Genomic DNA, 63,011 nt, shown 5'->3' with positions numbered 1-63,011 from the left:
ATACACTCAAAACAAAGACACATTTAAATGTAAGCCTTGACGTTACTTAACCTCTTCACACGTAAGTTTAAAAGTATTTCAAGGCTACCGTTATTGATCGTAGTATCGCTTTATGGTTCCCATGGAGACGCGCCATTCATTGCTTGTCACACCGTAGCCACAATAGTGCTGAATGACTGATGATCTGCTTTTATTTCCTTTTTTATTCAAAATTTCACAAATGTGTTAGCTATAGCAGGATATATCTGATATTCCGATTGTCAAATATGTGCAAGTGGATGTGTTTTGTTGTTCAAGCACCTTTATAACGATCGCATTACTTGAGCTGTATGCGCAACGTATTTTAGGTATCTATCTTATTAAAATACCTAAAAAAATACGTACATTATTAGGAATTTACCACCTCTGGTTCAATTTGAGATTATTTTTATTTTTGTTTGTTTGTTTGTTTTTTTGTTGTTCTTTTTGCATGGATTTTTGCAAAGTGTCAAAATGAATCAACGCACAACTAGGTTAATGTTAGTCCACACTTGTATTGATGTTATCAGAGGCTAAATGCAAACACAATTATTATTATTTTTTAATCTAATTTTGAGTCTTATTTCATGCAAAGTGATAATATAATTGCACTTTCATTTTCTTTATTTGAAAATTTTTAATGCTGTTATTTGATGTTAAGTTTTTAAAATGTGATGTTAATAAAATACATTTTAACAGTTAAACTTAAAGCCTAGTTTATTAACATTTTGTTGGGGTGATTGGGGACAGGTGGGGCTCGAAACCCTTTCCTACCTCTGAAGTGGGGAATGGCAGAAAAGTTTGAGAAACACTGAGTTAGCTGATGATTTGTTTTGTTGACTGGAGTTGGCTGGCTAGATGTTCGTTTGCCAGTGTCCTATGAGGTAAAGCCAGAGGGTGCCAGGGACTGTGTAGAACCAATGTCACTGAATTGTAACTGCTGTTTGCTCCAATACAGTCACCCGTTTTGGGGGGGGTTGCATAATTAAATTATGCAAATTAGCATGTTACCTTTTACACAAGAAAATAATACAATAAATTAATAAGTAAATAAATATGCCGCGAGTTTAACCCCCCCAATGGTAGACCCAAAGTTACGCCCTTGGTTGTACTCATAGCATTTATAAATCTACAAGGATTTTCAAATGGATAAATTAAGACGCTTTGGAACATTTAACGACACCATTGGATCAGAACATTTAAGACATTCTTCGTGCAAGATTAAGAACCTTCGTTAATTTTCCCATTCAGTCATTGTATAATAAAAATGTACTTTACCAGACTGAAAAAAATGTTAGTAGTTTGACAGAAGACTACATAGTAAAAAAACATGTTCATTAGTGGCATATAAATTAGCTTTTAACCAATTCAACCAGACGATCCATGTACTTTTGAGGATTATTGTAATACGATCGACCTGTTGGGGGTGCTCCAGGATCAGTATTGGGAAACACTGTTTCTTCAGAAGTGGGATCTTCTGTGGTCTTCAACTGTAGGCTACATCAAACACAACAATACGACGTATTGTACAGTAAGTGATGTTCTTCTGTATAACCCTGTGGTAAGGCATGAATGAGAATTTTGCTTGCTTGTATATTGCAAGTACATAAAAATAAATGATGATTTAAAAACAACCCAAACGCTTAACCCAACCTTCTGAGTAGTTTTATTTAACTCAACTATTGCTTAAAAATTACTATATTTTTTGCTTAAAATTAAATTAACACTTATTAATATGTTCAATGAAGGAACATTTAGCAATAATTTGAATAAATAGGCTAATAAACAATTTTATTTGCTTATTAATACATTTTCACCTTTTGATTATTGCCACTAGTAATTATGTGTCTGATTTTTTATTTACATTTGGGGTTTATTTTAAGCCAGCCATATAGTAATTTTTTTTTTACTTTATTTGAGTTAAATAAAATACACAGAAGGTTGGGATAAACATTTGAACAGGTGAACGTGATTTCACAAAGTAAAACATGCTCCTGGAGCAACATCTTTGTTGACCCTGGAACAACATCCCAATCAACCTGATTTGAGGAACAGGTTTAAGGCTTACAACAAGGGTTAGGTGCTTCTCTCCCTCTGATTTTAGGGATACGTTGTAGGTTTATGGGTAGTTATATATTGGACAGTAATGTTGTCCTAGGTTCAACAAAAGACGGTGATCCAGGAACATGTCTGACTTGGCGAAGTCACAGCGACCGTCAAAACAATCCAGTCTATACCCAGTGCTGGGTTGTATTTAACCCAGCAGTTTTTAGAGTGCATGTATAGGATACTGCAAGTATATACATGCTTGTATTTATTTATTTTTCGCACGTTATGTAAACTGTTTAGAATATGACAGCAGGGAGAATTCGTTTACAGAAAGTGAACGTTCAAGAGTACTCTTTTTCTCATCCATGTATTAGCAAAAAGTGAACAGCAGAGGGAGCTACTTCCCCATCATTGTCTCACCCTGAAGACGTGAAATGGAATCGCTAAGACCGCAATGGAATGTGTCCCGATGCGACAATGAAGAGGTTCTGTAAAATAGAAACTGAGGCATGCCTCTTTTTTTTCTTTTTGTCAAAATTACACCACCATGCCTCTGCAACCAAATTCAAAATTATAATTGGTTTGTTCTTGATGATCTCGGTACAAATGTAAAGAGAGGTTGGAAATTAAAGTTAATAAATTATTTAAAACAACAACAACAACAACAAATAAATAAATAATGAAAAAATTAAGTAGCCTACAACATATAAATATGACTGTGGGATAGGCTTACAGCATTTCCAGCAACTGAATTAAACAGTTGTCCGTGTACAAAATGGCTAAATGAAATACAGAATGAAAACGTTCGTGTTAATTTTTGATGTAAAAAAAAATGAAAATAGGGTGAACTAGGTTGGAATGTAATCTCTACTGCTAATCAAATACAGGTGAAGAAACTAAATGCTGTCGATGTGATCGATGCTTAAAACCATCGTAAATATTGTTGGTTTTGTCCCTCTAAATCCCGAACTGGCCCCAAAACACCCATCGTTAATCTGCAAAAGTCCTCATTACGGTCGGATTTAAGTTACAGGAGCAGTCAACCTTTCAGGGCTGTTCACTCGCGAAGCAGTTTAACAGTGTCAATTCCATTTGGTAGAAAAGTTATGGATTATCAATTGATCCTTTTAAACTGTAAATTATAACTTTTAATTGCGTAATGTAATCCGGACATTTGTATGCAAATTACAAAATTAATTTATGCAACAACGTAGGCTACTCTTATCTATAAAACGTAACATAAACTTTTTGGAATCTTATAGCAATTAGATTTTTACTCATTAACAACGTAGATAATTGATTGGTTTATTGTATCTTATTTTTTACTGTTATTATTATTTTGTTTCCATTAAATGCCTCATTAACGCGACCAGTTTTATTTAAAACTCTTACAAAACCGCAATGTTGTCGATGCTTGTGACATGCTGTCACTGACAGAGCAGAGCTTAGTTGCATAAACAGTCACTATATTAAAACTGCGATTTAAGAACTATAGTAGTTTGACTAGCAGTTAACCAAGTGATCAGTTTGACAGGATTCAAACTAGACCATTCAACTGATTTCAAAAAGTTATGACAGGTCTTGAAGGAAAAAAAGAGACTAACTTTCAAGACTTTTCTATAAGAAGTTTTATGCAACCGGCCATTGAAACTGACCATATAGAAAATCTGGGCCCATGACTCTCATCGTTCTTGTGACTCATCTGGAAAGTCCAGTCAGTTGGCCTGACTGATCTTTTTCTCGTTGTAGACCCGAAGCAGGAGTGGATTTAGTGAATTATGCATTATACATTTGCACACATTTACCTAGATCAAACTTGAGGGTCCTTTTTTGTTGTGATGCTTGCTGCTGCACAATGGTGCATATAGCTGTATGCAGTGTTGCTACATTTTTTTAATATACATGTTATAATGGCTTTCTTTCATATTGTATAGGCTAATTGTTTAATATGGTTTTATTTATTTATGAGAAAACGGAAGAGATCGAAGTATAAATTATTATATTAGCTATTTAAAAAGGGGTTATATGGGTGGATCTTCGCATTAGTCTGAACAAAAACTGCAGTATGGATTATTGAAAATGAACATTCATTCTCTGCCAGCAGAAGGCGCTTTTGGAACGTCAGAAATATAGGGGTTTCCCGGTAATAGCTTTAGCTCCGCTCATAAACGACTTTATAAGATAAAATGAAAATGCCATCGAAACTTTTCTGAAGGCAGTAATTTCTCTTAATTCATATAAAAACATGAATTAGTGAGAATGAGAAAAGTGTGGAAAATGTATTATGAGAAAAGTGCACTGATTTACCAGCGTGTGCCTGGGCTCAACCCACTGCCTAAACTCTCCTGTCTAATTCTAAACTTAAAAATACATTGAATTTGTTATTTTAACTACAATTTTGAATAAAACTGATTTTTTTTTTTAATTATTCATTTACACACCTAAGGATTGTATCAACCAAAAAAGAATGCATTCTCCGATCCTCCTCATAAACGAGTAAGCGTATTTAAAACAATAAACATACAGTCGGGTCCAAAAGTTTTGAGAATTACATAAATATTGGAAATTGGAAAAGTTGCTGCTTAAATTTTTATAATAGCAATTTGCATATACTCCAGAATGTTATGAAGAGTGATCAGATGAATTGCATAGTCCTTCTTTGCCATGAAAATGAACTTAATCCCAAAAAGACCTTTCCACTGCATTTCATTGCTGTCATTAAAGGACCTGCTGAGATCATTTCAGTAATCGTCTTGTTAACTCAGGTGAGAATGTTGACGAGCACAAGGCTGGAGATCATTATGTCAGGCTGATTGGGTTAAAATGGCAGACTTGACATGTTAAAAGGAGGGTGATGCTTGAAATCATTGTTCTTCCATTGTTAACCATGGTGACCTGCAAAGAAACGGCTTCACAGGCAAGGATGTTGTGGCTACTAAGATTGCACCTAAATCAACAATTTATAGGATCATCAAGAACTTTAAGGAAAGAGGTTCAATTCTTGTAAAGAAGGCTTCAGGGCGTCCAAGAAAGTCCAGCAAGCGCCAGGATCGTCTCCTAAAGAGGATTCAGCTGCGGGATCGGAGTGCCACCAGTGCAGAGCTTGCTCAGGAATGGCAGCAGGCAGGTGTGAGCGCATCTGCACGCACAGTGAGGCCAAGACTTTTGGAAGATGGCCTGGTGTCAAGAAGGGCAGCAAAAAAGCCACTTCTCTCCAAAAAAAACATCAGGGATCTTTGATCTTCTGCAGAAAGTATAGTGAATGGACTGCTGAGGACTGGGGCAAAGTCATATTCTCCGATGAAGCCCCTTTCCGATTGTTTGGGGCATCTGGAAAAAGGCTTGTCCGGAGAAGAAAAGGTGAGCGCTACCATCAGTCCTGTGTCATGCCAACAGTAAAGCATCCTGACACCATTCATGTGTGGGGTTGCTTCTCATCCAAGGGAGTGGGCTCACTCACAATTCTGCCCAAAAACACAGCCATGAATAAAGAATGGTACCAAAACACCCTCCAACAGCAACTTCTTCCAACAATCCAACAACAGTTTGGTGAAGAACAATGCATTTTCCAGCACGATGGAGCACCGTGCCATAAGGCAAAAGTGATAACTAAGTGGCTCGGGGACCAGAATGTTGAAATTTTGGGTCCATGGCCTTGAAACTCCCCAGATCTTAATCCCATTGAGAACTTGTGGTCAATCCTCAAGAGGCTGGTGGACAAACAAAAACCCACTAATTCTGACAAACTCCAAGAAGTGATTATGAAAGAATGGGTTGCTATCAGTCAGGATTTGTTCCAGAAGTTGATTGAGAGCATGCCCAGTCGAATTGCAGAGGTCCTGAAAAAGAAGGGCCAACACTGCAAACACTGACTCTTTGCATAAATGTCATGTAATTGTCGATAAAAGCCTTTGAAACGTATGAAGTGCTTGTAATCATATTTCAGTACATCACAGAAACAACTGAAACAAAGATCTAAATGCAGTTTAGCAGCAAACTTTTTGAAAACTAATATTTATGTAATATATTTATTAATTAATATATTTATTCACAAAACTTTTGGCAACGACTGTAATAGCCTAACACTGTTGCTCAATTTTTAATTAAAGCTTCAGATGCATGATATTTTCATTTGCTACAAGCAGGACACACAAGAAGCACGACTGTTGTCGTGGTGATAAACACCGTAAACAGCAAACATTTGCGTGTCCGCGCTTAATGTGCAGTAGAAATGTAGTATGAAAAGCATTTTAGGGGGGCCTTGGCTTTTAGGGGCCCAAGACGGTCACCGACATTTGACTATCGGGTAAGTCCGCCCCGATGCCTACTGTTTTGATTTAGGCAATGACAAGTGACTGACACCCAAGTTAAAATGAAACATTCTCATCTTAGAATAATTAATTTACGATGATGAGTTATGAATGACACGATTTAGACAGACGCTGTAATAGCCTGAGGATAAAATGAAACCCTTTGTAAAGATACGCAATCATTAGCTCTCTAACATCAGACCATTTAACTTTCCGGGGAATAAATTAATTCGCCTGTTGCATAGCCAACTCATAAACTGAAATATAGGCTACCTTAAACTGAACCAATCAAAACCCAAAGAAACATCAAGCCAATCAATTATCTAGGTTTTTCGAGAGAATGTCCGTAAAATAATCTGTTTAAATTACAAGCACAATGTTAAGTCAATTGCAGTTTTTGTATTAGCTATATATTGTATAAAGTTATTGCATAAGCATATAGCTGGCTGCATTTCCTCCTAATGAGTTCGTTTGCGCCGATTAAAAATAAATGTAGGCCTATCACCATAATCTTGAAATGGCAAAGAAAAATCTTCTTTATATAATATAATATACTGCAGGCAATATTATATACTCTTCCTTATATACAATATTAAGACATTTTGGACATTTTTACTCGACAGTACACTTCACTCGCCATTTAGAATCAACCGAACAAGCTCTTCTGTCTCTTGAAAGTTTAATAGATCATCTAACTACATGAAATCACAAACGTCAGAAGGCCAAGCTATTATAATGACTTATAAAGTTGCTTGTCAAATGACCATGCGAAACCATGACCATTTTCCCTGGATGAGATAGTAGGCTATATAATATTTCTGGGCTGTCTTTGAAAGCTATTTTCATCACACACCCGAGCTAATGTTCCAGGCAGAAACAACCGAGACGAGTGTATAAATAAAGATATGCTATTGACCGCAGAGAATGTTTCTTCAGAGGTGGGTAAACACTTGGAGTCTCCACTGGTATCTAATGATACACGAAACAATTAAATTGGTCTAATGCCTAAAGAGTGGATGGCACTGACTCGAACCATGCACTTTCCGTTCCGTGTTTATGAATAAGAAGATACATGTCCAAGACCGTATCAAAACACTGTCGTAGCCCCTCAAATATGCCCCAAACAATGGATCTTTTCCATTTATTTTATTAGTTCATGTAAATACTCCAATGCATGCTCGTCGTAGAATCACAAATTTTCTTTTGCGTTAATCCGTCACATTTTCGGAACATCTTCTCATCATGGCCCCCCACAGCTGGAAACACACTGACTGATGGCATCGGCTTAACACTAAAGAACACAGAGAAGATGAGATGATTGAAATCATTGCCACATTCAGTGTTCTCTTCATTTCTGGTCCTGAAATTCTTTGAGCGTGCATTTTAAAACGAGATTAACTAGTTTAAATGTACAAAGTCATTACTATCGGAGGGTCAGATGCGTTCAAATGTAATGAGCAGCAGAGATGTGTGTAATGAGTCAAAATAAACTTCTGACTTCCACCCTCTCGGACCATGTGTGCGACCAGTCTTTAAAGCAAACTCAAATGTTTAGTTAAAGGATAATAAATATAACAATTATTATTATTAATAATAATAAAGCGCTGTTTTTCTGTTGACCACACAAGAGATATTTTATTGCCATATATAGGCTAATAATGTCTAATAAGAATAATAATTTTATACATGCAGATTTTTTTTTCTTGCCAAGAAGGACAGGATGATTGGATGCTTTTGCGACGAATAAGACATTTTTTTTTATGTGGGCAGCACTTGTGATTCTAGCGCACTTTTTCGAATGAAAAAAAATTTTCGAGCTGTGGTCTGAAATGAACAAAAATGATTCTTCTTATATTTTGGGTGTGTTATGGAGATACATAACCCATCATTTGTATGAAAGTTATTCCAGATCTTCAAAAAATTCAACGCAGACATAACGAGAATCATATAGCCTAGGAAAAATAAATAAATAATATATATATATAATATATATATATATATATATATATATATATATATATATATATATATATATATATATATATATATATATATATATATATATATATATATATATATATATATTATATATATATATTATTTATTTATTTTTACAGTTATATACAGTACAGACCAAAAGTTTGGAAACATTACTATTTTTAATGTTTTTGAAAGAAGTTTCTTCTGCTCATCAAGCCTGCATTTATTTGATCAAATATACAGAAAAAACAGTAATATTGTGAAATATTATTACAACTTAAAATAATAGTTTTCTATTTGAATATACTTTAAAAAAAATAATTTATTCCTGTGATGCAAAGCTGAATTTTCAGCATCATTACTCCAGCCTTCAGTGTCACATGTAACATCCAGTCTATCACATGATCATTTATAAATCATTCTAATATTCTGATTTATTATGAGTGTTGGAAACAGTTCATGCAGCTGTCTAATATATTTGATGAATAAAAGGTTAAAAAGAACTGCATTTATTCAAAAAAAAAAAAAAAATTATAATAATATATATTCTAATAATATATTTTCTTTACTATCACTTTTTATCAATTTAAAACATCCTTGCTGAATAAAAGTTTTGATTTTATTTAAAAAGAAAAAAAAAAATTACTGACCCCAAATTACTGACCAGTAGTGTATATTGTTATTACAAAATATTTATATTTTAAAAACATAGCTTCTTTTTTTTTTTTTTTTTTACTTTTTATTCATCAAAGTATCCTAAAAAAGTATCACATGTTCTGAAAAAAATATTAAGCAGCAGAACTGTTTCCAACTTTGATAATGAATCATCATTAGAATAATTTCTAAAGGATCATGTGATAATGATCCTAAAAATTCAGCTTTGCATCACAGAAATAAATGATAATTTAAAGTATAATAAATTTAAAAACAATTATTTTACATTGTAATAATATATCACAATATTACAGTTTTTTTCTGTATTTTTGATCAGATAAATGCAGGCTTGATGAGCAGAAGAGACTTCTTTCAAAAACATTAAAAATAGTAATGTTTCCAAACTTTTGGTCTGTACTGTATATATATATATTATTGTAGAGTGCTGAAATCTTTTGAATTAAACAGACGAGCTGTCACGTTTGTAATCCTATGGTTCACCCAAAAAATTTAATTCTGTCATCATTTATTAATCGTCATGTCATTCCAAACCTGCATGACTTAATTTCTTGTGAAAATAAAAGAAGATATTTTGATGAATGTCTCAGGGTTTTGATTGTCCATCAAAATAAATGTCAGTACAAAAACTGTTTCGTTACCAACATTCTTTAAAATATCTTCTTTTGTGTTCCGCAGAGGAAAAAAGTCAAGTTTGGAACGGCATAACGGTGAGTAAATTATGACAACTTTCTTTTTGGGGGGGTAAACGATCCATTTAAATCTTACAAAGAAAGACACAGAACATCATAGAAATAGTTATTATTATTCTGACCGGTCTGTGCAGCCCAAGCTCAAAGTAAACTGCATGGCTGTGTACTCTCATCCGAGACACCCATCTTCATCAGCTCCATTCCAGCATAACAACCGGCGATAATTAAGCAATAGCTACGATGTAGAACAAATTCACCATATTATAATGTCTAATAACTAATAACAAAGAAATTATAAACAAAAACCGATGCCAGAAATTATGCATTTACACAATTGTACATAGACCTCAACATGAAATAGAAATGTGCGCTTTCGTACTACAGTATAGAAACGATAAATAAACGAATAAAGTGATTCAAAATGTTTAATAGCGTTTCTAATTTGGGTCTTAATTTGGGTATCCTATTCTAATTTTTCATTAAATGTCCCATTCTAAAACAACAGCATAAAAGAATAAGGGTAGGCTATATCCTTTCTAATTACTCTATTCCTACGTGTTTCAATAAAAAATATTTTAACATATAGCAATGCTGCTATCGCGGAATACCGTCTACATTTATGATATCATATATAAATATATATATAGGCCTATATATATTTTTATAATTCATTCGTGAACAGGAAGTTCATGGTGTCTTGGAAAGCCACTGAGTCTTATATCATGTGGGTCTCTCCCACGCAAAGGCTGAAAGTGTGGCAGAAGCAGGCTGCCTTTCACATCAGTCTTCACACCTCATTAACGCACCCCTTTCTCTGTCTCTCGGTGGTCAGTTAGTGCGCTATAGATTTATGCTCTCTTTCTGCAAGCATAGCATAAGACGCACGAAAACATTAAATGCAGCGAGTAAACTATACCCACAAAAAAAGTTTAAGACATCCCAACAATTAATCTGGAGACATATTTCCTTCGATATATGCGTCTCCAGAGACACTTCACCTAAACACGGCATGCGATCACGTTTAAAGCAACTTTCTTTCGTAGTTCGCAGTAGTCTACTTCGCGTTCATTTTGTCTCCTCACCCGGCTGAAGCCACAAACAAGCCAAACCTATAATGTTTACTTTGGAGGTAGTTCTTCAGAAAGCAAGAGTCTGATTTGAATAATGTAAATGTTTTGTATCTCCCTCAGATCGATTTAGAAACTAGTTATTTAGGGGATTTAAGGCATCTCAACAAATTGGAATCGTTTTAGTGAGTAGCGACTCAACAGAGGAGATGGGCCTTAAAAACCAGCCCAGATGAAAACACACTGTTGCGGTGCTTCTGTGACAGAACGTCAAACATGAGTTAGTAGCATTCTAAATTAATTACTTTTTGGACAATGCTAAAATGCACATAAAGCATAATTGAATACCAATTCATTTTTTTAATCCACGCAACGATTCTGAAACGGATACAACAATGAAAAAAAAAACTCTATAGAGTAGCCTAAGCTTCGAGATTTCTCAGTGAGATTTCAGATGGAAATACCCTGAACGGTATAAGAGAAAACCAAACGCTGATAGGGGAAACCATGAAAGGGCTCCAGTCTCTTGAGTAAACAGGAAACAACAATAATACAAATAACGTGCCACTATCTTTTCCTTGGGTGTCATTGTGTTCAAACAGGCCCGAGCGCAGCTAAACAATACCATTCCTTTCTACACCTGACACTTTTAAAGGGGTTTCAAATCCTGTAGGCCTCTACATAAAACGTAGACCTATATATACTAACAAATATATTTAATAACACACATATGCATGCCTACACCTATTAACATAAAAACATGATATAATAATAGGCTACGTTTTTTTTTCTTTCTGTTTTTTTTTTAAGATAAACGTTTCATATACCCTATGTGTACCGACCAATTAAACATAAAACGCTAAACGAATTTATTGACTAAATATATACCTCTTTAACATTAGGTTAGTTTGTTATTAATGTTATTAATGATAGCTCACGTTTATTTATAGCCAATCCTCAGCATCAAACACCCCGGACTAGTGTGTTTACTCTTTTCAACAAATACGTCATCACTTTTACTTTACTTCACTTGGAATCATAATACTTTGAAAATAAAAGCTTAAAAGAAATTAATTTATGGCCTTTTCGAATTCTTCATATTTTTAGCACATAAGTGACAGAAATGTCAGTCTAATGAGGAATTCATACAAAAAATAAAAAAATAAAAAAATAATAATAAATATATATATATATGTATATAATTTTTTGTATGTTATATTTGAAATAAAGCTGAATAAAAAACATTAACATAAAACGACTTTTGGGACTGTTCCATGGTCACTTATTTAAGTTAATTTTTTAAGACCGAAAACAGCACGACTAAACGTTGGTTCTGGAACTATACGACAAAATTCTAATGCATTTGTAAAGATGTCATTTTTAATCATTACTACACGAACCATTTAATAATTCGGACGCGTATTAAGTGCAATAAAAAAAGAACTGACCAGCAAATATCTCCCCGTTTTAGTCAATGAAATAATTCAAATTTATGCTTATGAAACAAAATTACAGTGCAATGTTTCAAACACTTACCATTCTTAGATCTGTCTAAAAAGAAAACCAACACTCGGGTAACCCTGTCCACCAGTTCAAAAGCAAGAGGGGGAATCTTATGCCAGTGCGAACGCCTGCTTGACAAACTCGTCAGCCAATAGAAAAAGAACATGGAAGATACGCGCGGTTTGATTGGCTGGCAGCACCTAATTTTGGAGACGTGTGTAAAGGGCCAGCCCATCATTTTCTGGGATTGAAATGTAAGCCTGTGCTCCCTGCCATCAGGAAACAGAAGGCGAATTTTCTTCTCTTGCAACTAATCACTATCGCATCCGTCTCGGACGCTTAATTTTCATTCACATCAACTTCGTTGCAAAACTGGACTCGGAACAGGTCAGAAAAGGACATCATAGTGAAGTTTCCTTTTTCATCGGGAGGCTAAACGCAATGGGTAAGATCCACATTTCATGTTTTTACATGGGAGCAGGCATGCATAAACACTTTTGGGGTAAAATGGGTTAGACAGTTTATCGCGCACGTCTCGACTCAGACTTTTAAATCGACTGATGCTCTGATGGTCAATTCGGGTAACAGAATGGTAATTTGCCGCGGATGAGCTTAATCGCGTCCAGAACTAGGCTACTCAATGTGCAGTTTCGTTTATTATTACCTACATGTTAAAGAATGTGATGAACATGTGATGAACTTGTAATTTTTTACATAATTTGTAACTTTAATTTGTAACGTAACTTTTTGTTCCACACTATGCATTAAGAAGTCAAAGATAAAACTGAACATCAACTGCAATCTTTGATTCAATGCAAATATAAAGAGCACATAAAGAGTAAACTTACTGAAGCATTTATGCACAAGTTCTTTTGTTTCAGACGCGGTTCAGGGGCTGTTAATTTAAAAAAAAATCTGATGTTTTATGCAATCCTTTTTCTTCATATATCTGCATCACTAGAGCCAGCCTTCGGGGAGGTGAACCAGCTAGGCGGTGTTTTTGTGAACGGAAGACCCCTACCCAATGCCATCCGGCTCAGGATAGTAGAGCTGGCCCAGCTGGGCATCAGGCCTTGCGACATCAGCAGGCAGCTCCGCGTCTCTCACGGCTGTGTGAGCAAGATTCTGGCTCGGTACAACGAAACCGGCTCAATACTTCCCGGCGCTATTGGCGGCAGTAAACCCAGGGTCACGACCCCAACCGTTGTCAAGCACATTAGGACTTACAAGCAACGGGACCCCGGCATTTTCGCTTGGGAGATCCGAGACAGACTGCTTGCGGACGGTGTGTGTGATAAATTCAATCTGCCCTCTGTAAGCTCGATTAGTAGGATTCTCCGCAACAAGATCGGAAACCTGTCTCAACAGAACCAGTACGAGTCGAGCAAACAGGGCCCTCATCCTCAGCCCCATCCCAGCCTGTCTTACAACCACCTGTACTCGTATCCAACTCCGATCTCAGCCACTGGGACTAAAGTACCAACTCCGTCTGGCATGCACTCTCTTCCTGGACACATGGCAATGCATAGGATATGGCCTTCCTCTCATTCTGTTACAGACATTCTGGGCATTCGATCAATAACGGAGCAGCAAAGTAAGCATCCTCTCAGTTTTTGGTAAAAGAAAGTCCTTGTCCGTGTGAGTGCGTGTGGGGCATGCGAAAAGACATTGTTTTCGAGTCTGTCAAAAGTGTATCTGTGCAACAGAGAAAAATTCAAAGATAAGTTTTGGTAGTGATGGGAGGCACAAAACGTTAGGAACATTATGCAATTCAAAAGTCTATGATTTTTATTTTATTTTACTTAAATATTTTATTTAGCCTATCATGTATCGGAAGCCCCCCCCCTCCTCCTTTTATTTTTATTTTTTTACACCGAGGTGAGATGATACAGCGTGCTGGAATTTGTGCAGAAGCCCCACGTTTGCACTGAAACAGATGGTTTAAGGCTTTTAGTAATAATTAGGCAGCGGATGTGGAATATTTTGGAGAACGAAGACTCGGCGCAGCAGAGCAAAAAAAATAAATTAGGTGTTCACTGTGTGTTACAAGACTAGGCCAACATTTACCTCTCAACTCAACTCCTCACAAAACAATTTAAGTTTACTTGCAAATGTCTACACAGCAATGTTGTGCTTTTCAGTACCATCTTGAATTTACGCCGAAAGCATTTAATGTCACGATTTATTTTAAGCAATATAGGCCTTAAAATGAATTTAAGAGACGTCGATTTTATGGAAATGGAAGCACATAGCCTAATACACCTACTTCAAATCGGGTTGTCTGTTCTCTGTGGTGTGTCTTGTACAGTAAAATGTGAAGGCCACAACCTGTCCTATTTAACTGTAGTTCTTTGCCTATTTTCAATGGCAATTTTGACATTAATGTTTCAAACGCAGAGCAGGATTTTGCGTATAGGCGGCCTTTATAAACCATGAATGCATTTCCAAATTATTAGCAGATGTTTAGGGAAGCTTTTGAAAACCCAAATAAAGTATGATGTTGGCTACATTCGATAAGGTGTAGCCTGCAACCGTTTTACAAACCACAACATTATGAAGCAAACACCAAAAAACATCCACAAACACATAATTTTGGTAAGTTTGTTATCATTTAGAGCTCTCTCTCTCTCTTATGCACACAGAGACGCTGATAGTTGTTGCTCAGACATCATCTGCATCCGGTTTTCATGCTAAGTAGGCTATGCATTTTAATTAAATTTGGTCTTTGTAACTGTAGATTTGTTTACCCTAATCGACTTTTTTTTTTAAATAAAAGAACATCTAAATTGATTTCCTAGGCCCATACAATTGATTTGCTCGCTCCAACAAAATATAGCATCGTTACTGTGTATTCCTGTTTATACGTAGTGAAACAATACAACGACGCACACAGATCCCGTGAAGGCAGGGGAAAAAAATCTACTTTGTGGCCCTCTCAGGTTACAACACTGGTGGGCTTGCTTTTCCAATTTCAAACTTTAGGAACCGTGGATAATATAATATCCATCAGGCACAAAGGGGAAACGGTTAAAGTAAATCTAATTTGTCCTCCAAGGAAGATTCTGGCTACATGTTCCGAGGGACTCCATGACAGTGTAATCTTTATCTGATGTACTGACCACATCAATTCACATTTTTATATCTCTTTTGCATCTTCGTTTGAACAGAAAGATCGCATATATGCAACGTGTAAGGACATCATAGCCTATATTTGATTTATTTAATTTAAAAACATGCTTTAGCCTACGTCATTATGATCTTAACCTGCTTATGAAATACGGGTTTGAGCCTGTTTACGGTAAAGGCTGCACACGCTATATATATATATATATATATATATATATATATATATAGGCTATATATATATATATATATATATATATATAGGCTATATATATATATATATATATACGCGAGACACAATTTTTTGTGTGTTTAGTGAGTATGGTGAGTCTGAGATGGTTGACAGTAGCTACAGCAGCTTGCACTGAATAAGTTGCTCTTGTGGCAGGTCTACTCCCCACGCTTGTCCTCTCTGACTTCAGTCTTCCATGTCTCTGTTTTGCCCCCCAGTTAGTGACAGTCCGTCCTTCCCCAGCGCCAAACTAGAAGAATGGAGAGCTATTAACAGGAGTAATTTTTCACCAGCGAATTCTCCACTAGTCAATGGTGTGGATAAGCCTCACTTAGAACCTGAAGCAAAATACACACAGGTAAAGCAGCCTCCCATGTTAACAGAAAAACCAATCAAATCAATCTGGAAGGAGCATGGGGAGAAAAGAAAACCTGATTCAGCAAATTGATAGTAAAAATTCCATAACTTTTTTTTTTTCTCTCAATTCCGTGTGTGTGTAGGCTAATAGAGTAGGTTATGCATGCGAGTGTGTTTCTCTGGCGTGGGCGGGCATCTGAGGCCTTGTGCAGAGTATGTCATTTTCTTTATAAGAAGTATTTACAAATTATATTTAGTATCTCACGTTTTAATTTTAACAAAATGAACGACAATGTTTAGCCTAACTGTGTTTGTTTTTGCACAGCTGTTTATGTGCATGACTACGAAGCTGTTTGTACAATGCAACGTTTATGCGTGCAATACCCCCAAAGTCAAGTCAAAATGTATTCATATCAGGCAATACTTATTTGAGAGCGTAATACTGAGTGAAATACTATGACAAATAAATTTGTAAAAAACATTTTGATCTAATATTTTTTGGATTTTTGCATATATTTTGCATAGTTTTTAAACATTAACCAGTATTCTTTCCTGATTAAGAAACTTTAATTACTTGAATTATACGTTTACTTGTCATTCTATGATTGAACGATTTTTTTTTCAGAAGAAAATGATATTTTCCAGTTAAATGATTTATGATTTCTGTGCAACATGTACATATCCAAAATTAGCCGAAGAATAAACAGAACAACAATAAGGTAAAATATTATTAGAGTCTTCTCTAGCCGATCAGTTTATGATTAATTATTCTATAACTCAGTTTCAGACTGTAAATATTTTGTGTACGGCTTTGTATCGAAGTCTTATCAGCTTATTATCTTTTATTAAGTCTTTAAACATTTGCCTTACATGTAAATATATAATAAACAATAAATAAATATTTTAAGTGGTTATCTTTGTTTTAATGCCAATTTACACCTGGAGTCACCCTCCTAAGTCAATAAATATGCATTCTATTATACTTTAAAAAACACGTGTATTACAATTATTTCTATTCGCCCACTCTTATATTCACCAGAAACTCTCGGTTTGCTAAACCCCTGACCTGATTTACATTAGCAGTGATTGATATTACCATCATCATTTTTATCATTAATATGCTATTATGGAAACCCCTTTGGCTCGTAGCTGCTTGTTCTGCACACTGTTGTTTCACACTTAAGCGCCGTACCGACATGTAAAGGACAATTGTTTTTATGTTTGTAAAGAAACTCATGCACCGGTGTCTGGCTGCTCGTGCGCTTGAATGAGAAGGGGGAATGTGAGCGGATCAAGCGCGTGCCATCCGGTGCATGCACTCGAATTATTTATTCGCGCACTGCTGGGCAGCAACAAACAGACTGTCTAATCGTTTGTTGTGGGTCTTAGAGATTTATGTGTAGTGGAATACGATGGAGTAAATCTTTGTTAGTGATGCTGAAACATTGTTTTGGCGTAAGTTATGCGCGTACTGATTGAAACCTAAAAATTAGAGTGTAGCCTAGTTTGCTCAAGGAATGAAGATTGTATCCTTCGGATAGATGATGCATAGCACTGACTACCGAATGTTTGAGTCTGTCATCTTGGATAAATGATCGGATATCACGAGTCAGGCTGGATTACGCAATAAATGAGGACAGTGAATAGATAAATCACTGTATCTTCAAGAAGTTATTTGTATCTGTCACAAAGCCCAATAGCTTGAAACAAACAAACAAAAAAAGAATAAAAACCAAGAAAAGTCATTGCAAATTAATCGTCATCCACACGATTTTAATTCAAATAGATTAGAATGTTATTCGTCTCTCATAACTGAACTAAATCGATACATTTCATGTACATTTACTGTACAGTGAATTAAGGTGTAGGCTGCTAATAAAATATTAAATTTACTGATTATTATTAGTCGTATTTCGAAAACTGTTTAATCCCAAATTTTATATTTAACTATCTTAACCTAAAGCATAACGCGATATAAGTGTATGTCTATTATACTTGAATCCTCTAGACACAGCGTGATGACATGGTTCATTAACAAACACAATAGCCTTGATAGAAATATCATTTGGAGGATAAAATAGGACCTACATTAAGTTTACGTAATTTAATGTTATAATATTGCTTATAATCTACTTTGTAGAAAAACAATAGGCTTACTGAAATCTGATGATCTGGTCATACTTAATACAGCGAACGATTGAAAGAAATAATTAGAAAATAATTTGTCACTTCTTATTTTAGTCAACTCCTAAGACTACACACATTTTTGTTTGGAAATATATACCATACATATGCATAAAGCCTATTCTACATCCATTGTAAACAACAACGCACAAATTCTGGTGCTAAATATATAGTATAAGGATAAATACATTTTTATCTAACATTTTGTAATCAAAAAAAAATAATTATATTATATATATATATATAATTCCAAAATGAATATATATTTATATATTCCAATGGCGCAGTAGTTTAGGACTGATTAATTCCGACGATTGGATTTTGAGCTCGGTAAAATTTATTAACAATGTGCAAAAAGTAGGCTAAGTTTAGAACTCTAAGATTATTTTAGTAAAATCATACTAAAGGAAGCTAATAAAGCAGCTGCCTAAAAATGTTCATATAAGCCTGTGTGGCACATACTTAACGCTGGGAGGCTATATGGAGTGTCCGAAAAAGATAAACATTAAATCCATGTGAATTCTTCATTAGAAGTGTAACATTAAAAAAAAAAAGTTTTTCATTTTAAATAACCTTAAATGTTTGCTATAGCTTTAACTTAATTTTCGTTTTATTAGTTCGTGCATGACTTGAATCATACAACGAAATACAGATCATTGCAGAATGCAAATTGTTAATTTCTATGCTGTTTAAGTAATGATTTTAAAAAAAAAATTATGAATACTATAGATGTATGCATGTATATGGGAATACTAGTGCTAGGGGTCAAGTCATAATGAGTAAATCATAGGCAAATAAAAAAAGGTGGGAGATTTCATCTGTGGAAAACATTTCCAGTAGTCAGAGACCACCCTGCGTCAGAATTTCTTCCTTTATATTGAAAAGCCTTGGTAAATTCCCCTCATCCTGAACTGATATTGACATTCTGCCAAAGGGTTTCAGATATTCCTGCTCTTGCATTTCCTTCCAAAGAGCTTTTCCATTTCCGTCATATCTTTTAATTTCATATCCTTTATCTCCATTCACAGACTCGCCAAGAAACTCTGTTTTTAACATTCACCCGTCACTATCTTATCCTCGCTGTCGTGATATCTTTATGTTGACATCTCAATAGCCATGTGTGGTCTACGGCCAGAAGTCTTACGCTCCCTGCTCTCTGTTTTCAGACGCCGAATGGATTGCCCACAGTGAACAGTTATGTCACAGCTCCCAGCATCCATCCTTACCACCCTCCCACCCAAGTGTCACCCTACATGGGGTACAGCGGCACCACGTCGGCCTATGTGACCGGCCCCACATGGCAGCTGCCCAATGGCAGTGCTCTCTCTCCCCACAGCTGTGACATCACCACCCCGCTGGCCTTCAAGAGCACGACTGCCACGTGAGACTCTGTCCATTCGGTCGCCGCCTGGGCTCTGTGACTGTACTAGGAGCACAGTGGGGTCACAGAACAGAACGGAAAGACCACAACAGAGAACGAGAGAGATGGGGTAAAACACAACAACTTGGACTTTTTCATCCTGGCTGTCTCTAGGTGGACCAATCTTATTGCTTTACAATATTTATAAAAGACATGTCGGATGAGCCACCTACCAATCTGTAGGCCCACATTCTCTTGCTCCATATCAGCATCTCTCACTTGCACAGGACAAAAGAGCAAGAGTGAGGATATGCAAAGGCCATCCTGTCCGATCTGATTTGAGCAGAGGATTTAGCAGTAAAGAACATCAGCAATGGTGTGCAGTGCACTTGGTCTGATAGTGGTGGGCATTCCTCATGAAACTGCGTCATCACTAGCCTGAGATAAATTTTGGTGCTTCTCTGTGAATATGTTGTTTTTGAATGTTTCCAAGAAATTGATTGAATATGCAAATCTCATGTAAAACAATCGACCAGTTTGCATTTACATTTTTTTCCAAGGTGTTAAAAATGGCTCATGTTTAGATGTTCTGCTTTGTTTCTTTTCTTTTTTTTTTTTTTTTTTTAAATGTTTTTGATAAAAATCTAATTTTCGTCTTTTTTGGATACCAGTTTCACTTCACTAAAACTCTATGTCAGAGGTCTTGGGAAAAGTTATTACATTTATTTATTCGATTGTAAGGTACGATGAATGAAGTGCAACTGACACGGCACCAGGGAGAAGAGGCATTATGTGGGACAATGACGCACATTCTAACAGGAGCATTTATTCATGCAACATTAACGATCAGTGAAGCTGCACACCTCCAGACATTGCACAATGAAATTGAATGTATCTTATTAAAAGAGACATGTAAAAACAAAAAAAAAAACTGTTGAATATAATTGTATTTCATTATTTATTTGTTGCCTACATTACTTCGGATGAAAATTTGTTTTATATTTCCATAGTCCTACTATATACTAACTAACTGTCTCTATTATTACTACTAATTAAAAAATAATAATTAAATGAACTAATTATAACTATTATGTAAATAATAATAGTTTAATATTTACTGTTCAATTATATCCCTATAAACAATCTCTGCTGACGAATTGAAAGATTATAGTTCATCAAAATCCTCATCCCATTAAAAAAAAACAATGCTTTAGACAATTGTTATTAATTTAGTAGATAGGTGTCATTTATACAGAGATGAAATTTTCACAGTATTCTTCTGCCACTTGAATATTGATGGAGAGAAAACTTTTGTCTCATGTGTTCAATTTACTAAGCTACCAACATAAATATTATTCAAAAAGAATAGTGGACAAAAAAAGTCTTGATTTAAAAGGACTGTATTTCTCTTAATTTTAAAGATAAATACCACACATGGCAAATGGAAGACACAAATGTCTTAATTTATTTGTTTTTAATTAACTTAGAATTGATGAGACTCAAGCAGAATTTATTTGAATTTCTATATACTCAGCAAGAGAGAGAAACACACACACACACACACTTACACAAACACACATGCAGCAACATGAATGCACAAACATCGCAAGGCCTTTCAATTCAGGCCACACATTCCTGAGCACTCTTGCCTCTGAGCTTTGTCTAAAGTCAGACTTGATGTGAAATGATAAGGTTATGAGAAAAAGGAAAAGCTTGTATCACTGTGCTGCATGTCATAATGGGTCATAAAACTTCCCAACTGTTTAAACACCCACTGCCTCCATTTTTGGTGGCCCAAAACAGAATACAAATTAAAAGGCATAGCATTGAACTCCGTGTGATTTTTAATACAAGACAAACACAACAAAATACATTTATATTCAGAAATCCTAACCTCCACCAACATAGCACATCCACGCTAAACATCCACAAACACACACTCTCTGTCCCTAACGTTATGATATACGCAGTCCCCACATGTTGCAGTGCAAACAGTCCTTCTGGCAGGCGCTGCTGCTGATTTGACTTGGAAAACACTTTCACCCCAACCCCGTGGTCACGGACCGTTGCTTCAGAATCGAGGTGCTGTTTTGAACATATAAACCACCAAAAAGGCAGACATATAGAGCCACCACACATAGAGGGCACCACGTGTCATAATGCACCAGACAAACTCCCCAGACCCTATTCTATTCAAATGAACAGCTTTGAATGCCATTTTCCTACTCTGACGCATTGATACAGACGTTGGCTTTGCTGACAATACAAATGCATTGACTTGATGCATTTATCACAGTCTTTCATTTAATACAGGGCCAACAGACGTAAGAAACCTTACAAAACAAAGGCGATGTACAAAGAACACAACACTATTTGAGTAAAAACCCACGACTTTTTGGTTCATTACATCTAGGAGTTTGACACACATAATGAAGTACAGTCAAAAAAGTCGTAAAACATGGCGATTAATCTAATTTAAAAATCACGGAGAAATTTTTGAAATAACACAGACAACGTATATTTTTTCAAGGCGGCGCAGCACACGTACAGAAGTTGAAGCCTTGAAAAACCTGTCCTGAGAGGAGGAAACATGACAAACACCTTTATCTTAAAGCAACCATTGAAATGGAGGAAAGTGAAAACACACTTGCTCACGCGCCCACATCTGTTTAGAATTAATTTCTATGGAAAGTCAAGTCAAATGTCACATGGTTATCTTTAGCTGACTGTGTGCATTCAGGTTGAAGACAGGAGCACGGAGCATGGTAACACTGCACAGGGGCTGCGGCTGGACCAGGCCGAGGTGCTAGCTTGATTTTCAAGGCCGGCTGACCATAAGCAGACTAATTTCCCTTGTGTACTAGAACTGTGTGTCTTAAACGCTCAAAAGTAAGTGTCACTTTTTGTTTGTTCTTCTGGTACGGTGTATATCTGGCTGCCACAGGTAAACCTTGCAATCTGCATTCGTGATAAAGAAAGAGTGAAGCAACTTCAAAAGAACAAGTGAAAGGAAGAAAAAGGTAAAGGTTATATAACAAAAGACTAAATTACCTGATATAATGCTTCAGATGACTTGGAAAAAGGTCTTTAATGAATTTAGCGGAAAACTATGAGCACCGTCTGAAAATGTGTCTGGTGTTGTTAGCCTTCGGCGTTATAACTGATATCTATAGATAAGATGAGTATAACAATTGCGTACACTGTCTTCAAGTCAATGTAGTGAAATAAAACGTGACCTTTTAAGAGAAGGAGGGAAATGTGGTCTGGGTGGAATTCAAAGGATGATGTATTGTTTTAACTCATCCAACTAGTTATCTTTCAGCGGGACAGAGGCAGAAGACTGTGAATAATAGGAAACTGTCTTCCCCGACTAGGCCACAGAGCTTCATATGTTTATGATGACATCATTGCAAGGGTGCCCTGATTGTTTAGATCTTATTTGCATTTTGCAGTTTTATCATTTCAACTTGATGAATCAGCCTGCAGGCCAGGAGAGATGAATGAGAGTGACTGTCTTGGCTCTTGATGCCGTGATGACATACTGGATATCAGTATGAAGGGGAAAAACTAAATAAATAAAACTAAATAAATAAACAAATCAGGTGATTCATTTCATTGTCACTACGGAGTAAAACCACAGAGATTGCTTTCCCACTGTAATCTGTTATTACTAATAACAATGAATTAGAAGTAACAAACCAGTAAATTACAGTAAATTAACTTAAGCCTCAAAATTCAGATTATTTAAATGTTAAACAACAGCAACATTTCAGGAGAAGCGGGACAAAATTTATGGAAAACTTGGTAACTGTTTAGTATAGAGACCAATTCTCATTAATGACTAGTAGATTATTAGCATGCCTGCTATAAACACACTGGCTGTTTATTTGTAAAGCACTTATTCTGCATGACCATATTCTATATCCCTAATCCTACCCAGTACCAAAACTTAACAACTACAGTACCTTACTAACGATTTTTTACTAACGATAAATTTATAAGCAGCAAATTAGGAGTTTGAGGCAAACAACATAGTACCAAAAACTTAAAATTGTGAAGTCTAGGCCTAGGATAAAAAAACAACAACAAAAAAAAAACACACAAATTCATAAACTCCTGAAACATACGGAAATTTCTAAAAGTGAGCATAATATTTAAAGAAAAAAAAACCATGTAATCTGCTAGAAAACTCAAACTAAAAAGCTAAAAACTAAACTAAAAAGTTAAATGTTTAGTAAGATTTATAATAATAATAATAATAATAATAATAATAATAATAATAATTATTATTTATTTCTTCCAGAAATCAACTGGAAAAGTCATGAAAATTCATGGTCAAAATGTGTAATTTTAGAGTTTTATTTCATGGCACCATTTTCACAGATTTATCATAGTTCAAGAGCAATTATTAGCAAAATACAGCTATTACATGGATACTTATAACCATTTATCTGGCTTTAAGGTGTTATAATTGCTGTTTTATAATTATTTTATATTAAAAATGATTTTAAAATCCCCACATACTTCAGTAGAAGTAGTCCTTTTGTCTAACGATATGAAATTTCTTAACACATTTGAGTGTTGAGTGAATCAAGAGTGCTCTCAATTTGAAATGCAATTGATACGGCTATAAATAAGTGAGACCTTGAGAGCTTTGAATATCTTCAACATGGAGTGACATACAGTATGACGAATTTACAACTAAATCTTATAAAGTCAAAGTCCTAAGGAAGCCATCCAGTAGACAGTAGACGCATCCCTCAGACTTATTTTGATTCTCTCTTGTTCAGTCAAAAATGATTAATTTAGGTTAAAAATGAGGTGCTGTTTCTGTTTGGTATTTTCAGTTGGGGTTAGTAGAGCTACTGTGGTTACTATTACATATGCAGGCATGTGGACAGGTAACTCTCGGATGTCTCAGTAGTTGTGTTCTGTTACATATATAAACAAGACATGGAATGTTAAGATCCAGGGAGTGACTGTGCTGTTGCAAAGTGTCAGTGGTGGAGAGTCACATGTCTGAGGAGCTGTGATTTTGATCACAAGTTCTTCTGCAGCTAGTCAGACGTATTCATAAACCAGCAGCATGACTGCATCTCCTATATTCAGAAAGTAAATATAATTTAAAGGGCATGGATAAATGTCATTTGTTAAAGGGACAGTGCACCCAAAAATTAAAATTATGTCATCAATTAAGCATCCTCGTTCCAAACGAGTTTCTTTATTCTGCTGAACAATGAAAAAGATATATTGAAGAAGAACCAAAACAGTTACTATTGTCTTTTAGTGTATGGATAAAAACCACAAACATTTCTCAAAATATCTCCTTTTTCTTTCCACAGAATAAAACAATGAACGATGACAGAATTTTCATTTTTAGGTACAATATCGGAAACTATGTATTTATTTATTTTACCTGGTCCAAGTTTCCTTATCTTGGGAATCAGTTCTTTGTATAAGGCAATATATCTGCAGAAAACACACACACACACACACACACACACACACACACACACACACACACACACAGACACACACACACACACACACACACACACACACACACACACACACACACACACACACAATAAATAAAAAAATAAGTTACATTTATTAGAATTTAGAATACAAAAAGAGAATGTTAATGCTGCTATGTTACCTACAGAATGTAGTGACACCAAAAGCAAATTAGCATATAATACATTAACAAGTCTATACTACTTGTGCATTACATTCTAGGTCTTCTGAAGCCATGTGGTTTGTATGAGTAATGGACTAAAATGTAAACTGATATTAAACTGATATTAATGCAATTGGTTTTTGCAAGGCAAGTTTCAATACGCTTATATTTAGGCTTTTATATATATTGACGAATGCACATACATAGATCACATCAAATATGGCCAGCAGAAGGTCATCCTTACTTGCTTGATGCATGAGAACAAACTTCACTGGTTTTTGTGAAAGCTCAAACGTTATTGCATGACACGCGAGAACAAATCTCATTGGTTCTCATGCCTCAAGCAAGCTTGTTTGAGCTTCTGTTTACCATATTTGATGTGCATATGGATCACAGTTTTTTAAATAAACTTCATGAAATTTCATAGTTTTGGTGAAATGGACTTTAAATGGAGGGACATAAATCGCTTAGGTTTCATAAAAAATATCTACGAGATATGAAGATGACGGATTTGGGTTTTGGTAATGCATTCATGTCCTTTTTGGAACTTGAAAACTCACTTTATATGGAAAAGAAGAGCATTAACATTGCTTTAAACATCTTTTGTGTTCCGCTGAAGAAAGTCATACAGGTTCTCAATGACACAAGGGTGAGTACATTTCTTTCTTTCTTTCTTTCTCTCTCATGCTTGGACTGTCTGTGATGCTGGAACAGGTATAGGGTATAGAACACTAATAGCTGATTTTGTTGAATACCTGCCCTAATGTGTTCAAGCTGATTTCTGGCACTGGGCCTTGTGGTCTCTCCCTGTCCCAGCCTTTGTCCTCTGCTTGTGCTGGTGTTAATAAGGCTTGAGGCACTTCCTCTCTGCCCCGCTGTCTGATTAGACTGACCTGCTGAGCGCCGCGCGCCTCGTTAGGACCTGCTTAACGACGTCTCCCATAGGGACCACTAATTAGCCAGGACTGTGTCGTGTTAGAGGGCTGGACAGGATAGGGTACCCTCTCAGCACCCCTAAAACTAAAACAGCTTCAGTGTCTCTCTCTTTAACCTACACACACACACACACACACACACACACACACACACACACACACACACACACACACACACACACACACACACTGTCTTGCCCAAGATCAGGCCTCAATTCTTTGCCTCTAATAACAAATGAGTTGCCGTTTCCTTTGTACAGAGTGAACGGGGCCAATCAAGGCCCTGAAGGGCCATAAAACTACTGATTCTCTCTCAGAGCTCCCGATGAGGCCTGTCAATTCAGATGGAGAGAGAGAGACAGAAAGACTCTGTGTGCATTATTAGTCTACACTAAGAAACAACAGACCACGTCAGAATCAACACAGTGTTTACACAATGGATTTACACAAGTTCCAATGGCATGCCAGCTGATCTCACACTTGTTGCATAAAATCTTCCTTGAAGTGACATTTTTTAGCATCAGTATTCTTATTTGTCATCATATGCTAAAATTGTTATTATAAGACAACGGCAGTATTTTTTCACATATTAGTAAGCATTGAATCAGGCTTGTTATTTTTAATTATTTCTTTCTCTCTTTTTTTATTTATTTAAGAAATAATAACAAAAGATCAAGCCAAACTATTTGGCATAATTGTAGCCCCCTCATATTTTTTACTTTGTGGTTAAAAAAAAGATTACATTCAGTTTTAAATTAGAAAAAAAAACCAGCTCATTACAGTAGAACGTGTATTGAAGTCACTGTGTATGAACTACATTTTAAATTCCTTTTCATATACTTTATTAATAGACATTATATAAAAAAATCAGCCTTATATCATTCACCCATTATAAATGACTTGAGCTCTAGATGGTAAAACATGTCCATATCCATTTTATTGATCCAGATCAATTATCCACTAAACATGTTATGTAAAGTTTATGCAATTCAAATAGATCTATACAAAAGAAGTGACAAAGTACATTAGTGCTCATTTTCTAACATACTGTATAGCTCAGAACAAAAGGACAACATAATTACACTGAGATTTAGAGGGTGCTTAAATATGGCGGTTGTCAAAACTTGCCCAGTTCTGGTTGGTTTTATGCCTCTTGTCGGGTGTAATTTTGACACCTGTAATTGTAGGGTGATGGTGTAGGCCTTACCCCTCCTCACAGTACACAAGAGCCATGCTCTGAAAGCAGTTGCGGTACTTGATCTCCCCTGGAATGAGCTGAGGACCCTGAATAAGGCTTTTAGCGACATCGAAAGGAATGTTCACACAGGACAAGACCGTTCCTGACACCAAACCGATAGCAAACCTCCTCATGAATTCCAGTCGAGGATCCTGGCATACAGACAGAGAGATAAACTCAAAGTAAAGAGAGTGAGAGCTCTGCTATAGCATGGGAACTTTCTGGAGTTTGTTTCTAAGATGATTAATGATGATCAACACACATTTCCTTTATTTGAAGGGCACAAACAATGCTTTACTTTAATGTTTGCTGAAGATGTTAAAGAAATATTCTGTAAAGTTAAAATAAAATTGTGACATTACATTTGTAAAATAAAGTGGTGTGAAAGTCTAAACGTTTACGAATATTTTACAAGTTAAAGTCAGCACTTTTGGGATGATTGTTTTGACTCGTCCTTAAAAAAGAAAAAAATATGGTGAGACACTTAAAATGGAAGTAATTTTTGAAGCATTCAAAAGCAGAAATACAACTGGTTTTAACTTTACAAAGGAAAGGTTAATAAGTGATTTTGTTCACACTAAAATCATTTTAACACAGATAGTTTATTGCTACATTATTGAAGCATTGATTTAACTTTACAAATTGGCCCCATTACCTTTCATAACTGCCTCACTGTACCCCTTTGATACTAAATAAATTGCTGAAATAAGTGCTGTCGATTGCACTTAACTGGACTTTTCCTTGATGATAAAACAATAACTGTTTGATGAGAGTTTTACTGGCAGAGCCATAATATTCAAAATTATGAAATAACGAGATAGTTGATCCGAAAATACAAATTAAGGAACACAGAAACAATGTAGGTAGATAAAGGAGCTAATAATTTTTTTTTATCTTGATAAGGAGAGATGAAAATATGTATGAAAAAATGCAAGCAAGTGATCGAGCAATGAAGGACTAAAGAAAGAAGTGAAAGAAAGGGGGCACAATGTCAAGGATGTAATGGCAAAGCTGAAATAAAACCTTGTCAAGGTCAGTTTATGGTAGCAGGGCACAGATTAGAGTTTCATGAGAAGAGCAAGGCTTTACTATTGGCTGAAGCAGGTCACATGACCAAGGGCAAACTTTGGGAGAGGATTTATAAACAGAGTTCACACAGACAGACTGGAAGGCATATGGGGACAATTTGGATAATTGGGCTGTGACTCGACACTAGTGTATTACTGTACCAAAGGAAGCCTGAACCAGCACAGCTCTGACGTCTAATTGGCCAGAGTATTTTTTACAAATGACAGCAGCTCAGCAGTGACACGCAACATCGACAGCTAAACCTGAATATCGCATTGTAGGGGAGGAGCATCAATGTGTGACAACAGCGCTCCGCCTTATGTATGGTTTCCACATGAAACACTCCCTTCAACACCATTACATCTGCAGCACACTTTCTTGATGTTCACAGAAAAGAGTCGCTGGATTCATAGCGAATGCTCCTTATATCTTGGAGCCTGTGCAGAATTTGGTTTGATACCCCTGGAGAAGGATCATTAATTTGGATCCTAATCCCAAGTGAGTGATTGGCTTCTTTGAAAATACTAAAGAAAAGCAGATGCTCCACTTAAAATCTGAATCAACCCAGTCGAGCTCTGCCCTTTTGCATCATTGAGTGCTGGTTGTTTGGCTTCTCAGGCAATGACGATCTTAGCACCAGAAGAAGGGGGAATACTAATCTTCAGTAGGACTTCAACTGTAACTCTCCCCTCCCAAAAAATACCTCAGTCTGCTTCCAATTAGTTCATTTGAGTAAATCTAATGCTCCAGTTTATACATGTGGAGCAGGCGTATGGTAACATTTCCATTAAACAAAATTAACTTTTGTTTAGGAGTTAAGCCCTGCCGGATGTGTAATCGGAACCTTTGAGGATGTGATGGAGAGCAAACAGGGAAGGTATTAGTGAGGTTTATATTAGCAGCTCCTCTCCTTCTCTCTCACTCTCAGTTAATGTGCATGATTGACCCCTCCTTTAATTTGCTTAGCTACATGTTCAGTCATCAGCCTGTAAATAGATATATACTATATATATATATATATATATATATATATATATATATATATATATATATATGTATATATATATATATATATATATATATATATATAAAAACTCTGGCTTTCGTACCACTTTTAGACAAATGTTCTACGAGATGAACAACACCTTACAATCACTGTAGTTTTCGACCTGTATGATGTAAATACATGTGAAAGATAAATGTGGGCCTTTATGTTTCATAACTAACTAAATGAAATAAAGGAAAATATTTTTCTTACACATTTACAATAAAAAAAAAAGCTCTCGAGGGAGTTGACTGCTGCGATGCGAGCCTTTGCTTTACGCTCAGAAGGCTCTCTTTGAGGAGACAGCTTTCACTGGCGTTTCTCGCGGTGCCAGCTGCGATTTCGCCGAGGCGGAGCGGTGGTTGTGCTCACGGGATTCGCTTTCGGATCTGCTGGAAGGAATGTAAGACGGGCAAGTCCCTATCTTCTTTCTGAGCCACCAGATCCGGCGCCCACTCTCGGGGGTCAGAAGCCCGCGTTTGCAGTACTTTCTCTCCAATGAGAGGGTGCGACGCGCTGCCTGTCTTTCTCAGAGGAGATTGATGTGGAAAGGCGTCGATGAGCTTGCCAGTTGCACAAGCACCAGTCACACAAGCATATTATGCCTTATATTAACATAAGCAGCATTAATGAAGAGTGGAGCTCATACAGTTAGCTCTCGGGGGGCTGATTGTGCTTTTCTCGCTGTTAAGCGCTCCACTCTCATCGGGCACGCTCCGAGGAGTGTGTCCGTGCATTCGATCTTGCAGTTGCGGTCGTGCTGTTGCTGAGGCACTGCGGCGATCGCGATCACAGGAATTGCACATGATTTGGCGAAAGGGTTGGAGACGACTCATCCTATCTCCACCCGTGTTCACTAAATCTAGAGCTCGTTCTCGAGGCTTGGAAACCAGCGCTGCGGTTTCCTTGTCCTCGGAGGCAGAGCTCGCTGCAGCATCCATCTTTCTCTGAGGAGATTGATGTTGTTTGTGTGACTGAGTAGCATAAAAAAAATAAATAAAAAAAGACATGCCCGCTGCCGAGGCAATGCGTGTATTACATTGTTTCATTTTTATGTGAGTTTTTTCTACACCAGACCGTGTTGACTCGTCTGGTTGCTGACTACATTTAATTCTAAGGAATAAAATGACATATTTATCTGACTATGGGAAGTAAGATGTACAGGGGCTCTAGGGATATATTTTCTTGTGTGAGAACACGTGTGTACTGCTCTTCCTCTGAGGAGGTTGAGGTGGTCAGGGGCTGCTGGGCGGAGCAGTCCCAACCCTGTTCAAGCCCCTCATGCCTGGGAGGTTTCCAGAGCAGCTAGTTCGGCCGTATCCTGCCGGTGCGCCGCTTCAGGGCACCGAGCTAATTGCTCTGATGCCACAAGAGATCGGTCTTGAGAGGCTGATTCCCTTAGTAGACGATTTGGCAGTGTGAAAACTACTGCCAAATGTGTCTCAGTGGGAAACGTAGCGGTGCTAAGAGGCTCGCGACCTCCTGGGAGGTTTCCAGAGCAGCTAGTTCAGCCATATCCTGCTGGTGCGCTGCTTCAGAGCACCGAGCTAATTGCTCTGAAGCCACAAGAGATCGGTCTTGAGAGGCTTATTCCCTTAGTAGACGATTTGGCAGCGTGAAAACTACTACCAAATGTGTCTTAGTGGGTCCTGCACACTGAGGCCACAGAATCCAGTTCTGGTGGGCCCCAAGCAGGCTCTGGTAATGGAACAGAAGTAGACTCTCTGAGGACGGAGACCATCGAGGTGGTCCCTCCTTGGGTTGCAGAGTCCGGGTCCTACAGCCGGTACTTCACTGTTCCGAGGAAGGATGAGGTGTTGTGTCCTTTTCTAGATCTGTGCTTTTTGAATCGCTCAGTCAGGGACTGAAGTTTAGCACGCCTGCACAGGCCAAGTCCGAGGACTGGTGTGTCACGATCTATCAAAAGATGCACTTATCTCCATCCTTCTTCATCGGAAGTTCCTGAGGTTTGCTTTTGGGGGCAAAAGCCTACCAATACGGATCTTCCACTGGCCTTGCACTCTCACCCCACACTTTCCCGACTCAACCACATTGACGATTGGTTGATATTAGCTCAATCTGAGCAGATGACGGTTCGGCACCGAGGTGTCGTTTTCACTCACATGAAAGAGCTGGGGTTAAGACTTAACGCCAAGAAAAGTGTGCTTTCTCCAGTTCAGAGAACCACTTATCTGGGTATGGTGTGGGATTCGACCACGATGCAGGCACGTATGTTACCTGCTCGGATCGAGTCGATCCTCACTGCAGTCGTGAGAGTGAGAGAAGGCCGGTCACTCACTGTCAAGCAGTCACGGAGATTGCTGGGTCTGATGGCAGCTGCGTCCAACGTGAATACTATTGGCCTGCTGTACATGAGACCCCTACAGTGGTGGCTCAAGACCAAGGGGTTCTCCCTGAAGGGAAACCCATTAACATGCTAAAAGTCACGCGGCGCTGCCTACATGCCTTGGATATGTGGAGGAAGCCTTGGTTCTTGTCTCAGTGCCCGGTGCTGGGAGCTCCTTGTCGCTGCGTGATGCTAGCGACAGATGCGCCCTCACCGGCTGGGGTGCGGTCATGAGTGGCCACCCTGCCCACGCTCTGTGGAGTGGTCGCCATCTGACATGGCACATCATCTGCCTGGAGATGCTGGCCGTGCTTCGTGCACTTTGTTATTTTCTCCCAGACCTAAGAGGTCACCATGTGTTGGTGCGCACCGACAACACAGCGGTGGTCTCTTACATCAACCACCAGTGAGGAAACTGTATGCCTTGAAGTGGAAGCTTTTCACTTCTTGGTGCGGAGACCGCCAGCTCGACCCAGTTAACTGCCCGGATGGTACAGTGCTGGATTTCCTGCAGGCTCTCTGCAGGGTTGACCCACTCCACCCTGAAGGTCTATGTGGCGGCCATGATGGCCTCCCGCGCCCCTCTCGGTGGCCAGTCAGTGGGCAGGAACTCTCTGGTTACATGTTTCCTCCATGGTGCGCTGAGGCTGAGGTCTCCGGCCAGAAGAAGCTTATGCTAAGTGGTGATCAGGATGCTATCCTAAGCCTCGAGTCCTCTGATCTCCCCTCTCCTGGGGGTCAAGACTCACTCCTTCTGAAGTTTGGTCATTGGACGGGTTGTCCCCGATTTCTGTCAGGCTCCTTCTCCTTCTCTTGCTTTAACTGTGCTCTTCCACACTAGGCAGAGATTTGAAAGTCTGGTGGCGTGGGCATTCTCGTTCCCCATTCGTTCTCGACGCAGCTCGAGTTCCTGAAGAGGAACGTCTAAGGTTACGTATGTAACCCTGATTCCTCAAAGGAAAGAGATGCTGCGTCGCAGTGCCACACTTCCGGCATCTCTGGCCAGCACTTGCTTCATCCTTTGAGGCTGATTACCGGCTTCGCCGCTCATGCTTTTATGGTTCCTGGTCTCTGACGTCACCCGCCTATGATGTCTCGCCCTTCCATTGGACTGATTATACACGTTATTCAGAAACGTCACGCTGGACGCGTTCCCACATTCGTTCTCGACGCAGCGTCTAGTTCCTTCGAGGAACCAGGGTTACATACGTAACCTTAGACGTTCTCATAGGTGACCCTAAATGAGAACAAGTTACAAAATTCCAAGAGGAAAAAAGTAGTTTAATCAAAAAAAGAAAAAAAAAATATAATAATAAAAAAAATAATAATAATAACAAAAAATAAAAAAAGAATGTGGGTCAAATTGACACCAACACAATAGAAGGGTTAATTCAGCCAAGAGGTCATGCCATGATGTATCGATCTTCTGTTTGGACACGTCTTCTGAACCCTGAAATGCAGAGAAATTAAAAATGTCTTCAGATAAAGTCAATAGAACAAAAAGTGTATATGTATAGGCATTGATGTTTGCCTACAAAACTACCACTGGCACTGCACCCATTTTCCTAAATTTGTTACTTCAGACTTATGTGCCCTCTAGAAGCTTGCGTTCTGCAAGTGAACGTTGCTTGATTGTGCCATCCCAAAGAAGCACAAAGTCACTTTTACGGACTTTTAAATTAAATGTTCCCTCCTGGTGGAATGACCTCCCCAACTCAATCCGAGCAGCTGAGTCCTTAGCCATCTTCAAGAATCGGCTTAAAACACATCTCTTCCATCTTTATTTGACTCTCTAACTTTAGCACTCACTATTCTAATTCTATTCTTAAAAAAAAAAAAATAAAGCTACATTTCTAATCTTTTTGTATTCTATTTTCTTTTCATTTATTATGCAATTATATGTGTGTGTGTGTGTGTGTATATATATATGTATATATATAAGACCTCTAACACTAGCTTGCTCTATTCTTTCCTATTCTATCTGTTTTCTTTTTATTTATTATATTATTTAAAAGCCCTTGCTACGTGTACTGTGTTAACCTAACTGAGACTTGTTATAGCACTTATATATCATTGCTGTTTTTGTTGTTTTTGATTGCTTCCACTGTCCTCATTTGTAAGTCGCTATGGATAAAAGCGTCTGCTAAATGAATAAATGAAGAAATATATATATATATATAAGATAATAAGATATATGGTTTTGTATAAACAGTTAAAATCTGCTGTTTTGGACCCTTTTGACTTTCAGTGTATGGACAAATCAATCAAAATATTCTTCAAAAGATCTTTTCAGATGCAAAAAAAAAAAAATAGAAATAAAAATAAAAATAAAAATAAAAACTTTCATTTTTAGGTGAACTATTCCAAAATCTATTTTGGGTGACACTGAAACTAACATACAGGACTGGCAGGTATGGCATCTTTAACGTTGAAGTAGAAACCAAAGTAGATCATGTTGAAAATGCCATGCCGTCCTAGGGTGGAGGTCAGGCCCTTATTAAGCCCGAGGAGACTGAAGCCATCTGTGTTTATAATCATTATGGCCTGTGCAAATGAAGAGGGTTGCTGCAAGGAGAAACAGAGACCAAAAATATTAGGATCCTCAAAATGAATGACTAAGACATTTTGTAAAAAGTCAAAGACAAAAGCAATACCAAGATGACAATTAATGGCTGTAGTCTCTTACCACTTTGAATCCATGTTGGCCTGTAGGCACACTTTCACCACTTCAAATGGATTTACAACCAGTGCCTCGGTTAACCCTGACCCCAGGCCAGCCACAGAGAGAGCTTAGCATATTGAAGCAGGCAGAATTACATTACAAGAGAACATGACGCCACAATACAAAAGAGAAACACAAAGACTATAAAGAAAGTCGCTCTGTGTTTAATTCAGAAAATACTTTTTTAGATGACCAGTCAACACTTAAGAGATGCCACACAAATCCCATAACTCAAAGGAACAATGCTACTGTGACACTTGGCCTTTTAGAAACGTGTATGTCCAGATGCAGTGCTTGACTTTAACCCACAAATGGATGATTGAAACTGCCACCATCAATCTTCCTAAGAGGTTAGAAAGAAAACATCGACAGGAAATCAAAGATGAATGAACTGGCTCAATCAGAATGACTGGGACAAAGATAACTTACTTCATATGTTGCAATAACAGCTCAACACAACTGTATGATGGAGCTAAAGGTTTCACAATTTCATACTAGCTGAACAGAGAAACATTGGCCGCATAATTCCCCAAATTAACAGCATGTTAATGTGTTCATGTTGGCATAGTTTATGTCTTTTCATGAAAAATGTAATTTCAGTTTAATAATTTGGCATGCCATATTTATTTGGTGTGCATTTTTCACTGACTACAATGTCTGACTGCAGTGTCAGACTGTATCAGGCACAGATTTAGTAAAACGTATAAACATTTTTTCAGTTTAAATGTGTATCAAACATTTTCAGTGCCTTAAAGACTGTTTTTTTTTCTGTAAAGCCTCTTATTCTCACCAAGGCTGTTTTTTAATACAGTAAAACAAAAATACAGTATATTATTTGAATATATTTTAAAATAGAATTTATTCCTTTGATTGTCAGGATCATGGACCTGTTTTGTTGTGTTTTGCCGTCTCTGTTCCTGGTTTTCCTTATATAGATTTTTTCCTGTCCTCGTTTAGTTTAATTATGATTCCTAGTACCTGTGTTTGTAGCACCTTTGTCAGTTAAGTATCCCCAGTGTTTAAGTCCTTGCCTTTGTGTTCTGTGTTCGTTGGTTCTACTTGTTATGTTTGAATGTTTCCTGCCGTCTCCAGTGTGGATGTACCCTGTGTTTTGTTTACTCATGCCTCCTGTGTGCTTCCTAGATAGCGAATTGTGACAGTGATGATAATCTTATTATGAACATTATATCTTATTATAATGAAAACAGTAACTGCTTATTATTTTTATGGAAATGGTGATAAATTTTTTTTCAGGATTCTATGAATAATAGACAGCTCAAAAGAAGAGCATTTGTTTGAAACTGAAAAAAGATGAGTACTTGAATATTTATTATAGCTGATAGTGATTATTTATATGAAATTTTATACAATTATTATTTTACATATCATTTACAACTAAATCAGGTTTTCTTCTCATTGTCAGTGAATCGGTAATATATTTCAGTATTTTCAGATTACAATCACTTAATCATCATAAGTGTGTGTCTTTATCTTGTTATCGACAATAAAGAATAACATTAATCAACAAACATTTCCATCAGTAATTTTGAGGAAGATTAACACTGCTAAATGGACAAATAAAATATGTAGTAGGCTTTTATTCTTATGATTTGTAGCTCTCCATTCAAGCACTTGACCTGTATGTCTGCAGGCTTCAGGCCTACTTGGAGAGTGACAAAGGAGATCTTTGAGTGTGTTTGCATAAGGTGAGCTGGGGATAGTCCACACCCAAACCCTCGATTAATGTGAAATTGTGTGTGTGTTGATTACACTTGCACATTTTGTCTTTTTGTGTGTGTGTATGCGTAGCCATGTATACAAGCTTGTGCATACACTGCAAGACAGTGTGAGAGCCTCATTACTCATTTTCTGTCTGAAAACCGGACATCTCTTTGACCGTGTTTACAGAGCCAGCCATGCGCTCTTTCATTTTTTATTTGTCATATTACTGCATGTCTTCATCAATCATACTGAGTCGTTTCACCTGGGGGGCGGAGCCACAGCTCAATCGCTCTGTTGAATTCACTTACGGGCTTGGAAATGATCTCACTCCACCTCCTGCCTCTCACACACTCCGTACATCAATCTTCCCAGAGCCTGTGGGCTCTGTGCAGATTGACATCTCTAGCTAGAGAGGGCGGAGATAGGTGTGATTGATAATTCAGGTGAATGTTTTGCCCATTCTTGACTGTTCGACGAGGCAGTGGATGTGAGTTCCGCTGCTGGGCTCATTCGTGAAGCCTGATGCCACTGATAGACTGCTGTCAAAGTAATGTCAAAGCTATCTTTCACATGCCTTGCTGAGCCGCATTCGTCTCGATTACAGTTAGTTCCCGCTGCCAGCACGCCATGTAATGAGGAGAGTGTTTCGCTTGACTGTGAATATGATTGTGTGTATAGTATCAATGACAGTGTGTGTGTATATATCTCGCCTGTATCAGATGACTTACCATGCCGGGTGATAAAGAAGAAAGCTCAACAGCTTCTTTTACTGCTCAAAATGTTAAAAAAAACTGCAAAGAAGATCAGGACAACCTGTCAGGAAGTGTTTTCAGACGCAACATGCATTCACATATATGCATACAGACAAGATGAATGCTCACACCCTAAGCAAACAAAGCTCAACTGTAGTGAATGAGAACACTCAAGCTGTCAACATGACACTGAGCAAACACAAATACACACATAGATGACTATTAGGATGATGTATAATTCTTTATAATTAGTAAAGATTTGCTCAGCTTGACAGATATTAGATAATAAAACATTGGAGGAATGATGGAGGCCTGTTAATAGGTTTAAATCAACAGAAGCGGAGCATCATGGATTCATGTTGAATGAATAGAAAATTCTCTCATAATTTACTCAACCTCATGTCCTTACAAATCTGTATGATTTATTCTGCGTTACACAAAAGAAATTCAGAAAAATATCCTGGCTACTCTTTTCAGTATAAAGTGAATGAATAATGATTTGGGGCATCAAGCTCTAAATTGACAAATGTAGCACCATAAATCTCATGCACTATCTAAGTCTAAGTCTTCCTAAGTTATACAATAGTGATGAATAGACCAGAATTCAAATAGTTAAAAACAGAAAATCTTAACATACACCCTAGGGCAAAAGGGCAAAAACTGTACCTTAAAAGGTTCATATTAACTTGTGGCAGTTTATTCTTCATTTTCATTGAATAAAAGCTTACATTTTGGTCTGTTGGACACACAACCATACTACACTTTTAAAAATAAAGGTTGTTTATTAGCATTTATGATTCCATGAAGAACCTTTAATATTTCCATGGAAAGGTTCCATTATACAAAAGGTTAAGTGGAAAAGGCTTATTTAGAGTGTTAAAATGTTCTTCAAACTAAAAAGAAAATGGATATTTTAAGAACTGTTCACATGGTTCTTCTATGGCATCTCTGTGAAAACGTCCTTTTGAAACCTTTCTTTTAAAGAGTGCATGGCCTAAGGAAACTTAGATTTAGCCACACGAGTTGCAGAGTATAGACTACATTTCTGATGCTTTTGAGCCCTTTTGGAAACTTAAAGGGATAGTTCACCCAAAAATCTAAATTATGTCATTAATAACTCACCCTCATGTCGTTCCAGACCAGTAAGACCTCCATTCATCTTCGGAACACAGTTTAAGATATTTTAGATTTAGTCCGAGAGCTCTCAGTCCCTCCATTGAAACTGTGTGTACAGTATACTGTCCATGTCCAGAAAGTTAAAAAAAACATCATCAAAGTAGTCCATGTGACATCAGAGGGTCAGTTAGAATTTTTTGAAGCATCGAAAATACATTTTGGTCCAAAAATAGCAAAAACTTCGACTTTATTTAGCATTGTTTTCTCTTCCGTGTCTGTTGTGAGAGAGTTCAAAACAAAGCATTTTGTCATATCTGGTTCGCGAACGAATCATTCAATGTAACCAGATCTTTTTGAACCAATTCACCAAATCGAACTGAATCATTTTAAATGGTTCGCGTCTCCAGTAAGCATTAATCCACAAATGACTTAAGCTGTTATCTTTTTTTTAATGTGGCTAACACTCCCTCTGAGTTCAAACAAACCAATATCCCAGAGTAATTCATTTACTCAAACAGTACACTGACTGAACTGATGTGAAGAGAGAACTGAAGATGAACACCGAGCCGAGCCAGATATTGACTAGTTCACGAGTCAAGAACCGTTTCTGTCAGATGCGTACGATTCGAGAACCGAGGAGCTGATGATACTGCGCATGTGTGATTCAGTGTGGAGCAGACTGACATACAGAGCGTCTGAACTGAACTGATTCTTTTGGTGATTGATTGTGAACTGATTTTGTGCTAATGTTATGAGCCCAGGTAAGGCTTGAAGGCTTGAATCAAGGGTAATCATCGCCAGTGACGCCAATGACGCCATTACGTCGAGTGCAAAAGAAACGGTGAACCATTTTCTTCAACCGGTTTATTGAATCGAACTGTCCGAAAGAACTACTGGTGATCCGAAAACCGATGCAACCGGTTCTTGACTCGTGAACGAGTCATTATCTGGCTCGGCTCGGTGTTCATCTTCAGTTTTCTCTTCACAGCAGTTCAGTCTGTGTACTGTTTGAGTAAATGAATTACTCCGGGATTTTGGTTTGTTTTAACTCAGAGGGATTGTCAGCCACATTAAAAAAGTTAACAGCTTAAGTCATTTGTGGATTGATGCGTATTGGAGACGCGAACCGTTTAAAACGATTCAGTTCGATTTGGTGAACTGGTTCAAAAAGATCCAGTTACATCAAATGATTCATTCGCGAACCGGATATGACAAACTGCTTTGTTTTGAACTCTCTCACAACAGACACGGAAGAGAAGACAATACTGAATAAAGTCGTAGTTTTTTATATTTTTGGACCAAAATGTATTTTCGATGCTTCAAAATATTCTAACTGACCCTCTGATGTCACATGGACTACTTTGATGATGTTTTTCTGTTCTCATTTGTAAGTCGCTTTGGATAAAAGCGTCTGCTAAATGATTAAATGTAAATGTAAATGTAAATGTTTTTCTTACCTTTCTGGACATGGACAGTATACCGTACACACAGTTTCAATGGAGGGACTGAGAGCTCTCGGACTAAATCTAAAATATCTTAAACTGTGTTCCGAAGATAAATGGAGGTCTTACTGGTTTGGAACGACATTAATGACATAATTTTGATTTTTGGGTGAACTATCCCTTTAAAAGCTCTAATCCACATTCACTGGAAGAAAGTCACAAGAATATTATTGAAAATTTCTCTTTTTGTGCTCCACGTAGGAAAGAAAGTCAAATGGGTAGAATGACATGATTTTCACATGAATTTTCATGTGAATTTTCATGTGATCAAGTCCTTTATGGTAAAGGCTAAAGCATGTTGAGTCTACAAATCCAAAGCTTTCCAATAATGGAATTATACCCCTTCCAGATGTTTTTAAGATTGGAAAAGTAAGACATTAATGTGCTCGGTTTCCTTTCAGACAACCTGAGTGCTCATCTAAACTCAAGAGTATATATATGTACTGTTTATATATGATACTGAAGTGAGGCCGGTAGCAATCTTTGGCCATATAGGTCAATATTGGGAGTTCTCAACAGCAAACACATGTGGCATGACGACAAACATAGAGAGAGGCTGAGTATTTTTGATCCTCCTGGCTAAAGCCGGTACTCTGAGGACATATGTATGTGGTCTCCGTGTATGCTTACACTCAGAAGGCCAGGTTGCAAAGATCAGATCGTGTATGGTTTAAGTGATGAGTTTAAGCTCAAATCAGATGTGATTCCTGTTACCTTCACTGCTCTCTTTGGGGTCTTGGCCAAAATAGGGAGAAGGATTCGCTTGTAGAAGCCAAACACTCTGTTGAGGAAAAGGCATCGCTCATTAGGTTTGAAACACTTAATAAATAAATGAAGATTTATGTACGAGCCACATTTAAGCGTCTATTTGGCCAATTATGTGTGCAGTAATGAAACAACAAAAACAATTTGCATCTCATATAAAATTAATTTCAATATGGAATAACACTGATATGGTAAACATCAAGGCTAGGCTGTATGGGTGATTTGCTCCAATATGTACTTTAACTAATTATGTTCTAACCTCTTACCACTTGATTTTAACATAATTACAAAAAAATGATTGAAACTGTGACACTCAAGAATACCATAACAAGTAAATATTTTTATTCCATTTTCTAAATTTTTACAAATAAGAAAGTAAGAAAGTAAGTGAGTAAGTAAGTAAAAACATGTTTTAAAATACATTTAGACATTTTGGTAGCAAGCAAAAAAATACAAAAAAATAAAAAATAAAATAAAAATAAATAAATAAAATCAAATAAAAATGGTCACCTTATATTAAAGGAAAAGCTAAAGCTAAACAAAATTTTATATGATCTGAGGTTGATGATACATTTTGAAGGTTAAGCACGTACTTGGAAAAAAGCTGATCAAGCAGGCAGTGAAAATGCTGAAACAGTACATATGCAGTGTGAATATAGCATGGAAAAATATTCACTGCATCAATAAATGGAGCATTGTGAAAGCATAATGGAAGACCAAGACACAGATAATGCAACAAATATATATATATATTTTCAAATATTAAAAATAAATAAATAAATACTACTACATCTACTGCTACTACTAATTTAAACTTAAACTTAATATCTAAATCTAAAATATTTAATTAATTGATTGACTGATTGATTGATGCAGCTGAATTATTGGAAGAATCTTGACTGAATTTGTGTTTAGGCTTAATCCTAATTGGTGCAACCTATCTAAAGTGTCAAAACTTGCTTAAAGAGGTGGTTCAGTGTTTTTTTCTAGGCTTGATTGTGTTAAAAGGGTGCAGTCTAATGTGTTTTTTAAAAATGCATTATTTTTCACATAATTTATATTTATTCCACACTACTCTGTTTCTTCTCTGAGAAACGCATTGATCATGTCCTTATTTTATGTAGCTCCTTCTTCAGAAATAGGCGATGGCCTCCGATTGGCAGTGTTGGTAAAGTTCACTTTCTACATGAACTAGTTCAAAGTTCAATTCACAAATTTTTAAATGAACTAGTTCAGTTCATAGTTCAAACTACAAAAATTTTGAACTAAAGTTCACAGTTCCAAAAATGAACTAGTTCATAGTTCTTTTTTTCCATATGTTGCTGCGAGCTATTATTTTTCAAAATTATTGCCACAGCCCATATAGAATCACAGACAGCAATTATTTTATCAGTTTTAACAATGAAGCTATGCGTCAGATTTCATCTTCATATCCAATTTTGAATCCTTATCCAACCAGGGTTTACATTAGCATTGAGGGGACAGCATTTCCCCATTGTTGCTTTAATGCTTTGTCTCCCATTCTCACCGACCTTGTCATAAACATCATAAAATTCTTTTAAATGATCATACGCCTTCTTGCTACATGCTGCTGTCGTTTGCTGTTTTTTTTTTTTGATGACGCGTCACGCATGCGGCGGACGGCGGTGCGACACTGGTGGCTGGTGTTGCCAGATTGGGTTTTTTCCGCTACATATTAAGACCCGTTTACGGTGTGTTTTAGCCGGGTTTTCGCCTGGAAGGCTCTATAGAAATCTGACGCCCTATTGAACGAAGTTAACCTGAGAGATCGTGCCGTTCTCAGACACCAAAATGAACGAGTTCACAGTAACGTTCATCAGGCATTAATACATCACGTTCAGTTCACGTTCGCCCAAAATATGAACGAGTTCATGAACTATCGTTCAATGAACGCGTTCAGGCACAACACTGCCGATTGGTTAGCTAGCCCAGTGTGTTGTGATTGGCCAAACCGCCTCGAGCACACGTCTAAACGTCCCGCCCCTCACCTCAGCAGCATGTGCTCCGGTTGTATTGTAAACGTCATTAATATCGCTTATCAATTTGAGCCCAATTGAGAAGCAGAGAATATTATCGAAGAGGACTGTGCAGAACCTGTGCAAGCATGGCTTTTAATGGTAGGCCTATGTTTTTTGTTTGTTGTTGTCTAATACTTTTAGATACACTGGTATTTGTAAATGATGCACCTTTTGTTAGCTTTTAATATATGGTTTTATCCTTATTAAAGCTTTAATACAGTACACCAACTGCACGCGCATCCATGTTTAATGTTTCTCATAGCTATATGAAAATAAGTGTATAGTTGTAACAGTTAATTGTTGGAGCTGAGCTGAATGAAAGAGAGAGAGAGAGAAAGAGAAAGAGAGAAGATGCAGAGCGTGTGCAGAGCAGGAGGATGTGGGGAACAGTATTAAGAACCACTGCTTGGTGGATCACGATTCATATATGAACAGATTTTTATGTGCACCTCTAGTTTTCTCTTCCTCTTCTCTAAAGCAATACATCATGACCCATTGCTGCCTTTTCACAAGGGTGGGGTTTATCTGGGTTTGTGATGTCACAAACCTGGGAAGTAACTCATTGTAGTCCCTACCAGCAGTTTTTGTAGGCATTCAACTGCCAGAATTTTAAAAGATGATATCTCCGTTTGCATTGAACTTTAAGCTTCGTAACTTTGCAGATATTGTTTATGCTCAAATACCAACATTATACACTAACTAATATTAAAAAAGTTAAATTGCAATGAACCACCCCCTTAAGTAAACGACCAAGTCGCTAGATATGACTAATATTTGCAACTTTCACACATCTTGACTAATGGTGCTACACATAATAATGCTGAATTCTATGCTGATGTGTTAATACTATGGAAGTCCACCCCCATTATCATGTATTGAGCTCAGCTTCGTTGTAATGCACTAATGCTTCCAGGGTACTGTTTCTAAACCAGAACAGGTTAAACTGGTCTAAACACACAAACAAGCAATTATACATGAAAAACAAAAGCCCTCAACCAAAGGATCTACATTTTTACGATTTCAATGTCTAAAAAGATTGCGAAAGCCAAACCATCTCTTGGCATTAGAATCAAAACAGGTGAGATTCTTCAGCTTCTGCTATATAATTAATAATGAGTTATTAAGAACGCATAACTGACACAGTATTGCTTTAAAGAAAGCAGCTTCAAGGGATACTTATCAAATAATAGAGTTAGAACTGCAAATAGACTTAGACAGTAACCCTTGACAGGTTATCTGTATGATAAGCAAATGAACACAAACAGTCTTTGTCTTCCAACAGCATTACCATTTATATCTTTTCTCATTTGAATATACTTAGAAAGATGATATATGTTTGAATTAATCTAGATATAACCACACATCAAGGCTACTTGCATAACTGTCATGATACAGGTTTAACGTTTTAACAGCACAAATTGTATTTCAAACTGAAGATGATCCAAATGTGTTGGCCTACCATACTGTGTCTTAACAGTCTTAACACTTTATTTTTTAAGTGTGACAGTCGAATATTTTCTTTGATTTTAAATATAATTCAGGATCTAATGGACATCCTCAACCTGCTTAAGCAAACGGTGTCCAAAATAAGTGTCCAGATTTTGAGATTCCAGTCTGATCAATGCTTCAGCACGTTCTCGCCACCCCTAAATGCAGACATGTGCACTTTGAGAAGCAGACAATGTTTGGAGAGCACATGCACTTTTTCTGAAGCTGAAACCTGACTCTGTTATGCTTTCTGTCAAGTTGAAAGTCAGGACAAGCCCGAGCAAGGGGAGACACCTGAGCTTTTCTTCTTGCTCCTCATTCTCTCATACAAAAAACTCTGCAGTATGGTAAAGAGCTAACATTTACCTAGAACTGTGTGTGTAGTTTCAGTATTGTAGTAATATATGTCAATAAGAAAAGGTCTGTTATCGGATTTATTGTGGTGTGATACAATTGGTTAGTAGGAATGACAATAAATATTGATGCCTAAAATCATCAGGTCATTCGGCCTCTTTTTTAGAGCTGTACTAGCTAAACTTTTTTGACGACTTTTCATCAAAGAAATCAAAAGACGATTTAATTCTTTGAAGTCCACATTATACCAATTTTAAGAATTAAAGTAAAGATGAGGATTATACTATTTTGTTTAGAATTTGGAAGAAGTCTACCTGGAAACAACAGAAAAAAGAGAAGAAAAAAAAAACGAATGAGTGAACAGATGCAGTCATTATTATTTTTTTATCATCAAATTGAATCATGGCTCAGAAATGTTCTATGAAATAGGTATTTAATGTTTAGGGCTGTCAAAAAATTATGAATAACTTGATATGCTTATTAATCGAATTATAACCGCATTTATTAATAAGTTATTGTTAATTTCTACATACAGATTATATAGATTTATACAGATTATAAATACACAAATGTATAAATCCACATTACTGTATTGTGAGCGAACACGAAAGAACATTGAAAAATAGTACATTTGTAAATCAACATTAATCTGCACTACTGTGTCAAAAGTTTGGGGTCAGTAAGATAACTCCATTGAAGTTGACTCCAAACTTTTGAACGGTAGTGTAGATTAATAAATATTGTAAAAATTGTACTTGATTGTTATGATACCTATAAAGTATTAATTAATTGTAAAATCTTAATGTAAATGTATGTAATGTGTTTTCTAAAATATTTGAATGCTTTTATATTATTTCCTAATAATATAAAAGCATTAAATTCCCATTACAAAACGTATCAGTCAATTAATTGTTTTTGAATGCAAAACTATTGTTTTGTCTGCTCTTGGAAAGCTTAGGGGCTGTTTACATGACAACATTTTCAGCTGAAAATGGGAAACTTTTTATGCGTTTAACCTGTTTGTTTACACGACAACAGCGTTTTGGGGACTGAAACCCATATTTTTGAAAATATTATCCATTATTAACATTATCGTATCACTGGCCTGGGATATGTAATACAACATTTTTGGCAGTTTTCGTGGATATGTGTAAACGCAAATCGTTTCAAAACCGTTGTTGTGTATACGTGAAACTTTTCAGTTTAGCATTAGTGAGGAGCATTCTTGCACATTGCATAAAACAAAAACAAACAAACAAACAAACAAAAAACTCCTACAGGTTTGTAACGACACTAGAGGAAGTATAAGACAGAATTTTCATTTTTGGTTGAACTATCACTTTAATACTAACAGTCTTTCTAATAACTAAAGCTTCAGCTCATGTAACGTCCTTGTATGCATTTAAGAGGGCTTATGCATCCCGGGAGGGGACGGGTAAAAATGAAACAGATTCTCAGTATCAGTTCTAGCATGTATTGATATTGAACACACGTGTGTGTACAGGGTGGCGTGACAGCTGCATGTGAACGTCTGTCATTGTATTGTGAAAACATGTCCCAGCAGTCAACAGAGATGTCCTCGGCTGATTTAGTTGGGGTGTAAATATTATCGTTTCTGCGAACAGAGATGAGGCGATTAGCGAGCAAATTTACCCATGCCGTGACCACCACTCGAAAACCTTTGACCCACAGCTAATTACTACCACACATCCCATCGGATGACAAACAATCTCTATATCACCAGCATCACGATGTGTCAGATGTCTCAAGCCTCACTTGTCAGGTGAGATGGCAACAGAGAGGCATTGTTACAAATTAAAGTGTCTGGCATAATGGGACCGACATGAAGAGCTTTTGTCCGGCCAAAATGGAAGCATGCAAACGCCGGTCACGTGTTTCCCGGGTGTTGTCAGTCTAAGAAACATCAGGTGGTGAGATAAAGCTCCAATTTGTTACACACGCACTTAAGACCCCATTTGACTACGCCTGGTTTGACTATGCCTGAATGCCAATTTGACTCTAAATGTAAGCACACAGTTGGCCCTCATAAGCAAATGCTCACACATTTAGGTACGTGTGGGTCCAGCTGCTGGAGTTTGTATAGGTGTGATTTGTCTTTGATTTGCATCAAACCCCATTTCTCCCATTCGACTCATAGCCACATCCTTCAACATAACAAAAGCAGAGGAAGGAAATTAAACATTAACCAAATTGGATAATGAGGCAAAATGTTTGATCCCTGTTGTGGGACCGACTGTCAATGAATCACTGGGCTGATGGGAAAGTATATGAAATATTGACCTTTCAGTCTTTATCTACTTTAAGTAAGTGTACAGTTGTGATTGTACATGGTGGACCGGGAGCTCTTCTTATCCTAACCCTTGTCAACAACCTGAATGGTGATCTGCAAATATTGTCATTGCTTCTCAAGCCTTTAACTTTGACATTGGTTTGGGGTGCCAAAATGGCTCCAGGCTCATGAATCAAGGAGTGAAGAAGCAGGGACGTTTCATGAGATTTGGCTTGAAATCAAACATGACAGACAGAGTATAACAACACCACTTCATCAGCTCATTTCCTCAAGTGAGTAATGCAGAAAAGTAGCTCGGAAACTGATCTGATCGTTTGAATTTGAAATAGGAGAAATAATATGTAATGATATGTAATGATTATGTAATTTTTAAAATATGGGAAAATATGTCAGGTTTTCTATCCGGTCTTTCAGATTAACAAATGTGTTTATCATTGTGTTTGATCCATAAACATATTAATAAAAAAGCATTAAAAATGGACATCAGACATGTGACAGTGAAGACTAGAGTAATGGCTGCTGAAAATTCAGGTTAGCATCACACAAATAAATTACATTTAAAATATATATTTAAAATACATATTTTAAAAAAATTAAGCCTGGTGAAAATAATAGACTTATAAAAAAAAATAAAAAAAAGCCTTTTAAAGCCTTAGCAACTTGAGCCTTCTTCTCAAAACACCAACAAAAAGTTCTATAAATCACCAGCCATGACACAAACTGTGAAATAATTATGTACAATCAAGCTATTTATATATGTGATCTAAAACTATTAGTACTTTCTTTCTATGATGATTTACACATGCTACATTGTGACGCAAGGGAATGTTCATAACATTTCAATAGACTTAGAGCCAATTTACAGATGGATCTCCAGCTCTGAACTAATTTGTGTGTGGAAGCTGAAGGGCTCGGGTTTCTACCGCACAGAGGGGAGGACCAAAGCAAAATATGGACCGAGAGCAAAAGTGCAATCCTGGCCCATACAGCAAGAGTATGTTTATTTTCAATAATAATTCCACAACAGTAACTCCCACCACCATTTGTGTAAATTAAAACTAAGTGGTTCAGCCTGGGACTGATCATGCTACCGGCTACTGTGTGGTGATTCCAGCCACAGCACAAACAGTCGGAAAGTGATAATTGGTTTAGAAGAAAGAAGAGGCGTAATCCACAGGAGAGACCTGCGGGATGCAGCCGATGACAGCTACATGGAGAGAGAAAGTACAATGGATCTCGCAATGGCCAGCCAGTCACCTGGGGCCACACGCGCACATATATTCTCACACCTTGCTGCGGATCAGCTTTAGATCCACTGTAAAGCTGTCATCTTGCCATAAAAAGGGCTTTCTTTCAAGCCTGCACACTGTCTGAGATCTGACACGTGCCTCATGTTGTGTGGCGAAGGGAGAAGAAGAAAAACTGAAAGGAGAGCAAATCAGTTAGGAAAGGAAAAAAAAACAGGAGGGAGAGACAGAAACAGATAAATCTCTGCCTCAAGCACTCTACCTCACATGTATGCTTTTCCAGTTAACATGACACGTTGAACATGCCACTGCAAAAGCATAATATAATGAATTTAATGACTTCACTTAGTTTTTTAGTTTGTGATTTTTTTTTTTTTACACCAGGTTTACAACATTTCCAAAGCTCAAAACATTGCCTGTCACTAGGTGTACGTTGTTACCATCCATACAGGAGTCATGTGTGCCTATTTTTTACACTGAATACATGAAAACAGCAGATGAGAAGTACTGAAAGAAAACATTAAAAACCAGAAATGTCATTCACACTTCCAACACCTTCAACTTTCAAACCTAAACAAAAACTGTACCTATAGTCCTGGTGGATTCATACATTTTGAAATTCTGAGAGAAATTCTGATGGTATTGTTATACAATACAGTACAGGATGGATGGATGAACATTCAGATAGATGGACAGACAGACAAAAATACATTTAATGCTTACCCCTCAGTGCGAATTATAGTTTTGAAACAGTCTCCAAGGCCTTTATAGCTATTTGGGTCACCCTTCCCTCTCTGTATTTGAAACCTGAAAAATAAAATGATGTCAACTGATCACCATAAGACTTGATTTGCACAAAATATTAAGTTACAAACCTTGATCCGAAACATTAAACTAACTTTTTAAACCAGTGAGCTCTGTTCCAAGGATAACATACTACTGGTTTATAATCACTCACAAAAATTCACCAAGGTAATGTACTTGTAACATACTGCTGTAATATTATAATAAATTCATATGGGATCATTTCCAAACTGTGAAAGAATAATCTTATTCATGTATTTACTGTATTTAAGGGGCCTAATTACAAATGTATTTCATGCAAGTAATGGCTGCATTTCACATTTGGGAAAAAAAGCCAAATAACGTCCACAAGAAAAACAATGATTAAGTATTCATAAATTCTGGAAAACATCACTGCCACACATACATTATGTTCAACATTCCTCCATTTAGATGAGTGAGAGATCATAGAACGACCACCATATGCTATCAATTATCTGTGTGCAAGAAATGGGGGAAATGTGGGACACTGGCTAATCTGTGGAAAGTGTCGACACAAGTTTTAGACGTCTGTCAAAATCCAAACTGCTCTTCTGTTCTTTCTGAGGAGGCGCTGACTTTCTCGGTCCCTTTAGCACAGCAGAGAAGTCAAACATTTACTTAACCCATCCTTACCAATTAGCTTTGCTTTTCCTATAGCCATAGACCTTGTAGCTGCTAACTTTGTCGCTAACATGCTAGTAACCTGCAGATAACAGTTCTGAAGTTACGTGTACATTTTTAATATGGTACAAATGGTCAAGAGATGTTTTTGTAGCAACAAGCATTCTAGTAACTCCCTAATAATGGGCAAACTGAACCATGTAAATGTTTAACGTGGTCCCAGCACAGAGTGTGAGTTTGGGGAAAGGGATTTAAAAGCAAATGTAGAACCTTTATTTCGACACCACACTATGATTTGTTTGTAGGCCAGCATGCCAAGACAACTTACAAGGGTTCATGCTGGGTATCTTTTTGGGCACACAGAGACAATAAATAAACCAATCTTTGGCCTCCAAGAATGAATAGATGAACTCAGAACAAACTCTGAGTGGAAGACACGGAATGAGAAAGATTCTCTTCATATGGCTTTGACTGCCTTGTCAAGAGGTCAGCAGTAAGTCATCCTGGCGGGTGCCTGATGGGGCCATAAAAGTGCCCTGGTTCCATCGGATGAGAGGGTTTACTGAGGTGAGCAACCTTTCATATCGGCAACAGATTAACATCTTAGAGGGGTGTCCCCAGCATCCAATTTTGTAGATTCCCAAATAGCTTGTAACTTGTGCCTGAGAACCAGTTAAAGAAGCATCATAAATGAACGTCCAACACCATATTAAAGAGAAAGAAGAAAAGAGGGATTTTGAAACAGCAGGCAGTCAAGTGAGGGAGGATGTAGGGATAGGGGCATGCAAAAGGATGGGGCACCAAACCAAAAGATTTAAGACCAGTGGAGTTTGTAAACTAATTTGAAACCATTCTAATTAAAGGCACATGAGAGCAAGGTCAAGGAATGAAGATGGGCTTGTCCCACCAAAACCAAAGTTTCCATTTCTCCAGTACACTGGGATGGCCCGACCCACTGTAGCTCAGAGGTGGCTGGGCCATGGTCCGCTTTCAGCTGTCTGACTGCACTGCTGACCTTGGGGTCACCTCATTTCCTCATGCCCCTTGCCTACCCTGTCATAAAAGCCTTGGACCAAATGTCACAGCTCAGGGAGTGGAAGAAAATGGGGAATATTTGGCTCTGGACTTTCATAAAGTGTCACCAAGCTTCCGTCGCTTACTGAAAGTAGTTCAGAATAGAAAATAATCTTATGATAAGGTGAACCTTCTTGTCCTCTAGCCAGAATATTAGGAGTGCACCTTTAGACAGATTATTGGAGATAGATATTTAAAGAGTTCAGTCTCGAGAAGGGTTAAGGTCTGATTCAGTTGGTCTTGGTGTCAAGCTCCCGGTTCTAAAGTCAACAAACAGAGGAACTGTGAAAAGCCCAAAGGCTTTGTTAAAAGATCTGGCTCTCAGAATCCTTCTCAAAGTATACCCAGAACGAAAAGATACACTTATAGGTGACGATATCTGTGAGTTCATCAAAAACCTCCAATGACCTTCTGTACTCTGTTTTTATAGGACTAGAGTGCCATCGTGCATAGTCAGGTGAGGGTGAAGGTGAGGCCAACATGGAGCTTCTACGGGTGAAATGAGCACCAGGGGGTAAATAACCCTACCATCTCCACCTGACCCCAAACTCCTGTAAAATGGCAAACTCTGAACACTCTGACAAGAAAGAAAATGAGAATAAAAAGCAGGAGAACACCTCCTCTTTGTATTTTTATAGACAGAAGTGAAGTGTTTCAGGTCCAGGCTGAGTGCGAGGGCCTCATCCACATTCAGACCCTGTATGTAATGGGCCAGCACCGGGTCATATGGGGCGGAGGCTGTGCCCCACTGGAAAACGTGCTTGATGGGTAGAAGCTTAATAATGATGGTGTTAAAAAAAAGCACTGTGGGAAGGGCAGGAGGTTACTGGGTTGATCAAAAGGCTTGAGTTTGATGGGTTTGCCTTTAAAGGGGCATGCCAAACTTTTAAAAAGGTCTCTTAAATTTGCCTTGTAATATAAAGGGGTATACCCCAAATAATGGAGCATGGAGTGGGAACTGCATTATTTCATTTATGACTATAATATCAACCCCATGATAAACAAGGTCCCATGAGCAAAAAACCATCCTGCAAATGAAGCTTTTATAACTTTCATATGACTTCCTTTTTCCTTTATTTAACTGAAACTGTGTGACTGTAGTTGTGACAGGAACATTTTTAAATGGTTGGCATTTGATATTGGCCATCTATGTTTCCAGTATGGCACCATGATAACCAACTATTATGTGGTATATATAAGTCAATAAATTGTTGGAAAATTATGCATTGGCTTCATTCACTCAGTCCATGAACAATTTTTCAGCTGTAAGAATCTTAGTAAAACAAATATAACTATGGCTAATAATTGATTATTCACAAATGTTTTTAGTCATGGCATTTTATTTCAATTATTCAGTCTTTAATTCTTAGTCATGTTAATACGTTTTCCATTTGCTGCCACTGAACCGACAACACTTTCATCAAGAGCTGAAATAAAAGCAAAATTAGAAAAACCGAAACACACACGTGAGCAAGGTTTCTTTTACACACAATCAGCGGTGAATAAGAGAATCCAGAAGGCAGCATTAAAGAGAAATCTATTTTTTACAGCCAGACAGTTAATTTTAATGAGCAGGATCATAAAGATGGCAGACGTCCATTGCAATGGTACATGAGGTTAAACCTCTCTAACCTAAATGCTCCATGATCATGATCATGCTACACATGAATATCAATCAATGCTGTGCGACAGCATAAATCAGACTATACATAAGCAAAATAACTTTGATACTTGAGTAGCGGGGTGAATATAAAAGTAAAACCAATGAAATGCAATGCTTTTGGAAAACTACAGGGAAATTTGTCTCTTAAAAGTGTCTTGATTCACTGCAGACATGCATTGGTGCTTTCCTCTTTTCTTTTTGCTTTTCAGAGATGGTCCTCACTGCAGATCACAAGATCCAGGGGGTGAGGTTGGATCCAACTCCTCTCTCCTTCATTTTCCCTAAACCTACCCGTTTCCACCCTCTGATCCCTAAACCTATCCATCTTCGCCCCTAAACCTACCCATCTCCACCCATAAACCTACCATCTTCACCCCCTGGATGTGTACTGCAAAACCGGAGTTCCTGAATTACAACTCTACATGTGCACCTCTTACCCCCTGCCTGGTAAGAACTCAGAAAGTGTGGGTCACAGATGCTGTGAGGCGTCTGACAGACACAGGAGATAAATGAGTTTTCATCAGACACTGCTTCTCTAAAACAGGTCACTTCAGCACACTGGGATGTTTTTGCTTTATTTAGTATGCTTGTAACATGCATTTGGGAGTTTGTGACAACTCCTTCAAGCAGACCTGTTTAATACTAGGTCATGATGTGCAATGGCAGTCACATCAGCATGAGGTCACACCACAGCTCCATCGGCACATTAGCAGTTATTTTCCAGAATCTTAAGTCAAACATTTTCAGAATAAAATGTGATGTGTGCCTGTGTGTGTAAAAAAAAAAAAATGATATTTTGGTGTCTATATGACTCTGGTCCCTCCTTTAAAGGGACAGTTCACCCTAAAATGACAGTTTTGTGATCATTTACTCCCCCTCATACAATATACAATCAAAGCCAAAAGGGTCCAAAACAATACTGAATGCCACATTCATCTAAACAGTTTTCTAAATATCTTAATTTTAGTTCCACAGAAGAAAGAAAGTCATAAAGGTTTGTTTTTTTGATGTAATATGCAAACAAAATGGAAATGTGTTTAATATAGACATACTATATCTACCAAGCACCAGATGTATTACAACAGGTCTACTCTTACAATCATTTTTATTACTAGCACCATTATTACCAACATACAGTAATATTCATATGTCACGCTATCACACTCCTATTCTTCCATTGTTCCATTCCAGGAAAGTGAAAACATCCCTTACATTTTAAGCCCACGAATTACACATAGGGAATTTGTTAAGGTATGTAAACTTCTCTGTGATGAAAATTCACTTCATGCTCAGTGTGAGTAGTTCTGTTGCCAAGTTTCATTCTTTTTACATAAACACACATTTAATATCATTTAGTCTCAGTAAACTTGAGAACACAGTCAAGGAATGGACTTTGGTGGTTTGTATTATACGATGCCAGAACTTCTGATATAATTTCAGTTTTTAATAATTACCTCAAACTAGCTATTACTGTTACTACTATTATTACTTGCACCTGATGTTCCATGATCTGTGGTAAGCTTAAGAGTCAATATTGTACTCCATACACCCTGGTGAAGATTTTGGCCAAAATATGCCAGCGGTAAGCCACTAATATAAAAGCCTTTTAATTCCCTTTCTAAACCACAAATAGTAGTGCCTTGAGTTATTTTGAACTGGCTTTAGATTTCCCATTTGTACTGAAACATGCCACAACTAATGTTCTGCTGATTTCTTTCACTGGAATTGTGAGTAGTTACTGTCCGCCCACTGATGTAATTTGAGCCTTGGCTTCCTAAGCACAGAGAGCCACAGTCAGATACCTGTTTGCAGTTTACACCGTCAGATGCATCAGACAGGGCAGGGTAGGATTAAGAGATCACTGGAGCACAGCTGAGCGACGTGCTGCTTTACTGGGCTGGCTCACAGTCCTCTGAGCTTTGAGCCCTGCTGTTTAAGGGCTGGTTGAGGGATTCCATCAAGAGTGCACCAAGGTTCAGCCACCAGTCAGGGGTGGAAGTTTGTGGGCTCATCTCTCAGCGTCACCGTTCCCGGGGACTGGACGTCATCTGTCACTGCCCTCGTCAAACATTTCTATCCCTGCTTAGTGAAGCTTACTTTCAAGCTTTCTAGGATCTGATGAAGGAGATCTCACGAGGAGGTATCTCCAGGTTGTTTTAATCACTAGCGGTGGAGGAACATAGATAAGCGTGCAGACTGATGGCAATAGAGACTGAGAATGGCTGATTACTCAACATGGACAGATGCTATAACAGGATCAGTGTTGGTGTTTTATTTCATGATAATAATTCTAATGGTATATTAACAGTATATTCATCATAAATGATATATATTTGAATCAGAATCCATTTTAGATACATAAATCAGACCAAAAAAAATCATATATCAGATCATGTATAAGACTTCATATAATATATCATATATAAGACTACATAATATAATAATTTAATTGTTATATAATTTTTTTTTTATTGATTTAAGTCATAATGTTACCATTGTATTTGAAACTTAAATATGAAAAAGTCTTTCAAAGATAAAAAATAAAATGATCAAATGCAGTACATTTTTGATTGATTACTGATTTATGTATACACTGGTTAATAATATACTCATTAACACATAAATATTAATTTACATATTAATAATAATAATATATAACACATAGTTGCATGAAATATATAAATATGTTAATATAAATATAAAGATGATATGTTCTTATATAATACATTCTATACTATAATTGAAAAGAACATATAACTTATTTTCAATAGAGCCATTTATATTATTATGCAGCTGACAAACAAATCAATTTACCAGTAAATACAGTCACATATTGCATAACCCCTCCTCTCCCAATTATAAAAGAACATCAATGCAGACTGTAGGAGGGGCTTAAGGCATGTTTTGGGTGGGGTGAAGCCCTTCAACAAGAGCAATGCTAGCTCATTCCTAGTCTCTAATGAGTGCGACAGGGCAAACGGCATGATGATCAGAGTCAGATGGGGTGCCTCGAGCAGCCACCCCCTGCAGAAAGTGCCGCCTGACACCCTTTGTTACCTCCAAGTGAGCTGAGACCAGCCCATGAACCATGTAACTAGGTGGTTTCCAGGTTAATGAAAAGCTGTAACTCCAGTCTCACTGTCTCCTTAGAAGTCTAACTAACCCCCGAAACCCCCTACTCTCACCCTAGCAAGTCCCCTTTGAAAAAAACTGCAACATTCCAACCCAGAAATGAGCACCGTTGAACACAAATGAATATAAGTGGCACATAGACCTGTCCTCTTCTTAGAGACGTTTATTTGTGAAGGACAGCTCTCATCTGAATATATGGTAGCGACTTATGACGGCCAGAGGAGGAGAGACCTGTAATTTTACATTCAGCTGGAAGTGCATGATCCTGAATATGAACAAGTATGAAGAATGGTAGTAAGACTTTAAAGTAAACATTGATTCAACCTTACAAACAATCATGGCCTTTAAATACATCCTCTTAATGTTCTCCTAATCTGCTTCCAGATGTTTGTTTGTGAGTTTGTGTGTGTGTCTGAGATCGACGGCCCCCTCAGTCGTCTAATTCCTGTCTCCGCCTCTACATGGCTCCAGCACCCTCATTTGCACGGGGTAAATATGTATTCCCAAGTATACATTTTTGTCAGTTTCCCCTCAGAAAAAAAGCCTTTGATTCCACTAAGGCGGCTTGTTGAAGAAAGCAAGGAAAAAAAAAAACTGTTCACTCAAGTTGGCATCTAATTTGAAGCAGCGGACATTAAAGAGGCAGCCAGTCACTAATAGGAGCCATTCCTGTAGTTAGTGTCGGAGAGGAGGTGTGCTGGGCATTTGTGCTTCAGCAGCTCTCTAAGACCTATGCTGATAGATTTCGGCTAAACTAACCCTTCATTCTCCCAATTAGCCTGCTTTAGTGTGACTGAAAATGCAAGAGAGAGAAAGAACGTGGGAGAAAGAAAGAGCTACACCATATAACAACTAGATTTTCACATTTCCTTCAGAACATTTGAGTAGCTGTCATCAATTGGAATCTCATCAATAAAGCCTTGTTTAAAAGTTATTAAAACAATTTAAGCATTTAATTTTTAAAGTTTATTTGCCAGACAGAAAGCCAGTTAGATGAATAGACAGACAGAATGACAGACAGAATGCTAGAATAATAGATAGATAGATAGATAGATAGATAGATAGATAGATAGATAGATAGATAGATAGATAGATAGATAGATAGATAGATAGATAGATAGATAGATAGAATATAATAGAACATTAGAGAGTTGGACGGACAGACAGATAGACAGAGCTGATTGGCTGATCCTCTTAATCTGAGCCTATGAAAAATCTGGGCACATATGCTCACCACACTCACATGCATTTTGCAGATGACTGGATTCACTCGCACAAACAGAGAAATCCAATACACAAGGCTTTTATCACTTCTTGAGGAAGAGCATTACAAAGAAAATAGAGAGTGCACTTTTAACCCTGTCCCTGTGTGAGGAGAGAGCGTCCTAACTGTGGCCTTATACCTGTAATAAACCCTCAACCAGTAGCACCAGATCCTAAATCACTCTACAGGACTCTAGTGTATCGCATGTCGCTTCATACAAGTGTACACACAGAGACACTGCTGCAAACAAACGCATGCAAATAGACACAAAGAAACACAAACAAGCACACTTCCTCTTCAAAGTACAAATATCTAATTATCATCTCAAAAAGTTTATTTACCAGAAAACGGTAGCGGAAAATGTGAAACTTCATAGCCTATGTGTGAGGGGTGTTAGTCACAGAGCCAGAGGTCTTGGCAGGGCATCCAGAAGCTGTAAAGGTTTAGTATCGGCCCAGAACCTGTTTACTCCATACTGAGCGACTCCAGTGTGAGGGCCCTGATTCATTTTCTCTTTCCCTCTCTTCAACATTCCTTCTTTCTTGCATGACTGAGGTAAAAAGGTATTGCAAAAAACCATCAAAAATAATCAAAATTGACTGGAATTAATAATAAGAACTGTAATTAATTTAACGATTCTAGTTCCTGGTAATGATATATAATTCTATTTTCATGAATGATTCTTATACAAAATAAAGAATAATTATAAAAGAATTATATATATATAAAAAAATAAATTTTTCAAAGCAAAAAGTCTTTAATAACTTTTTTATTATATAACAAAAGGCCTTTTACTTAAAAAATTATGAACTATTAATTAGAGGGCTAAGATGTGTAGTAGATTGTGTAAAACAGAGTTGGTGTTATTTATTATTTTTTTGATCATGTGGATAATTCTGAATCCTGTATTAAATACGATACAGCAGGCTCTCTAGGGTTAAGGAAATGTTAATATTTCAGTTGGTGTTCCATCTGTATTGGTGGAGGAATGCACGTGCAAGAGCCGTTAACAAAAACAAATACCAGCCGGTGCCGTTTTGTTAATACAACCTAAATTCACAACTATATCCACATATACTCTCTCACTTTTAGAACCACAGGCATCGAAACAAAGGATATAATCAAGAGAAATAATGAGGTACGTATGTGAGCAATTTGAGAACATTAAAAAGTATTACTTAAACATTGAGGGAGAATGAATAAATTATGCATTTCTTTCTCTACAGAAGTATTCTGCTATAGCCACAAGAATTAGAAAATGCCTACCCCTGAATTAACAACAGAAAGAAACAAAAGAGAATTTATAAATTATATTTTACCTGGTTTTCACAACATCTAATGGGTGCATCAAGCAGATCTACACAAAACCTAATCATAAGCAATTATGTATCTGCCTTGTTAAAACCGACATAAATCAGTCATTAAAACGGGACATGAGCACAACTGAACATGTTATTATTCGCTCACAGGCCATTAAGCTGTCATTACCAAATGCCAAGCTTTCTTTCCTTCTCTTTCACTCACTCTTGTCATATTTCACTGAGCTTTTTAAGTAATATTTCAGCATAATCCAATTTCTTTCAAGACCATTCAAGTCTTTTTGCATTTTTTTTAGACTGCACAATCATCCCAAACACAGCTTCTTTTCATACAAACACATCAGAATCCTGCCAAGTCTTTTGAGACTGAAACGTTCGACCGAATCCACAAATATTTCACCGTGTTAAAATGGTGATGGATTAAATACTACAATCCATATATTTGTAAATACAAATAAAAAGTCACAGATGTTGTATGTGATTCCATTCGCCGTCTGTCTGGGCGCATGTGTGCGGTTTGCATGTGTCTGTATTCAGTAGACGGAGGGTTTTCCCCTTAAAAATCCCTATGTAACAGTCCCCTGAATTCACATCCGACAGGAGCTGCTTGGCCAGCTGCCACCTTCGTCACTCTGATCTTGTTTTTGACTCCTTACCACTCCACTGCAACTGACAAGCGTGCGGTAAGGGATCTGGCAACAAAATGGCCTCCGAGCAGAGATGTGGGACGTTGCGCTCGCCTGGCCTGCAAGTCATTACCATCATACATTTTATTCGGTTCCAATGTGCTGATGGACGTAAAATCCCAAAGTATTTTCGAATCCTATTTTATCTGGACTGGCCCACAGAGAGGCTGCTGTAATGGCCCACCTAAAGCCAGGATTCCAGTTCATACGCACTCGAGCTATGACAGAGGGGGTGAGGGCTGTTTAACATGCTGAATAATGGGGATTTCACACTGCAAACCTGGGCAAATACTTCAGATGTTGCGACCACACAGATCAGGCTCCATTTCATGGAGATGGTGAACAGCTGAAACCGTATCTGTGTTGGGCTACAAGTTATGTAAATAGTTAACAGCTCAGTCCAGTATCTGTTTTGCACTAAACAGTTCACAGAACACGTTTTTTTATTCAAGGTAGTTGTAAACAAACAGATTGAGGGGGTGTTAGATGGGTGCAATGCATTGAAGTAAGATCGTAGAGGCTCCTTTGCTCAATTATGCATCTGCATCGCAATTCTCAGCTCCGTTCAGCCGTTTACTTTAATGGCTTCCTTCACAGATTCCTCTATGTGTACACAGCTGCTGAGAAATATGCTCCTATTCTAATTTCTTCCATTAAATGTATTGTCCATAAACAAAACATTGCCTCCTTGGGGATTTTCCAGGAAAGTAATAATCAAGAGAAATTCCAAAGAGGAATTGCAGTCCACCATTATGACTTGCAGACAGGTTTGTGTTGACTTTTTGCATGTAACTTGCGTCTTTTGAACGGAGGATGTGGCATATTCATGAACATATCCTAGCAGTGGGACAGGGTGAGGTGGTGTGATTCATTTCAAGGCTGACATGAGCTTGTAGAAGATGCATCAGTGAGACAAAAATGAGGAGGAGGCAAATTAGGTATGTCATAGTCTACTATAACGCTGTAACGTTTATCATTAATTAATCACGGCTGCCAGGGCATCACAGGGGAAAATAATGTTATGCACTCAGGAGACACATGTTTTCCATTTCAGCACTCTATCCATCCTGAAGAAGTAAAAGAGAAGGAGGCCTGGGAGAGTCATCTCAGCAGCAAGACAGCTGGAGGAATAGACCCATCCATACTTGACGATGAGGTGGAGTGGTAAAGTCATAATAAGGGCTATGTCCTTTTAAAATGCCATACGATTTGATAACCATTTTTATTGCGGAGTATTAATTTTGCAAAGTAGGACATGCTCTTTGAACAGCATTCTTATCAACCTGTTATTTACTGCAGATTTTAGGGCCAGTTTAATGTAAAAACCTGAATTTGAGTACGTTTTTTGTTATTTCTTTAAGAACAAATAAATAAATAAAAGCAATAATCACATGGTTTAGCTAAAATAGGAAGGTTTGTATAAACAAACATTACATAGATTTCTTGATAAAGCCATTTGAAAGTTAAAAATAAGAAGAATTGGAAGGTTTTATGCCTTAGACAAACAGATTGATCTGTTTTAAATGCAACCTATACATTTAGGTATGAATATATAGCATACATAGCATGAATGATGGAAGAACATTCAATTCCCAGAATGCCATTAGCAGTTGAATTCCACTTGAATTTCCACTTGGCTTTAAATGGGAAGCCATTTTTCAAATATTCCAGTTTCAGTACAAGGTAAGATCAATTGACAGCACTTGTGGCATAATATTGATTACCACAAGTTAATTTCCATTGATCCTTCCCTTTCTTAAAGAAAGAAAGAAAGATTTGAAAATAAAAATGTTCTTTGAACAATAACATAAAAATTAATGTAGGTGCATTTAAAATAAGCAACACAATTTAGTTTTCCAAAAATGTGTCCCATTTAAATTGTGTCACTGTTTGTTTTAAATGAAAATCAGGGACCACTCAAAATAATTATTTTGTGGTGATCAACATTATGCACAAGTACTGTCGATTGAGCTTAACTTGTATTAAACCCAGAAAATTCACCAACCCTGCAAGACTATGCTTGTGTTGACAGGAATGTTGTCTCAGGACCAACAAAAGTTTTTTTTTTAAATCCTAAAACACATGCTGCTAGTCAAAATCATGGTCACTGTTGAGGTAAAGGTGGAGGAAGCCTGAATCCATGTGAAACTTGTTGCTGCTCTGAACTGAACAAGAGGTGCTCCTAGAGGATCAAAGGTAGGAAGCAGTGAGTAGTTGAGAAAGCCTGTCACTCATTTGAGTATAATGAACTCCATGTTTGGCGGAAAAGAACACCCTAGTTAGGCAACAACACTCGAGAGTTATCGTCAAAGAGGGGAAAATGCACAAACAAGGTGAGAGGGCCAAAGAGTAAACCACAGCCATTGTTGGCATGTTCCATATGGGTGGATTTAAGTGAGCAGGAAAAAGACAAAGAGAGGGGGGCAAGAGATGGAGAGACTGAAACGGAAAGCAAGACTTTCCCTACACAACACTAGCAAGTAATTAAACTGGCTTAAGTGGATGCAAGCTGTGCTCTTGAAATAAGAAAGCCTCTGCGCGTCAGCCACACTGTATGAAGTATTGGTAATGTTATTGACCAAGAAACTATTGGTAGAAAATGGGAACCACAATGGGAACTGGGCTGTCATTAGGGAGTGGTGTTGGCACAGTGGATAAGACACATGCCTTTGGTGTGAGAGACCTGGGTTCGAATCCACTGTGAGACACCAATGTGTCCCTGAGCAAGACACTTAACTCCTAGTTGCTCCAGAGGCGTGCGACCTCTGACATATATAGCAATTGTAAGTCGCTTTGGATAAAAGCCTCAGCTAAATGTAAATTAAGGGGCCCAGTTTGATGCAGCCTACTCATTGGACCCAAGGGAGAGATGATCTACCCATTAAACAGTTATCCTGGGCTCTGTAAATTTTAGCCCTGGATGGGAACAAGATCATTTTTGTACACTGGACAACAGGGCTGAGTAAAAACATTTTCTGAAAACCATTCAACATTGACGATGACAGTTATTATAAGAAGAACCATTCTTAATAATTGAGCACCAATAATAGTTGATAATAATTAATACATGATTTAAAAACTAACATGATTCAATCAGAATGATTTCTGAAGGTTCATTTGACACTGCTAACAAAATCAGCTTTACAACCGGCAGTGCATACTGTACTGTATGTGCGCTGTGTATATTATATTCTTAGTGTATATACACATATATGCTAGATTCCTGTACAATTTAGAGAGAATCACACACACACACATAAAAATATAAAATTGACACTAAAAAAAAAAGAAGGTAAGTTGCCCTCAAAAAATACAATTGCTATGTTTTAGGTTTATTTTTTATTAACTGGTATAATGTAAACATACCCACGTATCATAATATCAAAATGTTGTTGTCTAAAATAAATAAGTACTACAACAGTATATAAATAATACAATAACACTGGTATCGATTCTGTGTTGTCGATTACTCTACAAAATAGTTGTCGCTGTGGTATAGAACAGAATAAAACACCTCTGCCATGTGTGGTGGTAGTGGAAAATGGCTCGCTTGTACTATTTGCATGTTTTCCTTGACAGATGAATACAAACGAACAAACACTTATGATGAGCATGTCAAAATCAAGAAATTCACTAGATGCAGATGCAAAGAACATGATTGGCCACCTTATCAGATCTTTAAGTCAGGCATAGCATCGTGACGGAGTAATATTGACTGAATTCAATTGGATGGAAAACATGAGCCTCATTTATCTTTCCTTTTCTTTTCTTTTTTTTTCTTTTCTTTTTTACAGTACTTCCGTGTTGGATCATTGCATTGCATCCATTTATCAGCTCCAGTATCTACCTAAAATAGGAATGCAAATGACAACCACAGATTCAATATGAGCAGCTGCTGGCAACAACATCTACTGTGAGTTTGCTGTTCCAAGACAATTTTATTTTACAACTGATCAGCTGTCACAGATAATTCATCAAGAAGAGCGTAGTCAAACATGATCAATAGCATGTGCACTTCTGATCCAAGAATCTCAGGCTTTCCCATCCAAAAGCTCTCTTGCACTGTGGGATTTCTGTAGCTGTCAGCAGATGCTACTGTTTGATCATGTCCCTTAAGTGGAGTAGAGAGTGGAGAAAGTGGAGAAATAGAAAGTCTCTTTCTGAGCTCCTCTGCAATATAGTCATTTAGTCAAAGTGCAGGCAGAAATTGACCTGCCATCTGGTCGGTGTTTTAGGCTTAGTTTCGCCTCAGTGAGTGACTTATCATTGAGTGCCATTATTTGGCATGTCTTTTGTCTCTGAGTCACAATAGCATTGACAGTTTCTGTCATCTACGGCGTCTACACCCGCAGTTACATGTGAGAGAACAGCCACACTCACACTGCAACAGACTGACAAGGAGAGGCAACTGCCCTCAAGACGCTGACACAAACTACACCCTGCAACAAAGAAATCAATACATGTTTGTGAGTTTATCATTAATGACATTATCTGTTTTAATGACGAACTCTTAATTATGTAAATGATTTAACTTGCATGGAAATTTTGAC

At 37.4% G+C, this 63,011-nt stretch overlaps 2 pseudogenes; one reads left to right on the top strand and one right to left on the bottom strand.

Moving 5' to 3' along the window:
* Positions 1–12,567: 12,567 nt before the first annotated feature.
* LOC132112110 (paired box protein Pax-9-like) lies at positions 12,568–20,093 on the top strand (annotated as a pseudogene).
* A 4,515-nt stretch (positions 20,094–24,608) lies between these two features.
* LOC132111931 (mitochondrial 2-oxodicarboxylate carrier-like) lies at positions 24,609–57,989 on the bottom strand (annotated as a pseudogene).
* Between the last annotated feature and the right edge of the window lie 5,022 nt (positions 57,990–63,011).

The sequence above is a fragment of the Carassius carassius genome, chromosome 31 (genome assembly GCF_963082965.1).
Source record: "Carassius carassius chromosome 31, fCarCar2.1, whole genome shotgun sequence".
NCBI lineage: Eukaryota > Metazoa > Chordata > Actinopteri > Cypriniformes > Cyprinidae > Carassius > Carassius carassius.
Note: the sequence above shows the minus strand (reverse complement) of the source record. Positions and strands in the feature narration are given on the sequence as shown.